The sequence below is a fragment of the Papaver somniferum genome, unplaced genomic scaffold (genome assembly GCF_003573695.1).
Source record: "Papaver somniferum cultivar HN1 unplaced genomic scaffold, ASM357369v1 unplaced-scaffold_21, whole genome shotgun sequence".
Taxonomy (NCBI): Eukaryota; Viridiplantae; Streptophyta; class Magnoliopsida; order Ranunculales; family Papaveraceae; genus Papaver; species Papaver somniferum.
Genome location: NW_020631041.1, coordinates 7,039,122 through 7,104,912, shown reverse-complemented (window position 1 = coordinate 7,104,912; position 65,791 = coordinate 7,039,122). Strand labels below are relative to the sequence as shown.

At 36.5% G+C, this 65,791-nt stretch overlaps 6 protein-coding genes across 6 annotated transcripts; 2 read left to right on the top strand and 4 right to left on the bottom strand.

Annotated features, from left to right (window-relative positions):
* Window positions 1-10,790: 10,790 nt before the first annotated feature.
* On the bottom strand, window positions 10,791-11,700 carry LOC113339520 (putative RING-H2 finger protein ATL21A). Its single transcript, XM_026584772.1, has 2 exons — window positions 10,970-11,700; window positions 10,791-10,803 (listed from the first exon to the last, which is right to left on the bottom strand). Exons 1-2 carry the CDS (start codon window positions 11,698-11,700, stop codon window positions 10,791-10,793), a joined length of 744 nt encoding a protein of 247 aa, XP_026440557.1.
* Window positions 11,701-45,018: 33,318 nt separating this feature from the next.
* Window positions 45,019-45,957, bottom strand: LOC113339518 (golgin subfamily A member 6-like protein 22). The gene has a single exon (XM_026584771.1). It carries the CDS (start codon window positions 45,955-45,957, stop codon window positions 45,019-45,021), a length of 939 nt encoding a protein of 312 aa, XP_026440556.1.
* A 1,162-nt stretch (window positions 45,958-47,119) lies between these two features.
* Window positions 47,120-50,437, top strand: LOC113339384 (mitochondrial inner membrane protein OXA1-like). Its single transcript, XM_026584672.1, has 10 exons — window positions 47,120-47,257; window positions 47,666-48,252; window positions 48,347-48,437; window positions 48,658-48,705; window positions 48,809-48,867; window positions 49,191-49,266; window positions 49,393-49,524; window positions 49,625-49,732; window positions 49,846-49,900; window positions 49,993-50,437. The coding sequence occupies exons 2-10, from the start codon at window positions 47,666-47,668 to the stop codon at window positions 50,187-50,189; spliced, it is 1,353 nt and encodes a 450-aa protein (XP_026440457.1). The 5' UTR covers window positions 47,120-47,257; the 3' UTR covers window positions 50,190-50,437.
* Window positions 50,438-50,949: 512 nt separating this feature from the next.
* LOC113339261 (probable amino acid permease 7) lies at window positions 50,950-52,906 on the top strand. Its single transcript, XM_026584560.1, has 7 exons — window positions 50,950-51,040; window positions 51,148-51,381; window positions 51,473-51,566; window positions 51,643-51,857; window positions 51,931-52,064; window positions 52,175-52,402; window positions 52,494-52,906. Exons 1-7 carry the CDS (start codon window positions 50,965-50,967, stop codon window positions 52,896-52,898), a joined length of 1,386 nt encoding a protein of 461 aa, XP_026440345.1. The 5' UTR covers window positions 50,950-50,964; the 3' UTR covers window positions 52,899-52,906.
* A 2,150-nt stretch (window positions 52,907-55,056) lies between these two features.
* LOC113339517 (F-box/kelch-repeat protein At3g23880-like) lies at window positions 55,057-55,767 on the bottom strand. The gene has a single exon (XM_026584770.1). It carries the CDS (start codon window positions 55,765-55,767, stop codon window positions 55,057-55,059), a length of 711 nt encoding a protein of 236 aa, XP_026440555.1.
* An 8,006-nt stretch (window positions 55,768-63,773) lies between these two features.
* Window positions 63,774-65,419, bottom strand: LOC113339516. Its single transcript, XM_026584769.1, has 2 exons — window positions 65,221-65,419; window positions 63,774-64,627 (listed from the first exon to the last, which is right to left on the bottom strand). Exons 1-2 carry the CDS (start codon window positions 65,417-65,419, stop codon window positions 63,774-63,776), a joined length of 1,053 nt encoding a protein of 350 aa, XP_026440554.1.
* Window positions 65,420-65,791: the final 372 nt, after the last annotated feature.

Below are 65,791 nucleotides of genomic sequence, written 5' to 3'. Positions count from 1 at the left end.
ATATGTGTCTCATAGTTAGCATTTTTTCTTAAAATCTTCAGAATATGGCTGATAATACGGCTAAATTTACTATACATGAAGATCTTTCTCTTTGTAGAAACTGCAAACTATACTATCCAAAGAGGGGTGAAGAACGAAGAATGAATGGTATTATGATTCAAAGTTATTGGGGGGAAATTCATGAGCAATTTTGCTCCGACACAGGAAACCCTTGTAACCGTGATCATATAGCTTTGTTACTCCGATTTGATAAGATTAAAGAGAAAGTTTTGGAATTTATGGCTATGTTTCGGATTGTAAGGCGGTATCGACTTAGGGGTGAAACATACGAGGACATTCTTTTAACACCAAAAAATGAATGGCGAAGATGGAAGAGAATTTTGCTCCGACACAGGAAACCCTTGTAACCGTGATCATATAGCTTTGTTACTCCGATTTGATAAGATTAAAGAGAAAGTTTTGGAATTTATGGCTATGTTTCGGATTGTAAGGCGGTATCGACTTAGGGGTGAAACATACGAGGACATTCTTTTAACACCAAAAAATGAATGGCGAAGATGGAAGAGAAATAATTTCAAGTATGAAGATCATTTCCGCATCCTTGTGCATTTTTTTGTAACGCATTTCAGATATTAAATGTTATGTAATTTTAGCTCTAGAAATTTCCTGCACTTTTTGTTTGTTATAAGGCCAAATACACTTTTGTTTGTTATAAATGTAATGTTATAAGACCCAAAAACACAATGTTTCATTCTTATGTTGAGGTTCAAAGCATACATAAGACCAAATGCCAAAAAACACAATGTTTCATTCACATGATATTCAAAAGCATACATATATTCTAACCAAGGGTAAATCTAATCATCCCCAAGGGAAACCGCAGGTCCGTGTATGATTTTGTTCGATTCCTTCAAAGCTTTCCACATCTCCATGTTATATTCATACATAATGCACCAACCCAACATTGTGTCGGGGTTGAATCCCGACCAATAAGAGCACCCGCATATTGGTGGCAATGGACAATTTTATTTTAACCGGAGGCCTATAAAATGGTTGTTGTTAACCAACGCAATCACCACTCTTCTATGTCTAAGTTTCTCGACGCATATGGTTGTTTTGGGAGTGTATGTGAAACTACCACCTTTTGAAAATTAATGCACTACGCAATTGAAAGCCTCGGCGATTAAGGGCCCACATATCGGCATTGACATCTAATGATCCCTTGTGATTGGATCGTCCCCGTGGAGACGAATGTGAAACCTAAAAAGTTGCACACCTAAACTAGCATCGCCATCGGACAACATTTTCTTCTAAAATTACAGTTTCTCCTTTATTGTCATCAACAACCTTTGACGAACATATGTGATTTGATTATCATTATATAGCTTGGTACCTTGAGTGAAAGGCCCTATTTGTTGTACGATTACATGGAAACCGCAATTACCATCCAGAGGGACGTCATGGATGGATATGACGTAATCTCTAATTTAAGGAGGTATGTCTTCCAAGTACCTTTTATCATCAAGGGGTGGTGTATCAATTGGAGCCTTTAGATTCATGCCTCGTTGACTTGGTTGCCTTTGTTCCGACGGAGTAGGTTGAGAGCGTAACATCGGTCCTTTTTTCTTCATATCTTGTTCACTTGACTTGCCTTTTTCAATAATTTTTCTTCCCCTTTTCTTCGAATCTTCTTGGTACTTCGCCGCGGTATACTCATGCCCACAAAGATCTCTAGTAAAATGAGTCATTTCACTTGCCTTCTTAGACAACACCTTTGCATATTCTCTAACTTGTTTTTTTGTTTCTTTGGTTTTTGTCCTACCTCTTTCTCCCTTTCCTTTACTCGGTTCTTGCACATTTTCCGAAGTGTGCGGGAAAACGATAGGCCGCATGTCATCCCAAAATATTTTCCTTTCGACCCTCTCGGTAAGAAAACGGATGCACGTGACTAATCGCACAACATCGATGGCAAGCACATGACTCTTTCATCTTTATTCATGTTTCGGTATTTTTCGATTACCGCTCTTCCCATTTCATGTCACCAAACTCTTCTCCTACATCGCCCTTTAGAGGAGGGACAACACTTAGTTGTTTCTAGTGTGGATCAATATCGCTTAAAGGGATTATGTCGTGTTCATACTTAGCTATCATGTGGCGACAAGGGAGTCCCATAGACTTCATCATGTTGCAAACATACACCTCATCCGGCTTGGTTCCCCATATGTCGATCAAATTCACGTCAACCATTAACCTCTTAATGCAAGCATGTGAAACATTATAGTGGAGTCCCCTGAATAACCGAAGGTCTGCCATTTTCTTGATGTTGCAACCTTTGGAACTTCTCTTTAATTCTCTCAATATCGCGGTTGAAGTAACTCTCCATTACGTTAAACACAACGACAAAATTATCGACACATCCATATAGATTTTTGTTCAACAGGTGGTGAGCTGATTCTACCAAACTTGTCGCTTGATTACCAAAGTGTTTATAGTTGTTGGTAAAAGCATAAACGAAATGCTTTTTATGCGGTTCCAACCATTGCTCCACCACATAATTTATTATATCCTCTGGATATTCAGGGCTAGACCAATGTTGTCTAAATTCGGCAAGATTAAGATAATACTCTTCTTCGGTGAGAGACCAAGTCAATTCCTCACATTCCCCGAAGAAGGCAACCCATTTAGCGTGATTTATGGTGTATTCTTTATCGATTTTTTTTTTTGCTTCCTCTTGTTTATCAACCGGTAGCTTACTAATCTCTTACAATCCTTTCCTCTTAGGTGGACAAAGTGGAGGCTTGCACCTATTCATCACATTGCACCATATATGAAATGTACGAAGAATATTATGTGCTAATGGGAAGACTTTCTCTATTGCGTTCATAAATGCTACGTCATTGTCCATCACGATAACCTCGGGTATCTCATCATCTCGGTAGATGGCCTTCATTTGTCATAACTCCCAAGTGAAACTTGGTTCTTGCTCGTCCTTTAGAAAACAAAAAGCAACGGTAAACGGTGACTTCGGCGACGTACGACCAACAATTTTCAACAATGGCATCTCGTATTTGTTTGTCTTGTAAGTGTAATCTATTATAAGAACTTCATGGAAGGATTGAGCCAATTGAACACTCTTTGGATGGGCAATGAAGAGATGAGTTATTTCTTCTTCCGGACCTGCCTTCTTTTGAACCGCATAGCCTTTCTCTTGAGCCGAAAAAACCAATTGTTGTATAACTTTTCTATTCTTCCATTCATTCCTTTCAATCGCCTCAATTGCATTGTAAATGGTGGACAAAGATGATACATTGTCTGGTTTATCTTGCTTTAATAAGCGAAGCATTGTGGAAGGTGGAACACACAATTTCCTATACTCAGCTATTTTTTTCCATTTCTCGAGGAGTGATCCTTGCGGCCATTGCATGTCCTTCAAGATCATCCGGACGAGGGTGGTTATGACTACCTACCACCTTATACATAGCTAGAAACCATTTCGTCGTTGATTTTCTCTTGTTAAATACAAGCTTGAACGGACATTTGATTTTCTTTGAGCACGTTGTGTTCTTCCTCTTCGTCTTTCCTTTATACTCATAACCCTTCCTCTTGTCACTAGCTTCGGGATATCCACTTCTCTCACAAACCATTTCTAAATGAGTGTTGCTTTCTTTCCCATTACAAACCAAGACACAATTGACTCTCTTTGCATGTTCTCTAGCCCAATTCTTCACATCAATAGGTAAGTCAAATTCTAACTCATTAGCATAGTGATGAGATGTATCTTCGAACAACATAAAAATCGGACAAGGTTGATCATGCATTGATATAGAGGGGGGGTTCAATCTACAAGAAATCACAAATACGTTCGGTTACATGAAAATTTTATCGGGGAAACCGAACTACACGTTCGGTTTGTTAAGTAATTTGGCAAGTAACCGAACAACCAAAAGGAAGAGAGTTCGGTAACATGTAAATTTTATCGCAACAACCGAACTAGACACTGGAATTTCATAAAAAAAAATGCTTTGGAGGTTTTGGCTATGCTATAAGTTCAAGTTTAAGAAACAACCGAACTTACTAATCTGAGTTCGGTTGGATCGCAGAAGCATGCAGTTTCCAATCCAACCGAACCTTATACACTTATATCAAATTAATTTGTCCGTAAAGTTTGGTTAGTTGAGAACCAACCGAACATAACGCTGCATGCCAGAACTTCCATTGATATCGAGTTCGGTAACCTGCGTGTTTGGATCAAGTAACCGAACTACATCTTCAAACTAGTTCGGTTACTTGTTCATCTCACAAGGAAACCGAACCGTACCTTCAGATGAGTTCGGTTACTTGTTCATCCTCACAAGAAAACCGAACTACACCTTCAGATGAGTTCGGTTACTTGTTTTTCATACAAACTAACCGAACTGTTCAAAATCCAGTTCCAAATCATACATTTTTGGGGAATTTTTACCAATTAAACATACATTATATAATTTTGCATCATATCTGTTCACCCAAATACTCATCCTCCGGTTGTAGTTGATAAAATCCATCATTTTCGTCTTGAGTTTCTTCTTGAATAATACAATCACCATTTAAGAAATAAGCCAAACTGGGATCATTTTGAAAATGAACAAATATACTATGAGAGGATGGAGATGAAGAATCAGATTCATTACTTGAATACTCAAATGGGGTGATTGGAAATATTTTTTATTTTCCATGTTTTTCTCCTTCATCTTCTCTAACTCTAATCTCACAAAAATTCTACTCATCTGATAAAAACCCATCTTTTAATTTTAATCTTACTAATTACTTTTAACTAAGTCATTTCACTAATCATAACCTAAAATTAATTATGAGGGTAGTTTAGGTATTAATATAAATATTAGATATGGGGTGACCTAGAATTACTTCCAATGTCTTTACCCAAAATAGAACCATGGTCCCCCCAAAAAAAACCATGGTCCCCAAAAAACTGTTCAAGCTAATGGTGATGTTACTGAGCTGCAGAAAGTGTGGGCATGATGTTCTAATGTGCAGTTCAGCTGAATAGTTGTGATGGGTTTGAGTTTACAATGTAAAGGAAGAAGTAGTGCAGCAGATCTGGAGCTGAAATGACACTGACTAAGTAGAGAAGTGTTGTGACTGAAGTTTAGATGATGTTTTTGTTAGACTTTATGTTGGTTTAGCAACAAATCAGGCTTAGCTAAGTTAATCAATGATTAGTTCTAATCTAAACTGGATTAAGTATGTACCAAATTAAGGAAAGATTAGAGTTAAATATAAGAATTAGATTAGCTTAATGTCAGCTTAGGTGTCATGTTGATTAAGCATGATTCACCTAGTGAGGTGTCATCCAACTAATGATGGACATGTTGGATGACACATAGCTATCAAGTGATGACTAAGCCCTCTTTTAGCCTCTTTCATATATAACCATAATTTATGATTTACCATTGATTAGGAGGAAATAGAAGTAGAATCTAAGTCATTGAACCTTTTATAATTTGATGATTTATGTTTTTCTTTCTTCTTAACCATGTTGAATTACGTATCACGCTTTTCTATTGCTCATGCTCAATTCAGAAATAACCAAATATTGACTGTATGCTTGATTCAGTCATGTTTATGCTATAGCTAGATCAAAACTAACTAGATAATCATTCTTGCTTTAAACGTGGGTAAACAGCTGCATATATATTTTGTCTAGCTTGTAGAATATGTGAATACTGGGGTTTATATCTCTTCAGCATATGGGTAATTATATGATTATTTTTAAGCCAATAAATGATGATTATGAAGCTGAAATTCTAACATTCTACTTCTATTTCACCTAGTTATTTCGTGTTCTTCAACTGGTGTATATGGACTGGTGTTTTTGGCTTAGTTTTAAGCATTCGGATAGAGAAATGGACTGAAGTAATTTATCTACATCAACCCACACCTAGTTGTGTAGTATTTTTACCGTGTAATACATTGAATAACTTAATACATGAGCTGTAAAGGTGACCAAGTAATACAATAATGACTTCAAATGGGTTACCAGTAGTTCAGATTGCATCTGAAGCTGAGGTAGAGTGTGTTGCACCGTGAAAAGGTGTTCTGAAACATGGTATATGCATGATATTGACATAATCAATCCTATCATTGGACCAGTTTTTCGATTTATTGATCGATGTTGGTTGTGATTACTGTCCTACTATACAGGGTGTTACTGCCTTAAAGTTTATATGTAAGTATGGTTCTATAATAAGTCGATTGGACAACACTGAGAATTGGATGAGCTTAACCAACAAACTTTATTATAGATTTCTACATAGGGGTAGTGTTGAGCTTGTTGAGACTATTCTAGAATGCGCAAGTGGATGTGGATATCCTTGACACAGATGGAAGCCTTCTAATTGTGTTCCTTTTAAAAGTTGGATCTCCATAATGTGACCATGCTCTCATAATAATATCTGCTAGACTCGGTTATAGTTTGTGGGAAGTTTTCAGTCCAACAGTTGCACATGTCTGTGCTTAACGTGGCCAACCGGACTGCATGCAAGGGTTTCTACTAGCAAGAGCTTACCCAAAAGCAATATATGGGTGTGTACTGTCCCTTAAGTTCAAGGTTGTTGAAGCTCCCCAAGTTCATCAAGTTCCTGAAATTTTCTGCTCAACCAGAGCATCTTATTATCAAGTTGCTACTAGTTCTGTTAGAAAGTTATTGCTGCATGGAGGTATGGTTCTGAGGTTAATAGTCCTTCATGTCTTGTTAGTTCGGACACTGTTTTCTTACTCAACAGAACGAGTGAATCTAGTGGCATATCTGATCTGGACAACTAAGTGGGTATTATGTTGGAGCTGCTTGAACTAGAGTTAACTTAGTAGATTGGGATTACTTGAAAGTATTAGTTCCAATGATTTTGACTCTTTTCTTAATGGAGTATCATTCTCTTGATGCTAATGTTGAAGGAACCATGACTCTGGTTTATGGAATACAAAAAAATGTGGGTAAAGGCATAGCATAAGCACACATACCTAAAGAAGTACGTAAGAAACTTGATGACAAAAGTGAAAAATGTATTTTCATTGGTTATATTAACGCAACCAAAGGCTACAAATTATTTAATTCAAAAACAGGGAAGTTAGTAATCAGTAGAGATGTGATTTTTGAAGAAGAAGCTAAGTGGGAATGGAACAACATTAGTTGAATAAGAAAAAGAAAGAGTTGAAGATGAAGAAAGTATTGAAGATGAAGAAAGAATTAGAGAAGAGGAAAGAAAGGAAGATGAAGCAAGAACTGATGGAATAACACAAAAAAATACAAGACCATTACGTAGTCGTAATATACCAGCTCGACTGAATGATAATGTGATTACCGGAGATAATGAAGAAGATGAAGAAGTAAACTTTTCTTTATTTGGAGATTGTGATCCAGTAGACTTTGTAGATGCTTCAAAGAATCAAGGATGGAGACAAGCTATGGATGTTGAAATACAAGCCATTGAAAGAAATAACACATGGAAGCTCACTCCTCTTCCAGAAGGAAAGAAAGCAATTGGAGTTAAGTGGGTGTATAAAACTAAATATAGACCAGATGGAGAAATAGAGCGTCTTAAAGCAAGACTTGTAGCAAAAGGCTATAAACAAAAACCAGGTAATGATTATGTTGAAGTTTTTGTACCTGTTGCAAGGTTAGATAGTGTTATAATGATCATGGCAATAGCAACACAAAATCAATGGAACATTTATCAGATGGATGTGAAATCGGCTTTCTTAAATGGAGTTTGAGAAGAAGAAGTCTACATTGATCAACCATCTGCAAGATATATTAAATAAAAATAATATCAAGTTTACAAGTTGAATAAAGCATTGTATAGGTTGAAGCAAGCACCACGTGCTTGGTACACAATGATTGATACACATTTTCTTGAAAAAGGTTTTGAGAAATGCCCATATAATCATACTTTGAATATAAATAAAGATGCTCAGGGTAATTAAATTACAATTTATCTCTATGTTGATGATCTTATCTTCATAGGGAACAATAATAAGATGATTGATGAATTCAGGGAGGCTATGATCAGAGAATTTGAAATGACAGATATGGGTTTGATGACATATTTCCTTGGACTTGAAGTTTTACATCCTGATAAAGGAATTTTCGTGTCACAACAAAGGTATGCAAAGACTTTATTGGAACGTTTTAAGATGATTAAATCTAAAGCAATTAGAACTCCAGTATAAGAAAGATTGAAGCTAGAAAAAGGAGGAAGTGGAGATTGTGTCAATCCTACATATTTCAAGCAGCTTGTAGGAAGTCTAAGATACTTAACTTCTACAAGAAAAGACATAGTATATTGAGTAGGACTTGTTAGCAGATTCATGGAAACACCATTTCAATCTCATCTACAAGCAGCAAAATGTATCTTAAGATATGTGAAAGGAACAATTAAACTGAGAATGTTTTACGGTGCTTCAAGAAATTTTGAATTGGTAGGATATACTGACAATGATTGGGCTGGTGATACTGAAGAAAGAAAAAGCACTTCAGGATTTGCATTTCATATGGGATCTGGGTATTTTTTTTGTCATCAAAGAAACAACAGGTGGTTGCATTATCAACAGCAGAAGCAGAATATATTGCGACAACATTTTGTGGCACTCAAGCTGTGTGGATAAGAAGAATGTTAAGTTCATTAAATCATGAGCATATAAATCCAGCAAGGATTATATGTGACAACAACTCAGCTATTGCACTCACAACAAATCCTGTTTTTCATGGAAGAAACAAGCATATTGATATAAAATATCATTACATTCGTGAGTTAGTTAAGAATGGAGAAGTGGTTGTGAACTTTTTTCCAAGCTCTGAACAAGTTGCAGATATTTTTACAAAATCATTGAAGACTGACATATTTGAGAACTTACGAGAAAGACTTGGAATGACTAGTCTACATAGTCTTGGTTTGAGGGAGGCTGTTGGAATCAAGTCTAACCAAGACTATGACTTGAATCACATATTAGGATGATGTGAAGATCATATGCACAGAAGTGATGTGAAAATCATATGCACAGAAGAAATGTGAAGATTATATGCACACAGATTTAAACAAGCAAATGCCGTACACTGTTGCTTGAATATCAAACGTTAAAGTTTCTTGAAGGAGTTATATTCTGGGAATGACTTGAATTTGAAGTTTATTTTGTTCTACAAATTTGTGTACTTTAGAAGTTTGAGTTATTTAGATATGTCTTAGTATTTCCTTTTTTGAGAACTCATGGTGTTATTGAGTTGAATAAATAGGATACATAGCCATGAAATAAGTGTACTAGAATTATTAATTGAATGAGTTGCTTAGAATTCACTCTTGAAACGTTTCTTTCATAAGTCTTTGTATATCAGATAACTACATGTCTACTTTCTATGAAATTAATACTACATTAAATCTTATGAACTCTAAGCCCGCCTTAAATTTTGTCTTAAATCTTTTGGAGTATCAACACCGTTATTTTCTCATCATCTTAGCAATGTAACTGTTTCAAGTATTAGGTATTCCATTTTGATTTTATAGTTGATGGCCAAGCCTCGTAAGCGGGGAAAATTCACATCCGCCAAAATCTGTAGCATGAATTATGCGAATTTCAGCTAGTACGAGTTTCGACAAAATATTTGCACGATACCAAGTAGACCCAGGGGCGGAGCCAGTCCATTATAAGGGTAGCCAGTTGCACCTTCTATCCAGTTGTCTCCAAATCCTAATATAGGCCCAACAATTTTTTTTTTATGCATAAGCCTATTTTTGTTTTTTTGTACCCTAAAAAATTTTGTTGCACCCCTTAGCAAATTTTATACCCCATCTCATAGTTTCTGGGTCTCCCTGAGTAGGCCTCTAATTTAGTGTTTTAATCACTGCGACTGATTAAGTAGATCGATGAAGGATATTTTCATTTCCCACTTAGTAATGGAAAATAATGAATTTGTTTAGTATTTCATCCTAAAATAAATAATCAAATATAGAGGCTAAAATGAAGGACATTTCGTTGCAAAAAGTAATTTATTATCCGCAAAACCTTCATAGGTTTCCGTATTTGATTAATTTTCGCGGTTAATCGATTTCACTACAACATCAGATGAAAGCACTAGTAAGTCTAAACGAAATCACTTACCATTTTCGGGATGGTAATGAATCCATCATTCTAAATAGCTGGTGGTAGTGGTACTTCTGGTAGACAGAATAATGTGGCAAAACATCCCCCTGTCTTAAAGGAGCAATGATTATGCCAAAACACTCCCTTGTTCAGTCCCGTTCATGACCAGTCAACAACACTACATAAAAGGACTCGTTGACAAAAACCGTTGCAAAGTCCACCGGAGGGGTAAAATAGCTATAAAAGCGTTGCCAAAAATAAAAAGTGTTACTTTCGGAAATTTTGATCAGGAACAGTAAATGTGTATGGAATAAGCGTACAAAATTGTCTTCATGTGATCCACCTGCATAAGATCAACAGCACTTGAGCTGGGCGTCCCTGTACGTTGTTGCTCAGATTAGAAATCCCCATTGACTTCTGTAAGGTTTGAGACTCCTGTGAAGTTTGAGATGAGGCCTGGTACTTGGGAATGTCAGTATAACTCGCACTTCTTAGTGATGGTGCTGAGCGGATAAAACTGAATTGGATCTCCTTTGACTTTTAGAGAAATTCAGGATTCAGAAATTAAATATCCGACCATACGCGCCGGAAAAGAAACATTAATGAGGAAGATATAAAATACATTCAAGGCATCAATTTTCAGGGTGATGCAAAACAACTTACAAAGATAAGCTGGAAAAACAAAGACAAGAAACACAAAAACAAAGATAATTACTATTCCATGCCTCAACAAGGAATCAAGGTCATCCAAGAGGAAAGACTCATAGACATCTACCGTGAAAATATTCAACATATGCCATAAAATAGTAAAATACTAGTTGACTATCTATTCATGTACCTTCTTTGTTTACAACTGCAAATAACACAAGCTATCGTTGCTATTGCAACAATCCCACCGAGAATTGGCGCAATTATTGTTGCTAATTTTTTCCAATCAATTTTTTTTGCATCTCCTTCTGGATCCTTGGTTTCTGCTTCTTTCGGTCTCGGTTTTATGGGTTCGACCCATGTAAGATAAAGATCATCAGTAGTAAAATCATACAAAGAACCGGTAGAAGAAGCTTTTGGGGAAATAGGTATATAAACAGATGCATCTACCTGACATCCTCCGTTAAACAGTGCATCAGTAACATTTTTGAAGGAGTAATAATAAGCTGAAGACAACGAAACCATTACAGTGGCTGTTGGGTTACTAAGGCAAGGAACATGTAAAATATCTCTTGAATATGCAACAACAGTTGGATTACTTGTTATTGATGGTGGACAATAGAAGAACACATAAACCCAATTACCATAAGCCTTGAAAGGTGACAGATCGCCATTTAAATATCTAAGACGTCGCGCAAGGCAATTATCCTTGTCATAAAGCCTTATCTCCTGATCAAAATAATCGATTTCTCGAACAAGAAACTCTTCCGACCGTGATAGTTCTAAAACTGTTTTACTTCTATCAAAAATATTGCAAGTGATATTAAAACCAGGGTAACCACATTCTCCACCCTGGCGATCATTAACTACAAACGGGAAGTCGATTTCTGGTTCATTTGAATCGTCCCCGCATCGAACCATAGAACAGTTTTCTTGACATGTAATCATGTTAACAGAAAAGAGAAAGAAGAATAAGTAAGAGATAACGAATTCCAGAGAAAACAACATCGTTTAGGGGGTGTTTTTAAATTTTGACCGAGAGTATATATATAGTCAATTGTACCAATTTTACCTTGCAAGATAATGGATTATAATATGGTTGTTGGGTTGGTTGCATAGTTGGCTTGCGGGTAGCTTTCATATACATAGGTTTCTCAATAATAAAATAATAAAATAAAATGAGCTAAACCAATGAACTTAGTGCACGAACCTAATTAGTTAGGTGTTACGAGAGTTGACAATTCTACTTAATTTGGTGTTGAGGTTGTGTATATAATTGAGAACTCCATTTAAAAAACACAGAGGAAAATATATAATTTAAAGTCAGACAATGTCTTCATCATAAGATGCTCGCTGCTTGATTGATGTTTGTATTAAGGCTATGTTTAATGGAGCTTCGTGGGAATTACCCCATGAGTTTAATGGTTTTGGTAATCAAACATGAAGGCATGAAATCATGAGCCCTTGGGCACAGACAATTACAAAAAGTAGTCAACGGAAAATAATCTGGTAAAGAACAAACAACGAACTTTTAGTCAGCTAAGATTATTATCTTGGTTCTTGAAAATGGGAGTAGGTGGTTGATTCCAATTACTAGGTGCAAAAAATCCAGAAACAAGAAAATACAAAGTTGAGTCTTTTTTTCTCGATCAAAATACACAAGTAACTAAATCTTTCCATCGACGCTTTCTCTGCACATTTATTAATCCTCGTCGACAACTGACTATACACCAAGAACCTACTACTGCAGTAAGAATGAGTAATATACTCAAAAGAAAGTTTTCACCTGAAACAATTAAAAAAAATGTCTTTCCTGTTAGTATTTGATTAAATATCAAAGTTGCTAGAATATAAGTAACTAATCAAGAAATGTCCACATACCTTTCTCTTTACTACTGTTTACTCCAGCTGGTTTATCTTTCGGTTCATTCCATGTAAGGTAAAGATCGTCCGTTGTAAAATCATAAGAAGAAACCTTGGTTATAGCACTGAAGGAAATAGGAAAACTAACAGGAGCAAGTATTTCACAACCTTTGGAAATTAACACTTTGGTGATATTTCTATCAGGTTCGCTGCTGGAAGAAACCGTTACTCATACAGTGTTGTTTGAGTTATTAAGGCAAGGTACTTCTGTGATGCCGAGGGCACTTGCATTTTTGGAGATTGATGGTGAACAATTGAAAAAGTTATAAAGTTGATAAGCATAAGCCTTGAAGGGAAACAAATTGACATTTAAATTTTGTTGTTGAAGACGCCGCGCAAGGCACTTATTCTGGTCGTAAAGTCTTATCTCTTTATTAGCATAATCAATTTTCCGAACCAGATACTCCCCCGACTAAGGTAGTTTAAGAACTGTTTTATCTAAAGCATTGCAGATGAGACTAAATCCTGGGGAAGCACATCCAGCTTCCGGAAGATCTTTAACTCCGAATGGGTGATAATATCTGGTTCATACCCAGTGTGGCTGCACTGAACGCTGGAACATATCTTTGGACCTGTCAAAATCTTTACCAAAATAGAAAGATTAGAAGAAGAATAAGAAGTATGAAGGAGTCATGTTCACATATATATATATATATATATATATATATATATATATATATATATATATATATATATATATATATATATGTTGATCTTGAGTTGGGGATATATAAACTTTAGAAATGTAACAGTTGAACTTCAAATTTTGGTTTGAGAATTTTGGTTGTAACCCAAATGAACCCACCCTAGACAAACACTTGTAAAAAGGGGTTTGTAAAGGTGTTTAATGGTTTCATTTCCCAAATTACATAAAAACATTAGCACTTTGAGAACCGAAACTATGAAAAGACGGTGTGCTCGATAAAACCGGAAGATAATGATCTTCCTTAGCCGGCATGTTGATAATGACAACCAAATGAGATGATGAGTCGGCAAGATATTAATTTCATAATTTGTCGACGAATTTTTAATCGTCAAGGTTTAGAATGCCGGACACCAACGATTATAAATCTTACATATAGGTGGTCACGATTACAGATAAAACATTATGACAACGATTAAATAAAAAATGGTACACGGAGAAAGCTTGAATTTTAGATGTTATTGGTTGTCATGGTCGAAGTTGGGAAAAATGACGACCAACACAAAGTTATTAAGGTTATTTCCCAAACATGCCGACTAATAACAAAAATGTATGTAGAGAAATTGGTTTTTGGCGGCTATTGATCGGAAAGGTTTAACTTTCCCATTATGGCGACCTTTATTGTTATAAAATTTGTTGGAAAAGTATAAGGATGAATATCGTGTCGACTTTGTAAATTTTACTTTCAGAGATGAAAAACAATCACGATACTCAACCTAGGAAGATAATGACTAATACTAATCCTTAACTTAGACAAAAGAGATACCCTGACGACCGCCACTGCAATTCGATAACTTCGATTTTTCCAGACCTAATATGCCATTCAAACTACAAGCTAAAACACTAAATAGAGTTTAAAAGAATTAATCGACAATAAAAAAAATCTAATTGTAAATTTTCATTTTTATTTGATGACGATGAAATATAAAAAAGGAGAAAGGATTTTATCATTAGCTTAATAAGAGGAGAACCAAATGAACAAGATTGATATTCGGATCTAAACCAAAAAGCAAGTGGTTTTCATGCTCCCTACCTCCATAGGGATTCAAGCCTCATAATTACCAGAATCCGCTTTAATTCTAAGTAGTTTCGAAATAGTCTGCTAGTCTATGGCATTATGAAAAAAATAGTTTTAATTTTATTTAGAGAAAGGATAATTAGGTAACCTTAAACATATTAGACACACCCTGACCCCACCACTATGTTTGGGCTCAAGATAAACGAAAAAGAAACAAAAATAAAGCTTTTCCGCACAATCCCATTGCAAAATTCATGGAGGTCGCTAATATCTTGGACGGTGGATCCATCGATTAGCATGTACTCCCTCCTTCCTAGTTTAGATACTAAAATAAAGGATTTTTTTTTGTTCTAAAAGACTTGTTGTATTTCATATTTTTTCTAATTTGCCTTTAACTTGGAATCAACCCATAACATGGAGAATCGTGTCTTTCAATTTTCTAGACATACTCTTAATATTTTTATCCGTATATTTCCTTCAATTTGAATTTTTTCAAGTAAACAACAAAAATCTAGACATCTAAAATTAGAAATCTTAAATACTGGCCTAGGGCAATTGTGGAAAAAAGATATTCGTTTTATGTTTCTTAATCTTTGTACAAAATTTTATTTTGGCATCTAAACTAGAATTGGGGAGTAATAATCCGTTTTATTCGGGAATGGGTAATCCATGGATTTAGTACTTTAATTGTAGGAGCCTTGGTATTAATTAGATGGGTAAAAACTCTTCGAATACCTGACTAAATTTTAATCTTTTGACCTTCAAACTAAACAAATATCCAAAACCGTGTGTAAAGCTGAAAATTAGAAACGCTTAGATTGTTCTAGAATTAGGTTGAAGCGCTAAGCCAAATTTGCCACAACATTAAAATAAATGTTTTTCTAACAAGCAAGAAAGATGTCACCCAGCCAATAATGGGACCGAAAATATAGACAATATATCATACCTCTCTCGTTGATTGTGTCGGGTTATTGCCATTTCTGTTGTTTATTGGTGTTCCTGGAGTTCCTGCAAAAACATTTCACCTTTAAGCAGCCATTTTAAATGCTTTGAAGGCCATTGGAGTTCCTTCCACAACTTTAACATACATAGGCCATCGTCTACATTACAATCAAGCCACAAATTAAATCTATTTCCTAGTAAGGAAGGACGATTTCACCAAACAAATATAGGACGGGAAACATAGAAAGTTTATCATACCTGTCGGATTGTTATTTCCTGTTCCAATATTCGGCTGATTGTCTGGAACAAAAGAAAACATTTCTTAATTACAATTTGATCTCTTATATATGCAGCACGAATTAACAGCATTTTTCCTTGTTTTACCTTGATCGCTGCGTGTTTGTGGTTCCATCCACGTGAGATAAAGATCTTCCGTAACAATATTGTGGGAATAAATAGAAACATTATTGTTTTTCGATAAAGAAGAATTATTAGAAACAAATCTGGAGGGAATAGGAATAGAAACAGAAGCCTTTAACAAACAACCATAGTCTATCAGAAATTGATTAACCCTGACTTGAGTAGGGTCGCTAGAAGAATATGGTGTAATGAAGGGATGATTTAAGTAATTAAGACATGTAGCAGAAGAGAAAGTATAGAATGCAAGTATTTCAGAGGCTGTAATATTAGATCTTATAGATGATGGACAATAATAGAATCTATAGGTATGAGAAGCAAACTCCTTAAAGTAAAAATTAGTTCCTGCAGAATCTATATAACGCTGAAGAAGGCAATTTTGCGGATCGTAGTCTTATCTCTTTTTTAACATAATCAATATCTCGAACATAATATTTGTCAGGAATAGATGGAAGCTCTAGAAATGTTTTCTTCCAAATACTGCACGTAATATAAAAACCTGGGTAAGCACATTGTTCACCCTTCTGAAGTTCTTTTATCCCAAAAGGAAAGCTGATTTTCGGTTGATCAACATCACACTGAACACTTGAACAAGTTTCTTGACATGAAATCGTTCTTAGCAAGAAAAAGAAGAAGATGATATATGAGATAATGAAATCGAGAAGAGACACTGTGATGTACCCTTAAAAATGGTTATGATTATATCACTGCACCCTTACATATATCAATTCATACATATAGGAAAAAGTCCATTTAAATTTAATGGTATTGGTAGCCATGTTCATTTCCCACGTACTGTTTCAAAACCAAAAGAGAAAGTACTCATGTTTGATTTCTTCCTATGATAGAACACCAATATGATGAAGGTATATGTCAACCAACCTAAAAGTGTTGCCTTCTGGTATAGCGTGCCTAACGTTGTTATTACATGGGATTTCGAAACTTCTCTTAATACAATTAAGCGCCTAACATCCTGTTACGGAGACTCCGTCTGACTTCAAAATATATTTTCCTATGTTGTATTTAAGAATGGAATTCTTAATTTTCAACACAACATTAACTCGGAATACCTTTTCGACACAACCTTAACTTCATCAAAAAGAAAAAAAAGTACCTCCTTGCACAACCCGAACTAATCATATATATATCGTGTTAACAACCTTATAGGAGAAAAAGTAGGAGTGATTAATTAGACGTGCCAACCCTCTAAACACCAACTAAACTTTAACCTTTTTATAGAACCCACTAGCAGTTGGCCGATCAAAAGCCAAAAAAAAGAAAAAGAACCTACTAGCAGTAAGTTTAACCCTAATACGTTTATCCCATTTTATTTTTTTGTTTCTACAGAAATATAGGTGTGAGATCCACGCGCTAACCAACTTAACTAACTAAGATATTATTATCCGTTATCTTACAAGATCTACACCGAGTTCCCACTTTCGTCCACACCATCTCTCGTAACTGTTGTGCGTTCCAGGACTAGAGCCACTACGAGTTAAGTTACGTAACAACTAGTATTCATTTGAAGCTCCAGTGTTCTTATTCGAGTAATGAAGTATCACAATTCTGAGATTAGTTCTTGCTTGTTAAAAGATTTTCTATCAAGTTCTGGGGATTTATTTTGATACCTCGTGAGACTTATCATTTACGTAGTAAAAAAAACACAAAGGTTAAAAAGACCAAAATCAATAATTCCTGGTTGAAAAGGACATTTAGATTTTGATACTGTTTAAATGGACAAAAATGTAAAAATAGTCAAGATGCAACCGGTTTCATCCTACCCATTTTTCAATACTTTTTCTTATTTTTAATTTACATCGGATGCATCCAGTTTCATCCTTACCATTTTTTAAGTTTAAGTCAGGATGAATCCAGTTTCATCCTTGTTATTTTTTTTGGTGTCCATTTCATCCATAATAATTTATAGTCATCCATTTAAACCATGTTTTAAAAATATTTGGACAAATGACCCATTTTCCGTAGAAACAAAGATCTACTTTTGGGATCTATCAAAAAAGATCTTTGAGTCCCACTTAAAAAGAGTCTGATTTCTTGTTGTACCATCATAGTTAAGAGTCTGAATTTTCTTCCACAATCTCATACGGATATACAAGAGTATGCAACTGTATTTTACAGTGATCTGGGTGATCCTTACAAGAAAAACTGGTTAAGCACTTACAAAAACATGTCATTTGTTTATGCACTGAAATCACTATTTCAGGTTTTGGTACCCGAGATCAAAGCTTTGTGTGACAACATTTCAAAAGAATTTGATATTCCAGGACGTATTTAGCCTCTACGAGGGAGAACTAAACAAATTTTATTAAGATACAATGCTTCGCTTTATGTGAATCAGATTTCAAAATCCTTTTCCATGCATCCATTTTATAACGCTAGAAGATATTTTGAACCATTTGTGGAAGAACCAAACTTGGTCCGCCTGTTTTAGTATGTGTATCTGTTAGCATACTTGAATGGGTATTGTTCTAAAATCGGTCCGACTATATTAATGTTCATGAGCTTATTCAAGTGAACTTCATTAGTTAGGAACTAACCAACAAAGCACCTTCAAAGTTATAGTGTCAATCGGTATCAGGACGGAGAGGATTGTAGATGAGCGAAGACAGGTGTAGTCCTCCCTTTGATACCATCCCAATATTGTAACCAGAACATTTCTGGGGTTTTCTTCCGGTGCAAACAAAGAGGGCATTATCAAAGGCAATGTCCTGATATTAAACAGAGACGAAGGCTCTGTAAAACCAAAAATTCAAGTTCTAAGTCTAGATCAAAAGTCACTTCTAGAAAATTAAATAAAGTGATTTGTGGACATCAAAATTTTACATCAAATATGTGCATTGAACCAAACATTTCAAACAAAATAGCTTCCCAAATCTGTAAGAACCTTGAAAAATTCAAGGGAAAAAAATTTCACAACCCAAAGGTGATAACATAACTGGTTATCATGAATCCTTACTTGTTACATTCAAAAAATATATGGTGAGGATATGAATATATTTAGATAAAAATATTTCTAAAATAAATTTTTGGTTAAGAAATTAATTGAAATTATTTTCTCAAAGATTTGGAGAAAAGCTTCTTATATTTATAAGAGAAAAAATCAATTTGTTTCATTTCATAGAGATATGACAGAATCCAGATGCAACTCTCCCAAAAGATAAGACAGAATGTCTACCTCCAGAGGCAACTCTCCCAAAATTGAAAAAATATGGACTATATTGTTTTCTAACAAGAAACTACGTCTTGAATCTTCAGATGGTGATTCGGATTCTTCTCCAATGATCCATCAAGATGTTCCTATGGAACAAATCTCTTCACTTAGTGATAATCCTTTCAAGAATCTTTCACTAAAATTAGATCTAATCATACGCGACGTAAGGAACATGGAGAAGGATTTGCGAAAGGAAGTAAAGGAAATCAATGACAATGTTATTAGTCTTGAATCAAGATTAGTAATCATAAAAGATGATTGAAATCCCGTGAAATCTTCTGATCCAATTTTAGTTTCGAAGAAAACTCTAAAGGTGTAAAATTAAAGTCTTACAACAGGAAAATAGACAACAGTTTTTTATTTATTTCAATAATTGTATAAGGTCTAGTTTTGAATAAAAACTATGCATTATTATTGAATAAATTTATTATCGTAATTTCAAAATTTATTAAATAAATTTGTTATTTTATCGAGCCGATCAAGCAAAGCGAGGGAAAGCCTTATATGGTCACTTTTTTTTGTTAAATATAAGTGATCAATTGACATAAAAAGATTGAGAATGGTCCATGCTGAAAAACCAAGTATGCCCTTGTTATACCTGGGTTTTTTGTCATAATGAACTAAAGGTCGCGGGTTCGAATCCCGGGCACCTTAAAGTTTTTTGTTTTTATTTTTTTCTCCGTTTATCTTCCTCCTCCCTCAGTTTTCTTCCTCCTAAGTTCATATCGAAACTGCACCATCTTCTTCTTTAGTTCACCACCATCACCATCCACAATTGGTATTGAGGAACAGAGTTAACTAATTTGTTCAATTTCAATGATTTTTCCTTCAAGTTCACTGTGTTCCGTCAATTTTTCCCTACTCTCTCCATCCTCGATCTTTCTGCTCTCCATCGAACTCTTCTTCCTTCGAGAAGAATGAGTTTCGAATCTGGTGGCTTGAGATCGATCAGGGTTTGAAAGGGAAGAGATTCATGAAATTTGAAATATGGGTTTGCTTCTGAGAAGATGGTGTTGAAAGAGGGGTTTGCGGATGCTTTGTGAGATTTCTGAAAATGCGTTAACTCAACTAGGGTTTGATTCTGTCGGTGTTCTCAAATTGCAGTTGAGGTGAATGTAGTTTACAGGTTTGAATGTGTTGGGGTTCACTGCGTTGGTTACATCTTTAGATGATGGTGTTGTTGATGTTGAGAAGTATTAGAGAGACAGTATGCGATCTTTGTTAGTCAACTGAGCTGTGAACTGATGGTGAAGGCTGCTGCTCAGATTGAGATGGATTGTGGCTGGTGACTGAAATGTTGCAGTTGTAGTTTGGTGCCTGAGATAGAAGTGGTGTTACAGATGCTCATGGTAATGATGCTGTGTTGGCTCAAGAATGGTTAGATGATTACCTAGGGTTCAAATACAAATTGCAGGTATTGGTAGGCCGGTGGTGATGAGCTACTGAATGCAATGAGATTGAACATGGTGTGCTGAGAGCTTCAGAGAATAGAAGATGAATTGCAGTTGAACTGGTGCTGTGGTATTTTGAGTTAGGATTAGAAGGAAAATTGCAAGGAACGCAGCTGGTATTCAAGCTGCAGTTGGAGATGGAATTGTAGAGTTTGAACTGAAAGGGTTGCTGCTGGTATGACTGAGTGATCTGTAGCTGAAGTAATTGCAGAAGCTGGTTGTGTAGATGCAGTGACAACAGTTAGAAGAATGTGTCATAGCTTAAATGAAAACCTAATGTAGATGAATGTTTAGGACAAGGATGCGTTGATGGATGACTGCAATGAGCAGTTGATGGTGGTATTGAAGTGATGAGCATTTGGAACTGAAATGGTTGGCTTGAATAAGGTGTTGTTGTGCAGATGAAATGGATGGTGATAATGTTGCAGTTATGGACTGGTTCTGGCATGGATTTGAGGCTATTGAAGGCAAGAAAATGATTATGCAACAGAGAATAGTAAGCAACGGCTGCAATTTTGTGTTGGTGGTTCTGGTGGTGAGTTGAGATGAGCTCATTCTTGAGTTGAAACTACAGGTGTGGATTGAAATAACATAATGAGGTGTTGCTGGTGATGTGAACTATGGAAGAGATGAATGAATGCTCGACAGTTATAGATGAATGCTAGGTCCTCAAGAAGCAGTTGAGGCTGGTAATGGGCTGTTTTGTGGAACTGCAGGTGGTAATTGCAGTAGAAAAAGAGTTGTGGCTGGTGCTGGTGAATTGATCTTGCTTCAGGTGAATGGAAAGAGAAGGAAATGATTCAGGTGGTGTTGTTGGTTGTAGATGATTAGATGGCTGTGAATATTGCAGGAAGGAATTGAGTAAATGGCTTGAGCAGAACCTGTTAATGCCTGAAATTTCACTGTCAGTCCTATGGAACTGAGGGTTGAAACGATTCAACTCACCGACTCGGAGAAGTGATCCAGTAAACGGCAATGTCAGCATTAACCATTAATTTTGACGCTTGACTGCTAGATTTGATAGGTGGCCTGTTCGATTTTGCCGGTAACTTGAGCTACGTTCCGTGACTTCGCCGGTCGATTTCCATCCAGTCCCCGGTCAACTTTTGGACTTTCGGCAAGATTTCTTGGGCATAATATTTGGTATGGGTTTTTCTCACATATGAACTTGGTGGATATCTCACATATAAACTTGGTGGACTTTCGGCAAGATTTCTTGGGCATAATATTTGGTACCACGTATTTTATACTTGGAGATTTTGGAGAGAACTCTTTTTCTTGATTCAGAACTTTTGCATTGATTTAGAACCGTATGCATTGCTCTTTACGCGTTTCTTAAGTCTCTGTTTGTATATCTTTGTACGAGTTTAGTACTCTTTCTTAAGTCTCTGTTTGTATATCTTTGTACGAGTTTAGTACTCTAAGAATGTTGGTATTTAGTGTTGGAATATTTTCAACACCGCTTACCAAAGGGGGGTCCTGGGGGACATCGCCCCCCAGGCTGTTGGTATTTAGTGTTGGAATAGTTTCAAGTGGGCAACGCCCCCGGAAGAATTTTTTGAACTGACGGTTTTATTTGGCCGATAAAAGCCTGTTCGAAAATTTCGAATCCAAAAGACACCATTGATGTCTGTTGATGAAGGAACCCGACGTTTCGTGAATAGAAACCTGTTGGCGAATAAAAACCTATTCCCAACAGGTGCAAAACCCTTTATAAATAGCTTCTCCCAGTTTCGTTTAAACATATAAGAAAAATCAATCTGTTTTCTCTGTTTCAAAAAGCATCATCAGAAATCAGAAATCTCTTTGTGTGTTCTTGATTGAATCAAGGGGTACAAACCTTGAATTCAGTTTTCGTTGCAGGGCTTTCATTGTATCCTGAAGGCAATATTTCGCATACCTGTTGTAATCGCCAATTGTTATTGGGAGGGTAGAAATATTTGTCTAAAAGAAATTTATACAAGCCTTGAAAGTTTTGGAGTGCAACACTTTCTTCTCTGATTCATTCATCCTTTGTGAAACCCAATTTTTTCCAACATTTAGTACTCCAAGAATGTTTGGAGAATGACAACTAAATCATCTCTTCTAATGGTAGCAATTTTCTCGGATCTCTAGGGGTTTGAGAAGATTAGCGTTCGTCGACGTGTAACGCACGTGCAGTCTACTTGTCAACTTAATTCAATTTTGTTTATAGATTATATTTGTGATAAAAATTTTCTGAACATCTCTTTTATAAAATTATTTTTCTTTACAAACCTGAATCCGTGCACGTAGTGGTGTTGTTTCGTCATGTTTTTCAGTCGGCCCTTTCACCGAGGCAACAGTTGTACTAGTAATTTTTCTTGTGATAGTTTTTCGATTACATAGCCTGTGCTTGAATGCTTTATATTATTGTAATGTGTTTATGGGATGTTTGATTTCAGTTTTTATTATCTTAATATTTGATCTGATATGGTGTGAACCTTTATGGTTTTTGGGTGACTTTTTGATTTAGCGGGTTATATTTGAGATTAAAAAATTTGTTAGTTAATTGTTTTCTTGTTTAACAGTTTAAGAAAATCCTTTATGATTTAGCGGGTTATTCAGTCGATCAACACACCTTTATGCACATTTCAGCTGGTTGAGAAAGCCAATTATGCTTTCCATGCGGAAGCGAAAGCTTTACTCAAGGCGGTTACGTGGCTAAAAGAAAATGTGTTATCTAGTGTCACCATTGTAACTGATTGTAAATCCTTGGCAGACAATATAAACAAGGATAACACAAGTCCCTTCTGGGCAGCGGAAAACACCGTGCAAGGAGTAAGGACAATCTTACACGATCTTCCGCTGGCAAAGGTAAATTACACTAATCAAAAATACAATTCAGCAACAGACAAAATTGCCAAGGAAGCAAGGATAAAATGTCTTCAACATTTATCCATGAAGTTACAACAAAAAATCAAAATTACTAGCATTGTATCTAATGTTTTCGGTAGAACCGAAATTGTAAACCTTTTGTACTATATTTGCTAACGAATATATCGTCTTTCCATCAAAAAAAAAAAGAAAGAAACCTGCGTCCAGCAACTGAAATGTGCGTCCAACTTGCGTCCGAGGAAAAAGCACGTGGGACGCGCACCGTGACGTGTCAGACACGCGTCGTTGCAGTGTCAAACTAGTGTCACGCGTCCCCGCGCGTCAGACGCATACACTGCCCAATTTGAAATCCTTGATATGCAGAAAAGGGTAAAGGCTACAATTATCCTGGCAAGCCAAACTCTTGCCCGACTATGTTGATGTAGGGAACCAAACCGAGTCTTATTCAACTTTCTTGTTTCTTTGGATAGGGAGGCCATAAGAGAGGGGGCCTTGGTTCTGGGAAGAACAAGAGGTCCATATTTTGTTAACAATATTAGCAAAACCTTTGTCGTCGAAGTAAATCTTCTTCACCTCGCATATCTTATTTTACGATAGAAGTAGTTCATAACAAGTTTCAAGTAAGAACTTATATCCTAGTTCAACATTACAACTTAAGTTTAAAACAATAAAGGTTTAAAACGACATCACAGTATGAGTGTATCACACACTTAAGTTCAAAGTTCAACATTATAACATAGTACTAAAAACAACATTTCCATAAGTCTGCGACAAGAAATGAAATGCAATCCTTGCAAAGGATGGGGGACTTCTCAAACAATGGCACTGGCTTCACTTATATGGAGTTTACTTCAAGCTTGTTTTAGCAGAGACTCCAATATGGCTGCAACATGCAACAAAAAAGTAAAACAAGAAAGTCAGCAAGCAATACAAGAAAAATGGAAAAGTAAGTACCATTAGATAGAAGAAACGCTAATATATTACCTGCCTCATCTTCAACATCATCATCAGGTATATAATCACATAGAAAATCTAGAGAAATGGGCTTTTGATGAAATCTTCGTGTACAGAGCAATGCCTCAGTTGTCCTTGTAGACATATAAGCTCTTCATGGAGTCAGCACGCGCTTCCCGGTGCTAAAAGCTGATTCAGAGACCACTGAAGACACAGACGTGGCTAATATATCTCTTGCCATGTATGAAAATATCTTATACCTGCTTGCATTATCCTTCCACCAAACCAATATGTCAAACTGATCATCTTGACCTACTTCACCCATTCCACCTTCCACCACATCTGTCAAGTACCTATCGAGCTTAGTTGTTCTCTTCAAATGCATTCATAATCCAGAAGTTCCATGTACGTCATTATTAGCAGCATATAATCCCTTGCAATGATGACATTGAGCTTCTTTGTCGTTTATCCAGGTCATCTCCAACCAAACTTCAGATCTCACTTTGCCATGCTTCTTTTTGTTGTTACCAACTTCAGTTGTACTTGTTGGTGTACGTTTGTCTCTATTTGTGTGAGATGCAGCTTGAGAGGATGATTCAACTTCTGTTTGTTTATTTGTACTTGTAGTTTGAGTTGAATTTGGTCTTAAACTAACATCAATGTTATTATTGGAATCATCTGGTGCTTTGCGCTTCCCCATTTATCACCTCAAAGGCCTGCAAGAGAACATGTGCAACATATTAGTCTTCAAAACTTACACAAACAACATACTCTTACACTAACATCATACTCTAACATGAACTACATTAGCCAAGGCACAAGGCTGTATGACAATTGAATTCGGGAAAAAATAAGAGGAGGTTAATGAGCAAATTATCAACAGTCTCAAAGACATGCAGTTTACTTCAAGCCTTTAAAAGAGAATCCCACTATGCATCCACACTATGCATATATGCAGTTATAATCTTGGAGATTCTAGGATTTTATAGTTAATTGATTATTCGACCACATCACAAGTACCATCTGTAGATGCACCAGTTCATTGACTCCCTGTTTTCTAAATTTGTTTCAGTTCACCAGCAAGCATCCACTCTATTTATTTCTCCCTCAACTATCAAGCCAACAACTAACCATTTATCAGAACTAACATAACACATAACCCATTAGAAAGATTCCTCAATTTGTACCCAAGTAAAAACCCTAATTCAATTTTAAATCAAACATTAATTCAATTTCAAATCAAACCCTAATTAAATCTTAATAGTAACAGAACAATCAAACCCTAAAAGGTAAAAATTATAGATAAGTTTCAAATCCTAGTATCACACGATACAAACTGTAGTTTAATCCATGAGAGTTACAACTCAGAAGAAGAAGAATAATTACCTGACCCGATCAGAGTTCAGGGATGAATCGATATGGTGAATCCTTATTCCTTAATAAATCGAACGGATATATGATGAATTGATGATGGTGGAGAACTAGGGTAAGATTCCTAAATAGAGCGACTGCCTCTCGAGTCATGAGTTCTTCAGAGAAAGAAAAAAAACTGAAATGAAAGTTCTCGATAGAGAAATAGAGATAGAATACCTATACCTATGAGGGACAGTCAGGATGTAAGATTCCTAAAAAATGTAAGGCTATGATTAACCGGGACATATGGGCCGGGACAGGCCGGGACTCACCTCAGAACCAGTACCCGCCTACTCTGGTTCTCAGTTTTAGGAACCAGTACCTGTTCCGGCTACTCCGGTTCCAGTTCGGTATGAATTCGGTTTTTCCGGTTCCGGACCGGTACACCGGTTACAGACCGGGTCTTGTGCAGCCTTAATAAGAAGAATTCAAGTAGGAAGAAACAAAAGGATTACAATAAGGGTTCGTAACTCAAGTAACAAATCTGTATTCAGACATCAAAAACCAAGCTTTAAAGTGAAGAAGAAGCTCGAGTTTTGTAACAAAAAAAAAAGCTAGAAAATACTTCAACTACTCTATTTATTACTCTGAATCTGATTTACTTCTGAAACACCTCGCCCAAACTTAATGGCTCAATGCCTAACAACTCCAGGCATTTCTTCATCACTGCTGCTGCTGTTGCTGCGAGGAATAGTAGGCGGCTTGTTCGAGCCTGCAATAAGAAAAAAAATGAAAAATATTTATTAAATGCTTGAAAAGCTGGAATTCAGTTTATAATCAGACAAAACTCAAGAGAAAAAGTTATCTAAGGGAAAAAAAAAAAACACTGTTCAATATGCTGGAACCCTTCCTAATCTGACGCACTAATGCTCATAAAAACATTTAGACAATATTTTGTAGGGAATCAAATGCACAAATTTAAATTCATGTCAACAATGAATCATTACTACCAAGTAATGCCTATGAACAATAATTATTATGTCTTCTACTTAACCAACAGAAGGTAATTAAGGGATTCATATATAAATGTTGATAAAATCAGAAATTTCATGATTCTTCTTCTATACCTCTTGGACTTGATCATTAACAAGAAGGAAAAGCTAAAGAAGAAAAAGCTAAGCAAATTATGTACAATATTCGCAACAGAAGCCAGCCACATAATGCTGTAAACATCACATTTGCCAATCCAATGCTCAAAACCGAAAACGAAAACAAATAGACCCTACATCTACATGCAATTCTCCAATGTAAGCCAAAAGAAATTTTAACGATGCCTGGATGCAAGCAAGAGATAACAAGAGCAATATGATTTTGTATACATGGACTGCCCTTCAAAAATCAGCAAGAAAACACTACTCACATACACTACTTATAGATCATCTGAAGTCTTCTTTTCTTAAACATGCTAATTTTAACATATTATAGACGATTTATGTGGTCCAAAACCCAATCATGTGGTCTCAGTGTAGCAGTTCAACGTCAGCATCTAGATTCATACATTCAGGCTAAGTTAGGCTCATATTAATTTACCTGAGAGACATGCTTGAAATCTTTGAAATCATCAAAGAGCTGAGCTAGCTTATACAGATAATCACAAAGAACTTTTGGACTCAGCTGCGTGTATGAGTTCTCGACGGCCATGGTAAAGTATTGCAAACGAAGGGGAAAATGCAAATGCTTTTGCTGGCTCCAAATTGACCTTATATTCCTGATCAAAGCAATATAATGTTAGTCACAATTGAAGAAATAAAGGAACGATGAGACCACTAGAGTTTATTCACAGGTCAATATGTCACAAAAGTAAAGGAACAATGAAACCACTAGAGTACTATTCCTATTTCAGATCACGTAATAGGCTATAAGTGTTAAAAGTCTAATTCCAATTTTTGATGGTGAGAGTTACGATTATTGGAGTCTACAAATGAAGACAATATTCATATCACAAGACCTATGGGATTTTACAGAAGAAGATTATAAAGTACCAGAGTCGGCAGAAACTATGTCGTCATGGACGGACGCAGAGAAAAAGGAGTATAAGGAAAATAAGAAGAAAGATGCTAAAGCACTACTGTTTCTACAACAGGGCATAAGCAAAGCTATTTTTCCTCGAATTTCGGTGGCGAAAACTTCAAAGGAGTCCTGGAATATTCTCAAAGTAGCATTCCAAGGATCAGAAAAGGTAATCTCCATTAAACTACAAAATTTATGGCGAGATTTTGATAATTTACTTATGAAAGAAAATGAAACTATCCAGAACTTCTTCTCAAGAGTTACTGGCATAGTAAATCAAATCAGTAGTTATGGAGATACCATTGAAAATAAAAGAGTGGTGGAAAAGATATTAAGAAGCTTACCATTCAAATTTGATCATATCGTCGCTTCCATTGAAGAATCAAAAAATTTATCGACTTTCTCGGTACATGAATTAATGGGTTCACTCGAGGAGCACGAGAAAAGAATAAATAGGTTTTTGGAGAAACCATTGGAGCAGGCATTTCAATCAAAAATAAATTTTAGTGAGAAGAAAAATACAGAAGCCAGAAAAGAAAGCTCCAGAGGGGGATCATCATCCAACTCGCAGTACGAGGGAGGATCCACATCAAATCAAGGTCCCAAAAATTTCTACCACGGACATGGAAAAGGAGGTTATAAAAACAACAACAACCAAAGGTACGGAAGAAATTAATCCTCAAATCTCCGTTGTAATGTCTGCAAAAAGTTTGACCATGCAACCGAAAATTGTAAATATAAGTGCACCAAGTGTGATAAATTAAATCACATGGAAAAAGATTGTTGGCTTAATGAAGCCAATTATTCCGAGAAAAATGATTCCCAAAATCAAGTATTTTATTCCTGCCTCACCTCGCAACAAGAAGCGCGTGGTATATGGTATGTCGACAGCGGATGCAGCAACCATATGACAGGAAACAAAGAGTATTTTGTAAAATTGGAGGAACAAGAGATTCCACCGGTCAAGCTCGGAGATGGAAAGTTCCAGAATGTTGAAGGAAGAGGAGTCATATCCGTACGTACAAGGTCAGGTAAAACTCGATACATATCTGATGTTCTTTATGTTCCTGGCCTAGCTCAAAATTTATTAAGTGTTGGAAAACTTATAAAAAAAGGGTATTCACTACATTTCGAAGACGGAGAATGCACAATTTACGATAAAATTAATAAGCAATTGATGGCAGAAGTAAAAATGTCAGGAAATTTTATCTTTCCCCTATCTATGCCATTAATTGAAAATTGTGCAATGAGTACCAACCGTATTGACGAAGGAAAGCTATGGCATTTGAGATACGGGCATCTCAACTACAGATCCTTAAAGGTTCTAAAATCAAAAGGCATGGTAATTGGTCTTCCCAATATCGACGGTGGAGATAAAGTATGTGAAGGTTGTATTCTAGGAAAATTTCATCGACTTCCATTTACGAAGACATCGTGGAGAGCAAGAAGGCCCCTCGAATTGGTGCACGCTGATATCTACGGTCCGACAAGAACAACTTCACTCAACAACAGAAGATATTTTCTCTCATTCGTGGACGATTATACCAGGATGATATGGGTGTACATTCTCGAGCAAAAGTCCGAGGAATCACTACAAAGAAAACGACCAAAAGCTACTTGACCAATGGTAGTGGCCTATTCAAATCTTTACTTGCCTATCACTTTATGCAATTAATGTTAGTTGTCCAGCCTTAGTCGCGTAAGAGGTTGTTGTGTTATGTTTAAAGCAACAAGTGCGTAATGGTTAGTTGGTCGCCATGTCTAAAGCTACTAGTTTGGCTAATTGGCCAATTGTCGTCACCTAATAGGTAAATCCACTAATTTGTGTAGTCGTCAGGCTATTAGCGAGAACATTAAAGCAATTGATTTTTTGTTAGTTGTTTGGTTGGTTTTGCATCTAAAATTTTTCCAAGTGCCTTACAACATTAGACTAAAACATATACAATTGTTTTTTAGTGGCTTAACTTTTAGAGCCACTTGTATATCTAATAGGCTAGTAGCTAAATAGTTAAATCAACAAACATACTTTAATTAAATGCCATATATTTTAGCGTAATTTTTGCGATTAATAATATTTTGTTTCCTAATTGGTAGATCGGTGCCTTTATTATCATTTAGCTAATTGCCTTATTTACGGCCATAATTTTTCGGTTAATAAAATATTTATTTCCAATTTGGTAGACCGATGTCTTTGCTATTATTTTGTTAATTGCTTTATTTTTGGCCATAATTTTTGCGGTTAATTTTATAGATCTACATAAATGAAATTTCAATTAAAGGGGACTTTTTAATTAGCAACCACGAAACAATTTTCTGTTGATTTTTGGAAAAATACAAAATAATAAATATTTAAAATAGTAATATATTTAAAAAAAAAACAGATCATTATATTTAGCCGTGGAACGGTTACACCAAAAACGAATTCTTTATAAATCTGTAATACGCAACGATTACAAATTACCGAAATAAATAAATAAATAATAAAATGACATCAATACATTTAAGTAGAAGAAGCCTTCTTCAGTTGTAGGCGCGCGGCTCTTTGGAAAGCAGGAGTAATGACTATCCAAAATCTAGATGCGATATCCAAGCCTAGGAACTGTCATGAACAACATTGTCTCACGAATATTGAGTCATGATTTAGCTAATTGATGTTGGTCTTGCCTGTTTGGTTCATAATTTGAATCTCACTTTTGGTTTGTAGTGATGGAGTTTACCATACTTTCCTTTGTATTGTATATGTGTGATTAGTGAACTTTTTTGTGAAGTGCATACCGGTAATTGATAAATGATAAAATTCTCAAAACTGCTTGTGTAAAGATCAATATTCGAGGTACTCTTGGATGAGCCTTATTACTTTACTTCTCTGGCTCCCATTCTCACTCTTGTTTTTTTTAAGTAGTGTAATTTGTTTTTGTTTTTTTTTTTTTGCTTTGTATTTCTTTTTGCGTTTGAAAGACGAGTTTATATACTTGGGATGAATTCTTCTTCATTCATTTATCCTTTTCTTATATTATATGTTTGGGTGACAGCTTCTTACTAAGGGACGGAAAACATACAACAAGAATCTGAACTTTGGAAGTAGAGTCCTACCTTGCATTTTTGTTTTCATTTGCTTCTTTGAGCTCCAAACACAATTTTGGTTTGCGCCAACAATTTTTGCACCCCGTATAGATGGGCTTGGCTGTTGTACCTTCTCATCTTCTTGAATTTCATATCTTCTTAAACACTTTGATGCTGAAAAACTTGACGCCCATTTAGATCGAACCCGCTCTGATGCGATATTAGAAATTGAGATGTTTTGAAGCTCTGGTACCATGTTAAAAATTTTTATTTTTATAAAGAACTTGGAAACACTCGAGTAATATTTTTGGATGTATATGAGCATAGTGATGTTGCTTGTATAAGCAAGACTTTGTAACTTCAACTTTCTCTTGTATTAATCTGATTCATGCTTGCTTACAAATGTTGATACGAATGCTATCTATAGGATACAAGAAGCGACTTCCTTTAACTCTAGAAGTCTCTCTAACTAACTATTCTAACACTCTCTTTAGAAGGCTCTAGACACTAACATTTCTTTACATTAAGGTACTGACATCTTTAGCTCTAGAATTCTCTTATGTGGATATGTCCGCAAAATCATAGTTCACAGTTAAAGAAGGATCTATTGGCCTTTTAACGAACACACAGAAATATGATGTTAAATTTTAGAAGCCAAATGGAAGCTCAAAACTAATTGTCCGCATTACTAAAGTTGAGTTTGTAGTACTTAATTAATGATCAAAAGCTTCCATGATTTAGGTTTAAGTTAATGATCAAAGGCTCTGTAATTTCATGGTTTAATCTTAGGACTTGCATACTTATATATGTAAAGAAAGGCCAATTCCTTTTTGGAATCGAACTCCTGATTTCAACCAATTTCCTTTTTTTGGTGTGTCAACGATTTCCTTTTTTACAGGAATTCCTTTTTAAGAGTTTCATGTTTTTTTTTAATTATTGTGATGTGAGTTTTGTCCACCCTTAATAAAGTACAGTTAAGTATAGGTGTAAACACAGTGTAATTAAATAATTCAAGTTTAAATTCTAACATAAGTATTGTCCACCTACTTTTTTTCAACACCGTTACTAACGGACAGTTAAGTATTTGATGTGTTCAAATTGTAACCAAATTTTAATTATTACAACCAATGGAGTTATGACAAGTGCCCTCACTATAGCTTCTGTATTAGAAAAGACCTTTCTAGACCAATAGGAAGCAAAGGTTTCATCACCATTTAATGTGATAGCTTTATTTGTCAAGGCATTTAAGGGGGAATATTTTCACCACTTCAGTATGAAACTATAGTATATTTTGTTTATTAAGCTATAGTTACAAAGGAGCATCTTTGTTAACTTTTGGCGATGGAAGTTCTGCCCTTGGCCTTCATTATTCTTAAAACAAATAGAGTTTTCTTACGATTGGCTTGACAATTGTTAAGAAACTGTTTTTTATTGATGCGGAGTGTTTCTATATGCAGTCGATATATTTTTTTAACACACTTAATTACTAAATTTCTCTGCAACAACCTCATGTGTACAAATTAAATTGTGACCACAATAATATGTCTGTACTATTGATTATACGGGCTCAGCGACAAGGCTCTAGTACACCAACGGCTTAGTCACTCTCTCATTAATTACTCCTCTTAGGTTAAGCTTCTAACATGCTTGAATTGGTTCCCAAAAGTATCTCAATGTATATGCCTACTGTAGTTGGCATGATTAGTTCCGAAAAGTTTAATCAACTAGGTTTACTGGTAGTTGCGTACTCTAATGGCTGAATAGAGGATTAGACAACTAATATCTTGTCGTTGATTTTTTCCAAGTGGTGGAATGTCTAGAACTACTAGTGCGTTTGTTTAGTTGGCACATATTTATCGGTAATGGGTTTTGGAATCTGTAGTTGCTTAACGTTTAGTGGCTTAAATAAAAACGCACCCCAAGTTTCCTTTCCTAGTGGCTTAAACTATTAAGGCAACTAAAGTTTTCTGCTGTTGAAAAATTTTAGTAGCCTTTGGTCAGTTTTCTTGTAGTGCATTCACTAAATTCCTAGAATTCAAGGCGCTGGCAGAGAAGCAAAGTGGCCATCAATTGAAAGTTTTCCGTACAGACCGTGGTGGAGAATTTACTTCAAAAGAGTTTATCAACTACTGCAAAGAAAATGGAATTAAAAAGGAGCTCACTGTCTGATACACTCCACAACAAAACGGTGTTGCGGAAAGGAAAAATCGGACGATCGTGGAAATGGCTCGCAGTATGCTAAAAGCAAGGAAGCTACCCAACACCTACTGGCCGGAAGCAGTCAACACAGCAGTCTACATCCTTAATCGCTCTCCAACAAAAGCGGTTCACAACAAAACTCCATACGAGGCGTGGCGTAAGAAAAAACACGAGGTAACCTCTTTCAGAATTTTTGGTTGCGTTGCATATTCACATATTCCATCTCAACACAGAGAAAAGTTTGATGAAAAAGGAGAAAAACTAATATTCATCGGATATAGCGAGGAGTCTAAAGCCTATAGACTTCTAAAGCCAGATACAAAGGAACTGGTAATATCAAAAGATGTTATCTTTGATGAATTCAAAGCTTGGGATTGGAACGATGAACCAGATAACCACGAGTCTCCACTTCTCATCGAAGAAGAGCCAGATCTATCATACCAAGAAGAAAACACTCCACCAGCAAGCCCGAGATCTCCTAGTCCAACACAACAAAGTCCAAGTTCATCTGAATCAAGTGCCCCACCTAGAAAGGTGCGTTCCCTAAGAGATATTTATAATGTATCTAATTGTGCTTTTATAGCACTAGAACCTCAAAAATATGAGGAAGCGGCAAAAGAAGAAAATTGGAGAAACGCCATGGACGAAGAAATGCGATTAGTCGAGAAAAATAAGACATGGGAGCTCGTTAATCAGCCAATTGACAAAGAAATAATTGGTATGAAATGGGTCTACAAGACAAAATATAATGAAGATGGGTCAATTCAAAAGCACAAAGCAAGGCTAGTTGCAAAAGGATATTCCCAGCAACCAGGAATTGACTACAACGAGACATTCGCTCCAGTCGCTCGCATGGAAACAATCCGGATGGTGTTAGCTTTGGCAGCTCAACTCAAAATGAAAGTCTACCAATTGGACGTCAAGTCGGCGTTCCTAAACGGAGAACTTGAAGAAGAGGTGTACGTTGAACAACCTCAAGGATATATCCGAAAAGGAAAAGAAAAAATGGTTTATCGTCTCCGCAAAGCACTATATGGCGCGTGCATGGAACAGCAAAATCGACAAGTACTTCCGAGATAATGGATTTGAAAAAAGTTCAAGTGAGCCATCACTCTACATCAAGAAACAAGGTACAAATTTCCTAATCGTCTGTCTCTATGTTGATGATTTAATTTATGCCATCACTAAACAAGAAATGGCAGAAAAATTTAAGAAAGAAATGATGAAAGAATATGAGATGACAAACTTAGAACTTATGCGATATTTTCTTGGGATTCAAGTAAAACAATCTCCAGAAGAAATATTCATTTCTCAAGAAAAATATGCGGAAGACTTACTGAAAAGGTTCAACATGATGGATTGCAAACCAATTGCAACTCCAATGGGTACCAATGAGAAATTGGTAACAAATGATGGAGCGACAAAAGTTGATCCAACCTTATTCAGAAGTCTAGTCGGCTCACTGATATACTTAACAAATACAAGGCCAGACATCGTCAATGCAACCAACATTGTTTCACGGTTTATGAGTGAGCCAAGCAAGTTACACTATGCCGCCGCAAAGAGAATTCTCCGATATATCAAGGCAACAAATAATTTTGGCATCAAGTATACAAGAGAAAAAGATAATGATTTAATTGGCTTCATAGATAGCGATTGGGGCAGGTTCTATTGAAGACCGAAAAAGCACATCAGGCCATGTTTTCTGTATGGGAACAAAAGTTATCTCTTGGAGTTCAAAAAAATAAAGTACGGTGGCATTATCGTCAGCCGAAGCAGAATACATAGCACCAACAAGTGCAGCATGTGAAGCAGTTTGGTTGAGAAGAATAATAACCGACCTAGAACAAAGGCAAAATCAGCCGACAACTATATACTGTGACAATATGTCTACAATTGCAATGACAAGAAATCCAGTGTTCCACGGACAGACGAAGCATATAGAGATACGATACCACTTCATCAGAGAGCTGGTAGAAAACAAGGAAATCGAGCTCCAATTCTGTCCAACACAAGAACAGAATGCTGATATTTTCACAAAAGAAGTTACGGTAGACAAGTTCAATTATTTCAGAAACAAGCTTAACATCACAAATTAAGAGAGGGTGTTAAAAATATTGATTAATTTGTATTAAAAAAAATATTAGAAAAATCTAAATTAGTCGGCTAGTAAGGATAAGTCTTCTAGACTTTCTACAGCAGTCACTCACTTTCTAGAATATTATTTCTTCACATTTCCTTAAGTTTTTAGTCACGTGTTCTCTAGAACATTCAGTTACTAGACTGTTGTTGTAAAATCAGTCCACATTAGTCTAGAATCTTCAATGTCTAGACAGTTCTCTTGATCGGTCAACTTAGCCTATAAATAAGTGACGATGGGTTCATTTGAAATCTATCTGAAAATTCATATGAGTTAGATAAAGAAAGAGGGAGAGCTAGAGAGATAAGTGCAAGTCCAAGTGACTTTATTGTAAGAAATTGAGTGAGCCAAAGTTGCGACTCTAAAGTTCCATTGTATCACTTTCATTTCCAATTAATATAAGCCTCATTTATCATTCAATTAGCCAACCTTTGTTCCTTAAATCATTTCTACAAACCCATCTCACTTCCGCATCGCGCCAACAATAAGCCTATATAACTTGCGCCTTGAGGAAGATTAAACATCTAAAAGTCCTTCCACTGCTAGTTCTATAAACCCTGGTTTATGCTGGTAGTTCTATTAACCTACCAACATACATGAGTTAGTGACATATCTAATGTAGACATACAGACCGCTGCATATATCTTAACCAGAATTATGTCATTCCAAAAAGGAGTTGACAAGTTCTTCAAAAAAAATTTCAGAGTCCAAATAACAATGAATAAACAAACGCAACAACCCCTCTAGAATATAACAAGAGTAGACTTTCAAATACGAAAAAGCTATTCCAGAGTGGAGGAAGTGGTCTCGTCATGTCAAATACAGGGACACAAAAAACATAGTGCATAACAGATGAGGCTAATAAGCACATGCATGTCTTACAGTAGCCATAAATAAAAGGCCTTATCTTACATTCACTAGGACAACAATTGGCAGCAGTTACAAATTTTAGACGCTCATTTTTCTTGCGATAAAAGGAAGCCACAAGTATCAATTGCAAACAGTCAATCGTTCACTGACTTTCCTCTTGAAGGATAACTAACCCATTCTCAAGCTTAAGAAAGACAAATACCTTGTTCATATCTTGAATATTTTGGCCACATTCGCTAATAACTTGAAATAGCAACATATAGAACGCATTGGCTCCCTGCACAGTAAAGATTAAAGCAACACAGTTTAGTATATTACAATTTATATGAAAGCAAGACAAATTAATATGTGAAAATTCAAACCTTTTCTTGGAGCATTTCATCGATGCAATTCTCGTCCCTTCTATTTTGCAATATAGCATATTTTATACCGTCTCTTCAAGATGCCCATTTAAAAAGGCAGACTTGACGTCCATTTGATGGACTTTCCATCTATTTTGGGCAGCTAGAGAGATACTTAATCTTATAGTTTCAAGACGAGCAACAAGAACAAATACCTCATCATAATCGATGCCCTCTCTCTGGTGGTAATCTTGCCTTGTATCTTTCAACCTCCCCTTTTGCGTTTTTCTTGGCTTTGTACGCCCACTTTACTCCAATTGTTCTTTGTCCTTCCGGAAGTGTTACAAGCTCCCAAGTGCTATTCTTCTCAATAGCCTTAATTTCTTCATTCATCGCCTTTTTCCATTTTTCACTTTCCACGGCTTCGTCAAAAGTTATTGGTTCACTATCTGCAAAGAGACAAAAGAGAGATATATTGTCTCTGTAGATATCATTTAAACTCCTCGTCCGTAAGGGCCTCTCGCTTGAGATTTCATCTGCTGGTGATGGATCATTCTGGTGCACCGCTGGAGGAGATGTAGGTGGTGTATTAGCTGGAGATTCTGGAGATGGTGGTTGTTGTTCTTCTTCTTCTTCTACAATATGGAGAAAATTGTAATCCTTTTCTTGAACACCGAAATCCCAGATGCCTTCTTTATCGAACTCCACATCTCTGCTTGTGATAACCTTTATATTGATTGGATCGTACGATTTGTATCCCTTGGATCGAGAGTCGTAACCAATAAATATGTACTTGGCACTCCTGTCATCCAGCTTCGTTCTCAACTGGTTCGACACATGAGCATATGCGATACTTCCGAATACTCGTAAGTGTGAGACGTCGGGTTTCATTCCGCTCCATGATTCTAAAGGAGTCATGTTCCACACGCTTTTTGTGGGACATCGGTTTATCAGGTAAACCGCACAGTGAACCACTTCTGCCCAAAACTCCCTTGGCACTCTCTTTGTCTTCAACATACTCCGGGCCATATTGAGAATTGTCCTGTTTCTTCTTTCGGAAACTCCATTTTGCTGAGGTGTATATGGAACCGTAAGAGGCCGACGGATTCCACTGTCTTCACAGTAAGACTCGAACTCCTTCAAGGTAAATTCATCTCCTCTGTTTGATCTCATAGCCACAATTTCAAAACCACTTTCTTTCTCTACAAGGGACTTAAATTTCTTGAAATTGGAGAAAACCTCTGATTTTGTTTCAAGAAATAAACCCATGTTTTTCGACTAAAATCGTCGACAAATATGAGGAAATAGTTATTTCCACCATACGAGCTTGGATTTATTGGTCCACAAATGTTTGTGTGAACTAACTCTAGTGGCTTTGTGGCTCTCGTTAGTGTTTCCTTAGGAAAACTTTTTCTGAAATGTTTCCCAAGTAAAAATCATTCACACAATTGATCCGGGTGGTCTATTAATGGCAAACCTCTAACCATCTTTTGTTTGGAAAGTAACTTTAATCCTCCAAAATTTAGTTGTCCATATCTAAGATGCCAAAGCCATGACGAGTCTTTCACACAAGCAGTCAGACATCTCGCGACGTCATTTTGAATGTTTAGATAGAACATCCTATTTCTCGTCATTGGCACTTTGGCAATTAGTTTTCCTCTCTTATATCTTATGAAAAACTAAGGTTTTCCATATTCATCCTATAGCCCTTTTCTAAGAGTTGTCCCAAACTTAATATATTCATTTTTACGTTAGGGACATAATAAACATTCGAAATAAATTGATGGCTTCAATTTTTTTAATCGAATCAAAATTTTGCCAAGACCACTCACCGGAGTTTTCGCTCCATTTCCGAACGTCACGTTGCCAGAAATTGTTTCATAAAGCTCCACAAATTTCTTCTTCGTGCCGCACATATGGTTACTTGCTCCCGTATCAAGCACCCATGTAAAGTTTTCATCATAGTCACCTCCTTTGCATTCCACCAACAAGGTATGGTCTTCTTGATTTTCTTTACTAGCGTAGTTTGCTCTCTCCTCGATATTATTTGAAGAAGATCGACAGTCCGAAACATAATGACCAAGCTTATGACAGTTATAACATTCGACTTGAGATTTTTCATACCTTGGCCTATTATTGTTGCTCCATGATTTGTTTCCTCTGCCACGACCTCTTGTGGAGCTCGACCTCTGGCACCTCTGATCATCGTTATTTTGCTTGCCACTTCCTCTTCCGCCATAGTAGACGCGTCCTCTTCCTCTAGCATTACTATTAGAGCTCTCTCCTTTGTCTTTTAAAGTAAGCTTAGCTTGTAGAACTTGTTCTACCGCTCCCTCTTTACTTCTCTTTCTCATTCTTTCTTCATGGGCTTGAAGAAATCCCATGAGCTCATCCACGGTCATGGATTCGACGTCTTTCGACTCCTCAATTGCAACGACGATATAGTCGAATTTTGGAACAAGTGACCGTAGTATTTTTTCGATCACACGACTATCACCCATGACCTCGCCATTTCTTCTTAGTTGATTAACAACAACTAAAACTCTTGAAAAATAATCCGATATTCGTCCGGACTCTTTCATGGAGAGAGATTCGAACTCACCTCTTAGAGTTTGCAACCGCACCTTCTTTACTTTGTCCACACCTTTGAATGAATTTTGCAAAATCTCCCATGCTTGCTTCGCATTAACAGCTCTCGATATCTTCTCGAACGACGACTCATCAATTCCTTGATAGATGAGGTAGAGAGCCTTCTTATCTCTTTTTCCTGAAATGCGCAGCGCATCTTTTTCATTTTGCGGAATCGCCGCTTCATCATCCGGTTCAACATAACCTTTCTCTACAATCTCCCATGCATCTTGCGAGCCTAATAACGCCTTCATTTGGATACTCCAATTTTCATAGTTATCTTTGGTGAGTTTAGGTACATAAAACGGAAACATTTCACTAGCCATTAGAATCTTATGGCTCTGATACCACTTTGTTGGAAATGATTTTGGGGTAGAAGGCTAAATGGGTATTGAATTTGAGAAAGCAGACTCACAAACACTCGACTATGGTTTATGAAATGATAATTTTATTTCACTTTCAAAACTGTGGTCGTACAGACCTTACAAGACTCACTTCAATTTCTCACTCTTAATCACCTATACCTCACTTCGGGTATTCACTCACTTACAGACCTTATACCTCACTTTGTGATATCACTCAATTACACTTTCACTTGGTTGCACTACCTCCCTATTTATAGGTGATATAACCAACCTAAGAATTATCTAGATTTCCCTAGAGAAATATCTATCCCAACTAATTATAACATGTCCTAGATATTTCTAGATAGTTTAGACTCTAAGCTTTTGTACATTCATGAATATTCTAGTAAGCTTGGGCCCTAATAGCCATGAAGTCTCTAGATGGGTTAAAGTATTGTGGGCCTGGATACACTTCTCAACTAAAAACCAAGTTTACATTTTTAACAAATTCATCATATTAAAGTTCATTGCAGCGTATGATGATGTCACTTAATATGCTCATCACTTAATAAATAGGACCCATGGGCATAAAAACCCACCCCTGGTAATTCTAAGGCGGTGAGACTCACCCACATAGGACTAGCAGGGGTGGGTTTTAGTCAGTTCCATGTGAAGCTTATATCAATTACTTTTTCCAACAATATGACACCATAAGCCAAAAGTAGGAATACTGCTGCAACAAGAATTATGGAAATGAAAAATAGCAAGGAGCTGATCCAACCCACAGTCGATCTAGCAAGATTGACCAAATAAGTAATTGAAACAACAACGTTAGACCTACCATGTTCTGCTAGAATTAGCAGAGAGCAGGATTTTGGCCTATGAATACCAGGCCAGAAAAATAGTAAGCCTAACATTTTGCAAACGGATATTCTAGATTTACCGTGGGCTAATCCTGTGGGTTGTCACACAAGAGACAAGCCCTTGCTAACTCGAGAGTTTTCCATTTGCAAATTAATAACCCAAAACTCTTATCCATCAGGACCCTATAAAAATGGAAAAACAAAAACAAACCATACAAAAAGAGACTAAAAGTTGAGGAAAATGAGTTTGATTTCATACAGTTGGAGTTAGTAGACAAATCGGCACCGAATTAAACCCGTTATCTGTGGCCGCTACCAATTAATAAAACTAATCACAATTGGTTTTCAATTTCTGCATCATTGGTATACACAACTGCAAAGGAATGCCTTCTCACTCAATAAACCCAATACATGCAATAATATTCTAGTAAAAAAAATGTAGTACAATCTTTATAGATAAAGCAATATCAATAGGCTCATATCAAGGGTAAATTTGACTCGATCACTGTGGGAAAATAAAATCAATCTGAAATCAATCATAAAAGAGAAGAATAGATACTCAAAAGATACCTGATACTTTTCAACCATAGATTTATATACGGTGGGTACCAATTTACTACTATGATTCAAAAGATGGCACCTGATTCATACTTTCAGGCACACTGCGTCTCGAAATGCAATCACAACTACACTTTGAACGACAAAAAATGAAATACTGAAACTGATTTTGGGGAAAGTTGATTATCAAATCTCCCTCATTGAACAGTTCGCTTCATCACCCTCTTGGGGAAACGAATACACTAGCTTTCAATATAAATTAATCATATTAAAGTTCATTGCAGTCTATGATGATGTCACTTAATATGCTCATCACTTAATAAACTAATGACAATTACCAAGACAAGAAAAAAGAAAGATAAAACACTTCTGAACCTCTCTGGGTAAATAGAAGTGCCGACCTTCAGTTCATTGAAAACATCAGCATCAACTCCTTCCACTCCTTCAGGTATGAACTTTTGCAGACAAAAGGATGATATACCAGTGGTTCTTTCATCTTAGCTCGCAAAAACAACATCCTCTTTAGGATTAAAGGCAGTAAAAGCCGAAGCTTTTCAGAATCCGAGTTGTCCCCGTCCGACCAGTAAAGTAACATCTAATCTGAGAAAGCCGATGACGGTTACCAAGACAAGTTAGTGCATTCGTGTACTAATTAAAAGAAGGATAGTACACTCTTGAGCCTCTGTAGATAAACACGTATGCCGAACATCTATTCAAATCTGCCTTATTGAAATCAACATCAGAAACTCCTTCCACTCCTTCTGGTATGAAGGAGTCCAGAGAAAGGAAGTTCTCCTCATGACAGTGCAGCTGATAATCCATATTGGAGCTATAATTATCATCACCATCTCCGGAATTATAGAAGTGCTGCGATTCATTCCTCTTAGTTCCAAATATCACCCAGTCGCTATCACTAAACGGCATTACAAAGTGAAGCTTTCCAGAACGCAAGTTGTAAACTAGAAGATCTTTTCCGTTGAACCAGTACAGTAACACCTGATCTGAGTAACTGAAAATGCGAGTTGGAGGTTCAGTAGTATTGCCTAAGCAAAAACAGCAGGCATCTGCTGCCAGCGTCCTTAACCATATTGGAGTAAGATTTGCACGAACATCAAAACTCTCCTCCTTGACCCACACTTGCTTGACTATATCCTTCAATATGTATAAATGAACTTTACAACAACAACAGCAACAACTACTACCCTGATGATCATCACGGCAGCGATGAGGATAATCACTTCCATTCGCTGATATTTTTTCGAGACGTGCAATACAAGGAAATCCTTTGAACTGAAGAAGATGAGGGTAATCAATAAGTAACTGCTTCTGCTGCTCGTCAGTTGTACTTTTCACAGCTAGTTGAATTAACTGAAACTCCTCATCATGGAGACTGAACGACAGAAGCATCTCCATCTCGTTAGATACTGCTCCTCCCAAAGTTGTAATTATCTTCCAAACTAAACATGGGCTGCCGCCATTGCTACTGGTGGTACAGAAGATGGCTGATTTGTCACAACCCGTGGGAGCTCTTATCTTTAATATAGGACGACCGCAGAGACCTGATATGAGCATGCTTGCAGCGGAGACATTTCTCCATGATTTAGAACCTAATGTGAAAACCGCGAAGTTAAGCTCCTGTTGAGCAGTACGAAAGACACTTACCAACTTGTACTCGTTTGCCGAGGGATCAAACCCAAATCCGTGACAGATGATGCGGGTATTAGAGATGCATTTCCCAACTTTGGCTGGATGAGAGACAAAGATACCGTCTGGCCTGTTAGGGTCCAAAATCATGTAAGCAGTTCCGTATTTACCCATTACAGACACACATGGTAGACCACGACAGTAACCGACCATGACAGATATATCACGAGCAACAGCATGAGCATGACCTCGAAACTTGTCATACCTTAGAACATATTCACTATCGTACATTCCAGTAGTAAATTTGAAGAAGTGACACTCATACTCAGGCTGACCCGGCGTCCTAACAACCATATCATCAGCCTTAACATTCAAAAGGCTAAGGATAACATTGGGCTGTTTCTGTGATTCAAGGAAATGGGAATAAGTTAAGTGTTTATGATCGTTATGAATGGAGTTATACCAGAGTTTGGATACCAGAACAGACTTTACGAGTGTCGGGACTGGAAGCTTGGTTAAAATTTGTTCCACAACTAAATCATGAGGAAGGTACTTCTTTCTTCTATATGGTCTTTTCTTCTTGATGATCTCCATCAGTGTTGAATCTTCACTTTTCTTTGTCTCCGTCGCTGTTGGAGTATTTGTTGTGTCACCACAATCTTTCCTTTTATATGCTCTTTTCTTCGTTGAAATTGTGGTTATATCATTACCACAAGCAATCTGGTGGGGAAGTATGTCGTTGATCCACATAACTTAAAATAAATAAATAATTATTGACGGAGCTAGCTGCTAGTTGCTTCCTACAGTTTAAGAATACAAGGGTTATTCTTTTCTTATTTGATCACCGGATGATATATTTATATACAATCAATGCGAACCAAATTTGTATACAAAAATATAGTAAGAGCTCGTGAAAGGAAAAAAGATTTAAATTGGAATTCTGATGCTCATGTAAGGAAATTACCACAAAAATTCCTGTATCCTCTTTTGAGAGAAAATCAGTTACACCACATTCAACACTGAAACTAAAAATAACAGCAGAAGAAATAGATGTATCATATAAAAACTACAAAAAACTGCACTTAACATGAAAAAGAAAATTCATCCAAAAAAAAAAAAAGAAAAGAAATAGATGTATGAGAATTACCTGCTGGAGTTGGGAAGACCAGCTCAAGAAATTTAATCTCCACAAAAATTACTGGATTATGCATATATATTCTTTTCCGAGAGACCCAAATTATAAAACAAATTGGAATTGAAAACCAGATGAAGAAAGAAAGAAAATTTCCACCATCAAAAAAATTACTCAGAGACGAACCCTAAATCTAAAACAAGGAGGCTGGTGGAACAAATTTGGGTATTGTATTTATTTTTAAAGTGGTAATAATTTGCTTACTATGACTGCACGCTGTACATAGACATCCAAACCGTCAGATCTGCGATTATAGAGATGGATGCAAAATCTGACTCAATCAATCATCCACCTTAATCACACATGTATTCTTTCCTTTTTCTGCATTGCCTCCGGGTGGTGGTGGTAGGTGTTGTTGCTGTTGTGGTAAGAAGTAATTTAATTTTTCTTGCTCTATCATTCGCAATATAATTTTTCTCACATTTCTACAATTATGGGTTGTGTGTCCATGAAAGTCATGGTACGCACAGAAATCTTTACTTCTTCTTCCTAGTGGCGGTATGTCTATCATATTGAACGGCTTAGGAATATCTTCCATTAGGATAACAGCCTCCCAAACTTTATCGATTGTTGTATTCAATGGAGGAAGTTTTATCTGTTCTCAAACTATCTTTTGGTTTCCTTGTTTCTTATTATAATATGGATGTTGTTGTTACTAACCTCCGTAACATTCGTGTTGGTTATCTATTCTTTGGATTTTATTATTTCTTCCCCTATCTTGAAGTTATTTTTTTTTGTATTCTCTTTCAAACTCTTCTTGATCTGCACTGTTCATGGCTACTAGTTTTTTTTTTCTATTTCTGTATTCTGCTTTCGCAGACTTCCTTGAGATGTACTCGCAACCGCATTCGTTATTCTCGGAAGTAAGCTTGCATTCACATGATTCATTTCAACTGGGTATGACTCCATATCCTTTTGCTTCTCTTCTAAAGCTATATACTCTTCTTGAAACTCGCGCAATTCTGACATAGTGATGGTATTTTTTATCATGAAGATTCGTGTATACAATAAGTCTGTAGGGAAAAGAGCATTGATAAAGGATAATATGAGGTTTCGCTCACCTGTTCGTCTTCCCATTTCACTGCACATAGTTCTCCATCGTGTTGTCAAATATCGAAAACTCTCATTGATCCTTCTGTGAAGCTCAAATGTTGTTTCAGTTCTTGGCCTTGTCATGTTATTACTGATATAGTGCCCCAGAAAAATGTTATGTAGATGATGAAAAGATCTTATGGTTCCCACTGGCAACACCTCAAACCATTGTAATGCTTCTCCAGTTGAGATTGCTGGGAAATATTTACACAGTATTGTATTCCCTTCCCATTGGAATAAAGATCGGCTATAAGCTTTTATGTGTTGTATTGCGCACGTATTTCTATCAAAAATATGAGTAAATGCAGGTAAAGTACACTTAGAAGGTATCATTGCAGTTTGTATTTGTCTTGTGAAAGGTGTTTTTACAGCTTCTTCTATGGCTTCTTCTAACTGTCTTCTTCCACCATTTTTCGCACAACCATCATTTCTCGTAATTCTGCCATTTCTTTAAGAATTTCTTCACTCATAGATTGATCTAAATTGTATTGCATATGTATTTTTAATCTTGCTTGTCTCAACCTATTTTCATGATTATTTTGTCGTATGGCTTCTTGTATCTCTATTTCTCCAGTTTCTTCTCTTATTCGTCTACGTCTTCCATTTTCGGCTCTTTCACGTTCACGAACTTGATTATTTCTTTCTTCTTCGCCTTCACGTGCATATTGATCTCGCAACATTTCCCTATCATATAATAAGGATCTCCCTTGTTCTGGACCGTGTTCCTCATTATGATGATGACGCTCTCCAGCATTTTGATACATGTCAATCCTTTGATTTTCTCTCCTATGATGATGTTCTCGTGGTTGCTCATATCGATCTTGTTGATTGTCATCTAACTGTAAGTTTTCGTCAACAACACCTAGATTTCGTTCTCTTCGATCATGTTCTTGGTTAGATTTACTTTGTCTTGATAAACTTCTATTGTTTCTTGATCTCGATCTTATACTGGTTGCAATTCTGGATCTCCGATCTTGCAATGTAAGATTTTCTTCCCTCAAATCATCATTTTGTCGTATCAAGTTCGCATGTATTTCATCTTCTCTACGTCTTTCTGCAATCAATCTTTGTCTTAATTCTGCAATTGTATTATCATCTCTTTCTATCATTCCCATTTCCACATCTCTTTGCTCATTTTCTTCAGTAGAATCAGTTTGTGAAGTAAGCATGCTTACTCTATCATAATCAATAGGATTGTTCTGTTCTTGTGTACGTTGAGCTCCAATTGGATCTCCATTTCCTTGAATATTTTCTATTCCCACCTCTGGTTGATTTTCAATTTCACCTCTTCTTCTCTCAGCAATTCTTTTACTCCTTCTCGCCGTCATTGAATTTCTAAACAAATTTACTACCAGGATTAATCACTCCAAGTTGTTTCTAGCGCCAAATGTAGTTGCAAAAAATCTGACAACCACACAAAGATATAAATCTATCGATGATTAACCATCTTCAAAGTAAATCATATTCCTTTATATTAAAATCATCAGATCAATTACAAGATAATAAGAATTTTAGTTTTACTCTCTCTCACTTTACAATCTTTCTCTCTCCTAATTTCTTGACCAAGGATCTTGAAAGAACTCTCCTCTCTACGTGGACCAACTACCCTTTATATAAGATTTTATATAATGGATGACAACTAAGAGATCATTTATTATCGGACTTCTTGTGCGATGTTATCGCACATGTACATTAGTTATCTTCGCAGACTTTATACGCTTCTCACAGGTCTTCACACTTTATTTATGATTAGGCTGACATCATTCAACCCGTCATCACATCTGAGAGTGTGCTACAATATTCACACACTATTAATTATTCTTTATTCGCGTATAATATATGTGCGATATTCTATTTCTACAATTTAGGCCTCATGATTTTACAGTGTGAGTCGGATCCGATCTTTTGCACATTTTGGTGAGATTCCATCCTCAACCTTAGTTTGAGGGGAATAGTTTATACGCCTACCAATCACAATGTCGATCTTCCTCTGCATAAGGGTACATAACCACCATTGTAATAAATAATCGACAATCATATAGATCACACACATTCTCTACTACTCCCTCCGTCCTAAATTATTAGTTCTCTCTGACTAACTCAAAATATTAAGGAGATCGGAGGAGTATACAAGATTACCCCTATTAAATGCTATGTTATTACCAAAATTAAAATGAGTGTATGGATTATGGAATATAATAAAATATATATTCGATAATTTAGTCATTCATAGAAATGTTTAAATATAAGATAAAATTAAAAATATTTTATGCGATCAATTTAATAGATTTGTTTAGAAAGATATCATTTAAGATTTTAGATTGGTTATATTTAAAAATAATTTTATAATATAAAAAATTAAAGAATATATATAAGAGTTTGACTAAAAAATATGATAGACTGGTGTTTAATTATTTTTTATTTTTGTTTTTTATTTTTGTTCTTGTACCAAAAAAAAAAGGAAAAAAAAAATTCGAAATAGCCGGGGTTGAAATAAACTTCTGCCTTGGTCCTGGAGCTCTTTGCACTCTGTAAACTAAACCCCTAGAGAAGAAAGAAGCCATTAACAACCACTGTAATATTCTCTCCAGAGGAAGAAAAACAAGAAGAGGAAGGAATTCGCAAAAGGTAATCATCCCAAAACCCCAGTCTTTTCTCTTTCAGATCTCTCCATTAGCTTATATCTTGTATGTTCAACTCTGTTTCTTACACAAACTTTCAATTCCTGATACACAAACTAACTAAGATTTGAAATTTTTTCAAATATGTTCTTGGGTTTTTCATTTTGAACTTGAAATTATCTCCCTTTAGCTAGAATTCGACATGGTTTAGGTCAATTGTGATGAAAATTAGCTGATTAGGGGTTTCGGATTTAGCTAATTTGGGGTTTTGGATTTGTGATTCTAATTGAGGAACCCCTTTGTTTGTATCATATCTGTGATAAAAATCATTTCTTTTAAGACCCTTTGTTCAATCATGATTTAGCTAATTTGGGGTGTTCTATTAAGCTTATGATGTTTTATGTGTTCATTTTAGATGGCGTATAGGCGCAGTCTCACATCTAGAGTTAGTTTATTAAGGGATCGTTTCCACCCGTCCTTTAGCTACATTGCAAATGGTAATGATGATAGGAAACACGAACAACGTCCAGTTGCTGATAGGTGTAGGCCGGGGGATGAAAATTTCTTGCGACGTGGATTCCACAGCGGAAACCTTAACAATGGGTCTGCTGGGTTTGGCTCTTTATTTCAAGAGAGAAGATCTTTGTTGTCGTTTGGTTCCTCTGCATCAATTGGATCCTCATTCCATAGGTTTACATCCTCCTCGAGTGGTGGACATGAAGGTGTGAATAGTTTAGGAGGTGCAAGTGCATTTGGAGAAGGATCAGACAAGTTCGAATATGTAAAAGATGTTGCTGAAGTTCTCTCAGATGAAACTATGGAAGTTGTAACATCGGCAGCCCCTGTTGCGAGTGATGTTGTAACATCGGTAGCTCCTGTTGTGAGTGAAGTGTCTACTGCAGCTGCCGAATCATTTCCTCCTGTGGCAGCCTTGCAGTATTTGATTGATGGATTTCATAATTTATTGCCGATGGGTGCGCCTCTGCCAGATCATCCTAATTGGTAAAAGGACTTCTCGTTATATGTAAGCTAGTCTCCCAATGCATACCAGTGTTTGCTTTCTAAACTCTGTTTCATGGTTTAATCTTCATTGCAGGTGGCTTGCAATAGTTTTATCTACCCTCTTGATTCGAACTGCTACAGTTCCTCTTCTAATAGAGCAACTTAAATCCACCTCAAAACTTACGGTAAGCTGGCTTTATTGCTTGTCGCTCCTCGTACTCTTAGATATCTAGTTTGCGCATTGAGAACGTGCTATGCTTTCTTAGTGGTCTCCAAGTTATATGTTAGTCAAATTGATGACCACATGGAACTTTAAGATTTCTATCACTGACTAAGCGATATTTTTCTGATTTCCTTTTGAGCTTTGTTACTTAATTGACTTGTATCTATGTTTGTATGACGCAGTTGCTGAGACCACGCTTGGAGGAGATTAAGGCACAGATGAGTGATTCAGTATGTAACTCCGTACTTTAAACATTTTGTCAACTATATAAGACTATCAAAAATCACTGCATCCTTTGGTATATGATCTATCAAATACTTTTTCGTTTTCCAGGCAGAAGAACCTATATCAATGGCTGAGGGTCAACAACGTTTGAAGGCGTTATTCAATGAGTAAGCAAGTCTTGTCATGTCATCTATGGATATTTTCCAGTTTCTCCTCAGCTGCCATGACCTGAGGATTAGGTGTCTGAACTTTGGCATCCCTTATTTGAAGGAGGATGACTTGAGGTTAATATTTCAAGAGGATGATCTTCTTGCTGACCTTGCTTGTTAATCATCCTCGCAAAAACTCCAATTAAAGGGAATCATAGAAATCCTACATTTTAGGCATCTATATCTTACTTTTTAGTTAGGAATTCTGTACCATTTCTTCTGCATCTCTTTGCATTTGTGCTTACCTTTGTTTTTTTTTTGCTGGTGACTGATTTTTAAAGGTACGGAGTCACTCCATTTACACCATTAAAAGGAATACTTATTCAAGGTCCTATTTTCATCAGTTTTTACCTGGCTGTAAGATATCCATGTCTCTCTATCTCTCTCTCATCTACTTAGTCATTCGTTTCTATTTCTGTAGATTCTTCTATGTCATGGTTTTCAGTTTCATGTTGACATATTTTTACTCGTCTCTTCTTGCAGATTACAAACATGGTGGAGAAAATCCCATCTTTCAAAGAAGGTGGAGCTTTCTGGTTTACGGATCTCACAACTCCAGATCCTCTGTACATTTTACCTATTGTGACAGCACTAACTTTTTTGATATCTGTGGAGGTACGCTTATTATTGTACCTGGTGCACTTGGTTATACATCTCTACTGTAGAGCGTCTACTTTGTTAAATGCAACTAAAGTTATTTTTTGTGTTTCAATAGTTTAACATGCAAGACGGTTTGCAAGGAAATCCTGCTGCACAAACTATGAAAAAAGTCTCTAGAGGTTTTGCTGCTTTTATGGTTCCATTGACAGCTAGCTTCCCAAAGGTATGTTATTCTTGTTTTTTCTTTTACCTAGGAAAAAATAATGTGTTGGTATCTGAAAAATTTAATGGAGGACTGCGACAGATTTTAAAGTTTCTTAAAATTCTTCTTTACAGGCAATATTTTGTTATTGGATTACCTCCAATGTGTTCACGCTTATTTACGGTGTAGGTGAGTCGTTGAAGGCCGTCATTCTTGCAATCTGATAGATATGAATTTCTCTAATATCAATTGGCATTCTTATCATTGTTTTATTGTTTCAGTAATTAAACTTCCCGCAGTAAGAAAGCTTTTCAACATTCCAACGATAGACATGCCACCACCTACCACTGGGCCACAACCTGCATTTTCGTTGTTCGGATCATCCAAGCCATCTTCAAAGGTTAATGAGAAGCTAAGGATCCTAGAAGAGCAAGTAAAGGCTAAAGACTCTAAAACAAAAAATGAACTGAACGAATAAAACAAGAAACGAGGTTGGGAGAGAAAAGTACTAGCTTAGAGATATTGCTGCAATTATTTTTGTCAGTTTAGAATCACTTAACTCGTATACACATAATAGACGGAACCGGATTTTATGTACCTTGGAGAATAACTTACGGCGAAACTTTAACTTTCTGAACATCTCGTTGAAACAATTTTGTTTTTCAAATTATACTGCAAATGAAGTTTGAGGATGGAATAAATGTTTTCCAATTTTATTTTTGTGCACAGCTGCCAGATCAGTGTTTCCTTTCAGTAATTCTATCTCCTTGGTACTTGTTTTACCTAGAATTGAAGAAATGCTATGAATCACTCGTGAACTGCCTACCCATCCCCATGTCAGCAGAGAACAGACAGAGACAGGCGCTAGTTGATCTGTTATTTCTTTTGTATGGCTGTTGTTTGTTGACTTCATGGCTGAGAGTGTGAGACAGACAGAGACGGGCATAATTGATAGAAATGGCAAATATTTCCTTGTTTTGAGCCTCATAGTGGGAGAGACCACACTTCCACAACCGCTTGCTGACTACTTTAGCCTAGACAGAGACCCATAGTTCTTCTTCACTAATTAGTCCAACCTAACCATGTCATAGTGAACCCATTCAAATGGCTGTTACATCATCAGGATTTGATGACAGAATGAGATAGCTTTACTTCTTTGACCACTCATTTTATAGAACAGAAGATTACTGGGTTGGTATATGTATATGTTTCAAGAACAGAATATTACGGTACAACATTGCTCAGCAAAGAAAATGGCAGTCCATAACTCTCTTGAAATAGCTAATAAGGATGATTTGTGCGAGGATGATGGACGTCCCAAAAGAACTGGTAATTTGGGCACTCATTTCATATAGAATGTGCATTACATTTTGCAAATTGATTTGAGTACTAATCTTGTTTCGTCTTTGGTGATACAAAACTCTTCTAATCAACAGGAACCATATGGACCTGTAATGCCCATATAATAACTGGTGTTATAGGATCTGGAGTTCTTTCTCTGGCATGGAGCACTGCACAATTGGGATGGATTGCAGGACCCATTTCCATGGTTTGCCTCGCAATTGTCACATATATTTCTGCTTCTCTTCTCTCGGATTGTTACAGATGCCCTGACCCGATTACTGGAACGCGAAACTATACATATGTGGATGCTGTAAACGCCATTCTAGGTACTCATTTTGTTAAACAAACAACTCATAATTAAGACATTCTTATCTCAATCCTTCATAATTTGGTTCATCGGCTTGCGTATTAGTTCAGGTCAAAAGCGGAAAGTGTTGTGCGGTTTTCTTCTATACACAGGCATGTATGGAACAGGTGTTGCTTATGTACTAACTGCTTCAATCAGTATGAGGTAGATCACTTGACTAATTAGGCTCGTCGTGTTGGTGATATGATTTGATGTTCACTGTTGTTATCTTGTGACGCAGAGCGATTCATACATCGAATTGTTATCATAAAGAAGGTCATGAGGCTCCATGTGTATTTGGAGACGCATTTTATATGCTTCTTTTTGGAGCTATTCAAATTATGTTTTCTCAGATACCTAATTTCCATGGCATGGAATGGCTATCCATAGTTGCGGCCATCATGTCTTTCTCCTACGCCTCGATTGGATTTGCTCTTGGCTTCGCCAAAGTTATTGGTATTTTTTTTTTCACCTTCTGTTTTCCTATATATGCACTCATCTGTAATAAGTAGGTAAAATCCTTTTGCAGAGAATGGAAGTATTATGGGGAGCTTAGGAGGGATCCCCCAAGTTACCGTAGCTCAGAAAGTATGGAAGGTCTGCCAAGCACTTGGAGATATTGCTTTCGCTTACCCATACACCGGATTTCTTCTTGAGATACAGGTGATTGTTCAATCTCTTACTTGTAGCAGTACAAGCATTTCTATCTTTTGTGAATTAATAGTTCAACATTGCTAAACATAAACAAGATATTGTTGTACAAAAATGATTAGGATACTCTAAAGTCCCCGCCAGCGGAAAATAAAACCATGAAGAAGGCATCTATGATAGCAGTCTTCATCACCACTTTCTTCTATCTCTGTTGTGGATGCTTTGGATATGCAGCTTTTGGGAACCAAACTCCAGGAAACCTTCTGACGGGGTTTGGGTTCTATGAGCCGTACTGGCTTATTGACTTGGCTAACTTTTGCATCGTTGTTCATCTAGTTGGAGGATACCAGGTATGCTAATCTAAAATACGTGTCTAACTTTTGTTACATGGAATTTCGTAGAAATGGGAAGAGTAATCAAATTTGAACCCATCATACATAGGTGTGCAATCAGCCTGTCTTTGCATTCATGGAAGGATGGCTAGGAAAGAAGTTTTCCAACAGTACCTTCATCAACAAATCCTACACAATCAAAGTCCCTTTGGTTCCAACTCAAGTCAATCTGAATCTCCTTAGGTTATGCACTCGAACGTTGTACGTTGCTTCAACAACAGGAATTGCAATGGCATTTCCATATTTCAACCAAATTTTGGGAGTCTTGGGTACCGTAGGGTTCTGGCCCTTGACTATATATTTCCCAGTGCAGATGTACTTTGTGCAACTCAAAGTTGAGGCATGGACGCGAAAGTGGGTTATTCTTCAAACTTTCAGCATTGTTTGTTTGGTTATCAGTACGATTGCATTAATTGGATGTTTGCAAGGTATTGTCAGTGCTAAAATAGAGTAATTATTTTTTCTTTGACACGCCTGGAAAAATCTAAAAGGATGTAATGTTTTCTTATAATTAATGAAAAATTATAGTAGAATTTTATGGAACCAAATTGGCCTCATAATTTCAGTAAAGCTTGGCCTGATTAAGTTCACTTTGCAAGCATATCTTTTAGGCATATTCATACTTTTGAAGTTGGACACGAGGGTTTGTGCCTAGTTTTGCTCATCAAGAAAGATAAGAGAATTTGACAAAATGCCTCTGTTTTGAAATACCCTAATAAAAGTACCTCCATTTTTAAACTTTTCAAAAATGCCCCTTGTTTAACAGCGAACGGATTGTTTAGGCCGTTAAGTTCCAGCTGGCACTAATAAAAGACCGAAAAGCCCTTGACAGAGATGGTCTGGATTCGGCTGACTCGGTGAGTTAAGGTTCGGCGAGTCACGGAGTTAACTCATTAAAGAATTAATCAGGCAGAGTCTAGTTTGATCTGGTGCTAACTCATCGACAAACCTTGACAGACCTAGACCCATCAATTATCATACCAAACCAGGGACCGGCGGCAATATGTCTTCTATTTCTCCCCGAACACTAGGAATGGTACTACAATCAAAGGATTATCAATAGATGAAATCAATGAAGGTGTAGTAATTTTTTGAGACGGGGAATTGAAAAAGAAGAATAAGTGGGAGAGAAAGAGAAGTTGCAGAGAGAGGCGAGTTTGATAAAGAAAGAGAGAGTATTTAGGGTTGGGAGGATAAACAGATAATTTTATGCATTTTTTGACTTGGGTAAAGACGTATTGACCGATTTCGGTGAGTCCAGACGGTAAAGAAACGATTTTGCTATATGACCCACTTGATAACAGCCATTTGACAGCTGATTATACGTGGCATGCGCAGTAGCGAGAAGTTGTTTTTTTCTCTTTAACCATGTCATCTATAATTTTCTCTCCCTTACTATTATCTCTTTAGGTTACAATAGAATTCAAATTCTAACTCGATGAATCTGTATTTCTATGGAATGGATTATAATCCTCATAGTTTTTTTTTTCTTTTTATTCTTGTCCAAAATCGTTAAGTCTTTTAAGAACTTACTTTATAGATATTTCCTATCATTATAGGGTTTTGAAAATGCTGAATATTGATCAGTAACATTTCTTTATCCTTGATGGGTGATTACTAGATGAAATCAGAGAAGACTCAATGAACGGTATCATCCGTTTTTGAAACCTTCAAATGTTTTTCTATATATGAATATGAATTATTTTTTCAGTGATTAAAAATGGGATTAAAATTTTAAACTTAGGTCAATCAATTCATTGTTGTGATTGGAACTTCAAAAATATGTTAAAATTTTGATAAATAGAGGAATTAAGTTGAAGGAATTCAAAGAAATTTAATTTGATAGACTGAATTCCTGAGAAAATCGGAAATCAATTTATTTATTTTTATCATCATGGAGATCAACTTTTTTGTGATAATCACAGTAGACCTAAATTAATTTAGTATTGTCTACCTCAACAGATTTGTGTTGCTTACACTATAGGTTCGTTAATTGAGAAGATTGAAAGGTTTTCTTCGTAGATAGATGAAGGAATAGAAGATTAAAGTTCTTTTGGCTGATGATTTCATATTTTGTAAGAGGCAAAAATCAACACCTTCTTGCGTAGAGACCAACAAAAAGGGGCGACGGTTTCACGGAGCGGTAAAAATTCGTCCAGCAAGTTTTTTTTGATGATGGAACTAGAAAATAACCATGTCATCTCACAACTGTACTGGCCACATAATGTCAGCTGCCAAATAGCTGTTACTTAGCTGGTCATGTAGCAAGGTTGGTAAAGAAAACAGAAGGGGCAGTTTTGAAAAGTTGAAAATAACGGGGGCAATTTATTAAACCGGAACGGAAATTGAGAGCGGGCAGTTTATCAAAATTCCCAAAATAATTAGTACTGATCGAAAAATTAAGTCCAAACTACAAGAACACATTGGTTGTACTAAATGATCTCTTACTTCTGGTTCTCAAAATGATAATAAACCCTAGATACTGATAAGTTCAAATGGCTTAAACGGCTACTCTACGCCTCTTTGTAAAGAAAAACAAAAAATCATTAAGTAATGGGATATACTAATTAAAGACATGAAAGAAGATCCATACCGTGTGAAAGTATGAACATTTAAAAGCTGTAGACTGGAATTTCTGGAACCACTACATGATCAACTCTCTCTTCTCTAAAATCTTTCAACGAAACAAAGCTATGCATATGAGGAATTGCTTCAGAAACAGACCCTTGTGCATCTATGCACCATATTTTCTTGGAAGTTTTAGGGTCATAACAAGTGAGAACCCTATTCTGCCATATTAGAATTTCACTCTCAGTTCGGGACAATGAGCGAGTTAAGAAGCTTTTCTCCCGTTTTCCGCTGAACCTCCTTATCCACATAGACTCTTCCAAACTATTACTTCCACAATTGTTCATATTTTTCTTTTCGAATACCCATATATCCATCTTATCTTCCTTTTTCTTTGTATATGGATGACACATATAAATATTTGCTTCACAGCACCCAAGATTAACGTCATGAAAAGATTTGGGATGACAAGGTGGTGGTGGGATAGGTCGAAATGATTCTTCTGCTAAATCAAATGCGACAATATCACAGTTAGTTGGAGATCTTTTATTTATTACCCAATGCACTGCCCCATTAGCAAAAACGCCTGATCCAGAAACCTCATAGGTAATTTCTGGTTTGTCTCTCCACCCACTGCGATCACCAAGAGTGTAAACTTTGACGTGTTGCTTCCCCTTTTTAGAACCTCGAGCAATCTTAACAAGCTTGTATGTATTCGTGGAACGACAATAACCGAATCCAACATGATCATGCATTGCACCCCTGATGTCGACATGGACACGGATACGTTCACCAGTGATGGGATTGTAAATATATATATATATCTTTTGAGATTATGTAACATACTAAACCGTTGCAAGTACCAACCAAGGTGAAGCACCTACCAACAGTTTCTATATGGCCTATCTTTCTAACCATCTTGTAAAAATTTTGTGGTTCTTTAGTGACCATCTCAGAAGATTCTTCTCTATTATAATAGAGTTTGATATTGTTCCAGAGTTTACTCTTGTTTAATAAAGAACAAAAAGTAAAAAAAATTTGAAATAAATTTCACCTCAATGTCTTCGCAGTATACTTCCAACAACACGAGCATCGAAGCTCAACACTGCTTGCATCTCATACGCACACTGCTTGAAATAAAGTTTCACCTCAACGTCTTCACATCTCATATGCACATCTTGTGTAAACTGCAGTTACATATATACAATGCTTGTGTAAACTGCAGTTACACATCTTGTGTAAACTGCATTCTATCATGTGTATATATAAGTTACACATCTAATTTGCATGTGTAACTAGTAGCTACACATCCATTTAACTTGTGTAACTAAAAGTTACATATATAATTAGCATGTGTAACTAACAGTTACACATCCAAAAAAGGTCAAATAACTTACAACAAATAGACATTTCTCTTCCTAATACAAAGTTCAGACATGTGACTTTAAAATACAAAAGCACATAAATTGCAAAGACTGTGCCAGAAAATTGAATCGATCCTCAAGGAGAAGTGATGAAACAACCCCATTAAGTTCAAAGTGAAGAAATATTAAATTAACTTCATCATCTGCACATTTCACTTTGATTTGAATTGACCCGATTCAACTATATTTATAAACCATTAAGAAGACAAGCTTAACCTTATCAATTCCGCATACTGAATAGAATAATGCTTACAAGCTAAAAGACAAATTCAGATATCATTTAGTGCACCAAAACTAATTGAGAAAGCAAAACACAAGCCTATTACAATATTGATCTGATTATCATCTGAGAGTGATTTAAATGATTCTGTGAAAAAATACACATTCAATCAGTATGTGTAAGTAAAAGTTATACATTTAATTAGCATGTGTAACTAGAAGTTACACATCTAATTAGCATGTGTAACTAGAAGTTACACATCTATAAGTTATATAACTTTATGGTAGAAGAACTGAAAACAATAAGACTGCTCTTTTCCTTATAAGAATCTCTTTTGTATATTGCCTGAAGATAACGAAAAACTATGATTTCAAGTTTGAATAACCGAAAACCTAGTACAACATACTTAGCATCCAACATTACAAGTGAATAGGTCTTCTTTATGACATCCTTTCGCTTCATATAATAAACCTGGAATAGATGTATTACCTTTATAAGGGCCATATAGACAATCGAGAATAAAAGGACAGGTACACAAAAAAAATTAAAAAAAACATAAATGTACCTATTGTGTGCCACCTAGAAGCATAATAAGGTGCAATGGCCTCAGATTTAGAGAGACAGACCTCAGCATACATCTAATCTCACCACCAAGTCCATTCTGCAACTTCAATTGCAACCACCATCAGTTTCACTGCCTATGCTTTCTTGGCTCTGCTCAAAGCATTCAGTCAATTAAACTCAATCATCACTGCAGCTCATCCTGCTTCCTTCCTAGATTGCACCTGAACTTTGTAACTGCAACCTAAGCATACATCTAATCTCACCACCAGTCCATTCTGAAGCTTCAATTGCAACCACCATCAGTTTCACTGCCTGAAATTCAGCATAGTCAACCACAAACATCTCAATCTTCTCTTCTCTACAGCCACCAACTTTAACAATTCTTCATGGCTTCTACTCAATACCAAATCCAATATAGATTGAACTTAAAACAATATGCAAAGAACAAAATCCATGAAAGATGAGCTCAAATCAGTTCGAAAATTAAAGTAAATGAAATTCATATCAAATACATGGGTAAAACGGATAATGATTCACATATTTCGAATCTGAAAACCGACTTTCGATCGAGATGAGAGGTTAAAAGATAGATCGAATTCTATTCAAGAACCCTAGAAAATTTTCTTTAAAATTGCTGTGTAAATTTTCTCTCAAAAGTAAAATAGAGGTGAGATTATAACAGATCTAACATTGATTATGATTTCTGTAACAGATTTGAACTGAAATCAAACTATTAAAGTTTCCCAAATAATTTTTCAGAAAATAAAAATTCGAAACCTCAGAATTAAATCAACCAATTCAATTGAAATGTCATAATTGAATTGAAATGTTACATGTTCGTCTGATTTTCTAGGAGAATCTTCAGATTCAGTTGTTGTTGATGACGATTATCACTCATTTTCTATTGCGTTTCATTGAATCTCGGAAGAACAGGTGATGTTGATGTTGAATTCGTGTTTAGATAATCAGGATCTTTGTTTGTAAAGCTTAGATCTAGGTTTTGAAACCATTTTTCGCTGAAAATTTCGCTTAGAAATCGTTTCTTCACGACCCGTTTCTTCGTCCGGAGAGAGCAAAAGAAAATGAGAGAGAGAAAGTGAAAAATAAAATGGGAACTGAATATGAAATTTAAACCTAGTTTTATAACCTATATATTCTAAAGAGCAGTCTTGGTATTATTAAAATCTATAATAATTAATTACGGGTCAGATATGAAGAAAATTTGATATTTTGGGCCTAGTAGTAGCATTTTCTTAAAGTATGCAGTTGACAATGAAAGATCCATTTTGTTGGGTTTCTATATGTTGAACCCATATAGTAGGGGGTTGTAGTATTTTTCACTTTATACAATTCTTGGGTTACAAGTATTGACATAAACAACTGGGAAAGACTCAATTCAACAGGGAAACAAAACCAAAAACAGTTTATGTTAACAAATACGTCAACAGCGATGAAGACATGTAGAAGGGAAGATTGTGCAGGAGGTGATCATACAACAGATACCACCACGTCGAAAGTGATGGAGATGAAGAAAAGAGCATATAGAAGAAAGAAGTACCTTCCTCATGATTTGATTCTGGAACAAATTTTAACCAAACTTGCAGTCCCGACGCTGCTAAAGTCTGTTCTGGTATCCAAACTCTGGTATAACTCCATTCATATTGATCGTCAACGCTTTACTCATTCTCACTTCCTTCAATCGCAGAAACAGCCCCGTGTTATCTTTAGTCTTTTAAATGTACGGAATGGGGTCACTAAAAACACGGGTAGGCCTGAGTATGGGTGTCACTTCTTCAAATTTACCAATGGAATTATGTACAAAAGTTTCAAAAACGTTCTAGAGTTTCAAAAGTTCCGAGGTGGTCTTGCTCATCCCGATATATGGGAACTGGGAACTGGTTGGGTACTGTAATGGTTTACCTTGTTTGACACGAGTGTGCAAGCACTCGACTCGCCTGCTTATATAATTTTGGACCCAAACAGGAAAGACTTCCTCAATATCTTTTTTCCATCCAGAGTTGGTCGTAGACACATCTCCAAAAGCCGCATCATCAGTCACGGATTCGGCTTTGATCCCACAGCAAAAGAGTACAAGTTGGTAAGTATTTTTCGTACTCCTCAAAAGGAGCTTAACTTCTTGGTATTTACACTTTTACATGGAAGAACCACGGCACAAGTTTTATTCTGGTTATGATGATATTTATTTCTCCAATTTGGATTATCAGCTGCACTGTCATGAAGAAAACTTCCTTTCTCTGCAAACTTTCAAACCAGAAGGAGTCGAAGGAGTTGATGCTGATGAAAACTTCCATGTTCGGCATACGTGTTTATCTTTAGAGGCTCAAAAGTATATTATCCTCTTCTTTTTTTTAACTAGACATATGTGCTAATTAACTTATCTTGGTAGATTAATTTAGGGTTACGGTCGTGCTTTATTAGGGGAACCTAGCTAGACTTAGGCCTCAGATTATATTGTTGAGCATATCAAGTGATATCAGCATAAACTGCAGTAAACTTTTTATTTATTTATTTCTTCATTCGTAAAGAATTTTTGCGCCAACGAATTTTAACTCAGGTCACTGGTACCATGTTAATTTTGTTCTTTTTTTTTGTATCTTATATTAGAGAGCAATTCATAGATCAAATTGTTATACAAACAAGGCCATGACTCATAAGGCTTCATGTGACACTTTTATATATATGCTTTATTCCGGAGCTATCCAAGTTGCTACGGTTTTCTGTGAAGAAACCAAGAGCATACCACCCCTCCGATTTGCTTAGTTTGATGATATAACCACCATCACTCCGACACTGACGGATCAGAGGATGTCATAGAACATATCAAAGAAAGAACATACTGAGACAAACAGCTCAGTAGCTAAGTTTTAACTGAGGCAATAGCAGACTGAACATAAATAATAGTCTTATAGGCTTCTACGTTTATTTATTTTGCAGTTATTTTGTTTCAGTTTTTATAATGGCATCTTAAATGGTATTACTGATTTCAATTAGGGTCTCTCAAAAAAGAATACAGGAATTTTGGTGGAAATTTCCTTACTTGAGCTGGTTTCCAGGTAACCTCGTATTCCAATTTCAATTTTTTCCTTTTACGAGCTCTTACTATGTTTTTGTATCAATTTTTGTTGAGAAATTTGGGTTGCATTATATATATATCACCGATCAGATCAAATCGGAATAGAATAACCGTTGTATTCTTATACTGTAGGAAGCAACTAGCAGCTAGCTCCATCAATATTATTTATTTTAAGTTATGACGACGATGAACATCTCACAACCCCCGCAAATTAGTTGTGGTGGTGAGGATATACCACCAATACTACCATGACAATGATTGAGATGAAGCAGAAAAGAGCATATAAGAGAAAAGATTGTGGAGGTGATACAACAAATACCACGGATATGATAGAGATGAAGAAGAAGAGACCATATAGAAGAAAGAATTATTAACCAAGCGTCCAGTTCGGACACTCCAAAAGTCTGTTCTGGTATCCAAACTCTGGTATAACTCGATTCATAATGATCATAAACGCTTAACTTATTCTCATTTCCTCCGATCGCAGAAACAGCCCCAACTTATCATTAGTCTTTTAAACGTTAGGTCTGGGGTTACCAAAAACACGGGTGAGCCTGAGTATGGGTGTCACTTCTCCAAATTTAACACTAGAATTTATGGTACTGAAAATGTTGTAAAGTTTGTATTAGAATACGGGCGTCCAACTCAAAACCAATTGGCAATGAGTGGAGAGGCCCTAATAGATTATAAACCGCAGGATCTTAAATAACCCAACCATGTGGGACTAATAATAATCTCAACACGCCCCCTCACGTGTAGCCTCGGCAGGTCTTACAAACACATGGACAATTAAATCGGGTGACGCGGAAGTAAAGATGCGGTCAACTGACTCAACACAAATAGCCTGCTCTAATACCATATTAGAATACGGGCGTCCAACTCAAAACCAATTGGCAATGAGTGGAGATGCCCTAATAGATTATAAACCGCAGGATCTTAAATAACCCAACCATGTGGGACTAATAATAATCTCAACAGTTTGACAAGTTCCGAGGTTGTGTTTTTGATCGCGGTGTATATGAAATGGTCGGTTACCGTCATGGTCTCCCATGTGTGGCTGCAGTCGGTAAATAGTCAACTGGTCACATGATTGTGGACTCAAACAGGAAAGACTTTCTCTCTATCTTTCATCCAGTTAAAGTTGGGAAACGCACCACTAATGCACGCACCATCTGTCATGGATTTGGGTTCGATTCCTCAACGAATGAGTACAAGTTGGTAAGTTTCTTCTCTACTGCTGAAAAGAAGCTTAACGCTGTGGTATTTACACTGGGAACTAAATCATGGAGAGATGTAACTGCTACAATTGTGCCTATATTAGGTCGTCCTATTAAACACATAAGAGTGCGCACGGGTTGGGACAAATCAGCCATCTTCTGTACCACGAGTAGTAGCAGCAGCAATGGATGTTTGGTCTGGAAGATAATTGCAAATTTGGGGGAAGCAGGATCTAACGATATCGAGCATGATAACAGTAATATGGATGGTAATGAGTTGGAGATGCTACTGTCTTTCAATCTCCATGACGACAAGTACCAGTTCATTCAACTGCCAGCTAAACGCACAACTGGCGAGCAGCAGAAGCACGCACTTGCTGATTATCCTCATCTTCTGGAGTTCAAGGGATTTCCTTGTAAGCACTTACATGTTGATTATCCTCATCTTCTGGAATTCAAGGGATCTCCTTGTATTGCACGTTTCGAAAAATTATCAAGGAATACAAGTGATTATTCTCATCGTTGCCGTGTTGGTCATCTGAGTAGTACTAGCTGCTGCTGTTGTTGTACTTCATTTGTACCTATTCAAGGATGAAGGGTGGGTTAAGGAGGAGAGTTTTGATGTTCGTGTAGATTCTAATCTCACATGGTCAAGGAATCTGGCACCAGATCCCTGCTGTTTTTGCTTCGACAGTACACCTCCTACTGGCATCTTCAGTTTCTCGGATAAGATGTTTCTTTACTGGTTCAACGGGAAGCATCTTCAAGTTTACAATTTTCGTTCTGAAAAACTTGAGCTTGTACTACCTGTTCATCCTAGAGAGGCTGATGTTTTTGGAGCAAAGAGGATAGAACCACGGCACATTTATAATTGTTCCAATGATTGTAGTTGGTTAGAGGATGATATTGCTTTCATCAATAAAGATTTTCAGCTGCACTGTCATGAGGAGAACTTTGTTTCTCTGCAAACCTTCATACCAGAAGGAGTGGAAGGAGTTGATGTTGGTGATTTCAGTGAGTCGGATATGAATAGATGTTCGGCATTTGTGTTTATTCACAGAAGTGTATTATCCTTCTTATTATTAGTACAATCCTTCTTATTATTAGTACACATACGCTTAAATGAAGAAATCTTAATACATCTCGACACCTTCCATCGTCGTCTCGTCCTCCAGCTAGCCACAACAAGCGTCCTCGGCCTCACTGTGACTATTGTAACAGACACGGACATGTTAGAGAAAAGTGCTACGGCCTCCATGGTTTCCCAACTCCAAACAACACTCTGCCAGTTGCTGCTGCTGCTACAGCAATGCCGAGTGAAGCTCAGGCCATTCAACCGGCGATTCCAGGTCTTTCCGCTGATCAGTATGCACGTCTGCTGACTTTAATCAATCCCCCTGAACCTGCACAGCTGGAACCACGTGCAAATTTTGCTGGTACAATTCTTACTACCTCTTTTATTACTCCATGGTTTATTGACAAAGGCTATATTATCGAAAATTAGCCTAACCAATAAGAGCAAGTATTTCGGGGTCAAGCAACTGAGTCTGTATAAAGTCCGAGTCCTTTGTTTACTTCCTGTTGTATTCAACCTATATTATCTGAGTCTTCCTGTATTATCTCTGAATCAGTATAACAAATTTGTATATCGAGTCTTATAAATTGAATGAGAAAACAAAGAGTCTACACTGTTGTGTAAACTTACCAGTATATCTAGGATGTCCTAGTAAGCAATGCCAAACATCTAAAGACACTTTATTACATAAGGCTCTGTGCGTCTCTGGCATTTGCGGATGGACTTGAAGGTGATACAAGCCGGAGTGAAAATTAGCCTGACTAATCACTTGATTCGTGACACAGTCCTGAAAGAAACAAATATTATCAAAAAAATAAGCAATACAATTTGATTGACGAGTTAACTGACTGACTGAAATAAGATTAAATTTGAAATTAGGAATGTGATGCACATTCGACAGTTTAAGAGTGGGAGAGAAAACGACTTCACTAATATGCTTTACCACAGAAAAAGAACCATCTGGTAATTGCATTTGAATCAATGACTTAGCAGGAGAATATGAAGTAAAAAATTGCAAAGAATTGCAGATGTGGTGCGTAGCACCACTGTCAATAAACCATGGAGTAATAAAAGAGGTAGTAAGAATTGTACCAGAAAAATTTGCACGTGGTTCTAGCTGTGCAGGTTCAGGGGGGATTGATTAAAGTCAGCAGACGTGCATACTGATCAGCGAAAGACCTGGAATCGCCGGTTGAATGGCCTGAGCTTCACTCGGCATTGCTGTAGCAACAGCAACAGCAACTGGCAGAGTGTTGTTTGGAGTTGGAAACCATGGAGGCGGTAGCACTTTTCTCTAACATGTTCGTGTCTGTTACAATAGTCACAGTGAGGCCGAGGACGCTTGTTGTGGCTAGCTGGAGGACGAGACGATGGAAGGTGTCGAGAAGTATTAAGGGCAGCTGAATCAACTACTGGCAGTGGGGAGGCTGTAATATGTTGTTGCTCCTCCTCTTGTTGCACAAGATTAAAAATGCGCAAAGCCGTTGGAAAGGGTTCCATTATGAGAATCTGACTTCGCAGATTGGAAAACCTTTCATGCAAGCCCTGCAAGAATTCCATTGCTCGATCTCTCTCGAGGCGTTCTATCATATGTTTCCCAGCACCACATATACAGGCTTCAGTGGAAGCCACAAGTGAATCATATTGGTCCCATAAAGTTTTAATTTTGGTATAGTAAAGGGACGCCGGCATTGACTCTTTCCTGATTGATGCTATGGAAGACTTCAAACGAAACAAAATTGGAGCGTTGGAGATACATAACCTCACCTGGAAGTCTTTCCATATTGCATGTGAAGAAGCTGCATATAAGCAACTTGCACGAATGTCTGGGTGGACAGAATTCAGAAGCCAACTTCCCACTAAGTCATCGCATCGTTTCCAGCAGCGATGTGTGAGATCATCCTCCGGAGGTGGTAAGGAACCATCGACAAAACCTAGTTTTCCCTTAGCATTCAAAGCTTTGGTTATTCCTCTAACCCAGGCGCCATAATTATCTCCTTGCAGTAAAGGAGAAAAGAGAACTGTTGCAGGATTGTCGGAAGGATGTATGACATAAGGGTCAAGAATCCTAGAGTTATTGGATGATTCAGAGTGATGAGTTGGGAAGGAGGCGTGGATTGATTTGTTTCAGGCATGGTGATAAAACAGGGATGATGATGATTAAGAATCTAGATAAAAGGATTGTGTATCAGAGATAAAGCGGAAGAGATAAATTTAGGGTTCCTAGGATCTACAAGGATACCATCTTAAAACTAAGAATCTAGATATAGTGGTAAGTTTACACAACAGTGTAGACTCTTTGTTTTCTCATTCAATTTATAAGACTCGATATACAGATTTGTTATACTGATTCAGAGATAATACAGGAAGACTCAGATAATATAGGTTGAATACAACAAGAAGTAAACAAAAGACTCGGACTTTATACAGACTCAGCTGCTTGACCCCGGAATACTTGCTCTTATTGGTTAACCGTAGGTGTGTGTTGACGGCGCAGGTGTTGGTGGTCTATAGTTTACATATACACGTCCAATACATATGTACTAACTTATCTCGGTAGCTGACATCAGTTTTCTCAGATCAGATGTTACTTTACTGGTTCAACGGGGATTACCTTCCCGAAACGCTTCAGATGTTACTTTAATGCTCGCGATGATGATAGTTATTGCTCCAATGTGGATTATCAGTTGTGCTGTCACGAGGAGAACTTCCTTTTGTCTGCAAATTTTCATACCGGAAGGAGTTGATGGTGATGTTTTCAATGAATTAGATTTCTGGCATATCTGTTTATCCACAGAAGTGTGTTTTATCATTGTATTAATTAGTACATATATGTACTATCTTATCTTGGTAATTGGCTAATTGCTTGTTCGTCTGTTAGACAGTTTTACTTTAGACTACTAGTAATTTACGTAGCATTTGATCAAGTGTTCTTGGGTCATAGGATTGCTGTTTATTCCATTCTTTGTAGGTGTAGGAAATCAATTATAAATTATTTGTAGGTCATAGAATTTCTGTTTATTCGATTCATAAAGATCATAAACGCTTAACATTTCCTTGAATCACAAAAACATCCCCAAGTTATCCTTAGTCTTCTAAATGTTAGGGCCGCAATTAAAAATTTGCTAATAGATTAATGTACAAACATATTAAAAAATTTCTACTGCTGGACAAGCTTCGAAATG

Bases quoted from the DNA above. Each gene is read 5' to 3' on its own strand.
- LOC113339516 (XM_026584769.1), bottom strand. From the start codon at position 65,419: ATGATAAAACACACTTCTGTGGATAAACAGATATGCCAGAAATCTAAT. The intron at 64,628-65,220 runs GTAATCCCCGTT...ATCCTGCAACAG, and splicing joins ATCTGAAGCGTTTCGGGAAG to TTCTCTTTTCTCCTTTACTG.
- LOC113339261 (XM_026584560.1), top strand. From the start codon at position 50,965: ATGGCAGTCCATAACTCTCTTGAAATAGCTAATAAGGATGATTTGTGC. The intron at 51,041-51,147 runs GTAATTTGGGCA...TCTAATCAACAG, and splicing joins TGGACGTCCCAAAAGAACTG to GAACCATATGGACCTGTAAT. The intron at 51,858-51,930 runs GTATTTTTTTTT...ATCCTTTTGCAG, and splicing joins TGGCTTCGCCAAAGTTATTG to AGAATGGAAGTATTATGGGG.
- LOC113339517 (XM_026584770.1), bottom strand. From the start codon at position 55,767: ATGCATGATCATGTTGGATTCGGTTATTGTCGTTCCACGAATACATAC.
- LOC113339518 (XM_026584771.1), bottom strand. From the start codon at position 45,957: ATGACGGCGAGAAGGAGTAAAAGAATTGCTGAGAGAAGAAGAGGTGAA.
- LOC113339520 (XM_026584772.1), bottom strand. From the start codon at position 11,700: ATGGTTCGATGCGGGGACGATTCAAATGAACCAGAAATCGACTTCCCG.
- LOC113339384 (XM_026584672.1), top strand. From the start codon at position 47,666: ATGGCGTATAGGCGCAGTCTCACATCTAGAGTTAGTTTATTAAGGGAT. The intron at 48,253-48,346 runs GTAAAAGGACTT...TCTTCATTGCAG, and splicing joins CTGCCAGATCATCCTAATTG to GTGGCTTGCAATAGTTTTAT. The intron at 49,733-49,845 runs GTATGTTATTCT...TCTTCTTTACAG, and splicing joins TGACAGCTAGCTTCCCAAAG to GCAATATTTTGTTATTGGAT.